Source organism: Denticeps clupeoides, unplaced genomic scaffold (genome assembly GCF_900700375.1).
Source record: "Denticeps clupeoides unplaced genomic scaffold, fDenClu1.1, whole genome shotgun sequence".
NCBI lineage: Eukaryota > Metazoa > Chordata > Actinopteri > Clupeiformes > Denticipitidae > Denticeps > Denticeps clupeoides.
Genome location: NW_021630125.1, coordinates 98,107 through 169,928, shown reverse-complemented (window position 1 = coordinate 169,928; position 71,822 = coordinate 98,107). Strand labels below are relative to the sequence as shown.

The 71,822-nt window shown below is 42.2% G+C and overlaps 4 protein-coding genes and 1 pseudogene across 9 annotated transcripts in view; 2 read left to right on the top strand and 3 right to left on the bottom strand.

Annotated features, from left to right (window-relative positions):
• Nucleotides 1–23,469: 23,469 nt before the first annotated feature.
• On the bottom strand, nt 23,470–36,184 carry LOC114784213 (vesicular glutamate transporter 1-like; annotated as a pseudogene).
• A 162-nt stretch (nt 36,185–36,346) lies between these two features.
• On the bottom strand, nt 36,347–38,955 carry LOC114784210 (uncharacterized). Of its 2 annotated transcripts, none has more exons than XM_028969439.1 (4): nt 38,843–38,955; nt 38,145–38,311; nt 37,665–37,808; nt 36,347–36,833 (listed from the first exon to the last, which is right to left on the bottom strand). In XM_028969439.1, the coding sequence occupies exons 2-4, from the start codon at nt 38,308–38,310 to the stop codon at nt 36,592–36,594; spliced, it is 552 nt and encodes a 183-aa protein (XP_028825272.1). In that variant the 5' UTR covers nt 38,311; nt 38,843–38,955; the 3' UTR covers nt 36,347–36,591. The 2 variants fall into 2 exon arrangements, with proteins under 2 accessions (XP_028825272.1, XP_028825271.1); XM_028969438.1 differs by lacking the exon at nt 38,843–38,955 and adding an exon at nt 38,723–38,836.
• Nucleotides 38,956–39,947: 992 nt separating this feature from the next.
• On the bottom strand, nt 39,948–50,382 carry LOC114784209 (sodium-dependent neutral amino acid transporter B(0)AT2-like). Of its 4 annotated transcripts, none has more exons than XM_028969437.1 (13): nt 50,165–50,382; nt 46,968–47,040; nt 46,824–46,890; nt 46,548–46,705; nt 45,647–45,767; nt 45,384–45,562; nt 45,172–45,282; nt 44,646–44,887; nt 44,058–44,223; nt 42,741–42,942; nt 42,440–42,599; nt 42,025–42,187; nt 39,948–41,488 (listed from the first exon to the last, which is right to left on the bottom strand). In XM_028969437.1, the coding sequence occupies exons 2-13, from the start codon at nt 47,007–47,009 to the stop codon at nt 41,189–41,191; spliced, it is 1,911 nt and encodes a 636-aa protein (XP_028825270.1). In that variant the 5' UTR covers nt 47,010–47,040; nt 50,165–50,382; the 3' UTR covers nt 39,948–41,188. The 4 variants fall into 4 exon arrangements, with proteins under 4 accessions (XP_028825270.1, XP_028825269.1, XP_028825268.1 ...); XM_028969436.1 differs by lacking the exon at nt 50,165–50,382 and adding an exon at nt 47,986–48,229; XM_028969435.1 differs by having other exon boundaries at nt 46,824–47,040.
• Nucleotides 50,383–53,412: 3,030 nt separating this feature from the next.
• LOC114784214 (epidermal growth factor receptor kinase substrate 8-like protein 1) lies at nt 53,413–62,443 on the top strand. Its single transcript, XM_028969442.1, has 15 exons — nt 53,413–53,551; nt 53,798–53,877; nt 54,108–54,166; nt 54,345–54,474; nt 54,624–54,712; nt 54,916–54,990; nt 55,741–55,889; nt 56,043–56,178; nt 56,262–56,311; nt 56,667–56,769; nt 57,190–57,315; nt 58,755–58,893; nt 59,209–59,374; nt 59,946–60,078; nt 62,127–62,443. The coding sequence occupies exons 2-15, from the start codon at nt 53,805–53,807 to the stop codon at nt 62,211–62,213; spliced, it is 1,515 nt and encodes a 504-aa protein (XP_028825275.1). The 5' UTR covers nt 53,413–53,551; nt 53,798–53,804; the 3' UTR covers nt 62,214–62,443.
• Nucleotides 62,444–66,215: 3,772 nt separating this feature from the next.
• The window catches only part of LOC114784211 (calpain-15-like), an 18,366-nt gene continuing 12,759 nt past the window's right edge, over nt 66,216–71,822 (top strand). The window contains exon 1 of one of the 2 annotated variants that reach the window (XM_028969441.1): nt 66,216–66,513. Coding sequence is in view for 1 of the 2 variants with exons in the window: in XM_028969440.1 (XP_028825273.1) it covers nt 67,887–68,065 (179 nt within the window). In the remaining variant the exon portion in view is untranslated. Of the gene's footprint in view, nt 66,514–66,594; nt 68,066–71,822 lie in introns of those variants that run through there. The other variant, XM_028969440.1, reaches the window with a different exon arrangement.

Genomic DNA, 71,822 nt, shown 5'->3' with positions numbered 1-71,822 from the left:
CCGGTAGCGTGACGCTTTATTAGGCCGATCACATCGCTAATGAGAACCCGGGGACTTGATCCTGCCTCTACGTGTTCAGCCGTAGCCGGGGCTGCGTGAAAGTCGGGGAAGCTGGATTCTGTCCTCAAATCGTGATCCTTCAGGGCCACCGGTCATAAGACTCCAGATTCCTCCGAGAAAGCAACCTTACAGGCGCAGCTGGGAAATTGCACATTATTCCAGGCACATCCAATTTTTCATCCCTCATATTTGTCCTTCAATGTTGGCCATAAAACATACTTACAGTGATAGTCTTTATTTCACAACTCGAATTGAATTCATTAGCTGGTATAAGGAAAAAATTGTCCAATTTGCTTAATTTTGTTTTTGCTGTTGGTTAGCTGAATACAGTAACACTTCCCTTTTCACTTAATTAAAACACAACAAATGGAAATCAATGTCTTCAAGCAATTTAGTTTTTTTTTTCTAAGTTTAAAAATCATTAAAAAAATCCAACAACATGTAATGAATCAATAAACACCATGGTTGTGGTTTCTGAATGCTAAGAATTGCAGGCTGTATTTAAAAAATTAAAAAATAAAGTGTAGTGATTGTCACATGTGATACACAGCAGCACAGCACACGGTGCACACAGTGAAATTTGTCCTCTGCATTTAACCCATCACCCTGAGTGAGCAGTGGGCAGCCATGACAGGCGGCCGGGGAGCAGTGTGTGGGGACGGTGCTTTGCTCAGTGGCACCTCAGTGGTACCTTGACGGATTGGGATTCGAACCGGCAACCTTCTGATTATGGGGCCGCTTCCTTAACCGCTAGGCCACCACTGCCCCATAATAAACAAAGGTTTATCAGCGAGAATGAGCAGGCCAAACCAATACTCACAGCACAATAACAATAGCAACTTTTGATACTTCACATCAAAACAAAATCACAAAATCAAAAATGTCGGTCACAATATGGTTATATCATGATATTTCGTGATGCTGTACATATTGCAATATTCTACAATGTAAAAATACTGTGATCATAATCAAGGTATGGGGTGTACTGTACCTATAATCAAGGTATGGGGTGTGTATTGGCAAGGATCTCACGATACGATACGTTTCACGATATGTCGGTCACAATACGGTTATATCATGATATTTCATGATGCTGTACATATTGCAATATTCTACAATGTAAAAAATACTGTGATCATAAAAAATACACATCATATTACATTAATAATTCATCCAAAACAATATAACTCATACAATATCACGATATAATGTTTCTATCACCATTCATTTTGGGCAGATTGATTAGACCATGATTTAGAGAGAGCGAGTCTGCAGACATTTAATGAGATTTAGATCAAGAATGGCTTTCTCCATTTCCTCCCCCAGACCTGCTTTGGCCTGTTCTCTGGACCACCGTGTCGCTGAATGGTGAAACCCTGTCAAGCCGCCGTTCTGATGAAGCCACCGCGGAGGGAACATCCAGGGTCCACGTTTTACTGTAGGGACCGGTGAACAATGTGTCAAACAATATGGGTGCTATTTCATTTCTCACAAGAGGGGTGTGGCGGAAATGGGGCTTTCCTTGAAATGTATAGATAAAAAAAAAAAAAGAATTATTCAGAATAAATAATCTGTGGCTGCAGATTGACAGAAAAGAAAACGCATTTTATTTGAAACAGCACTCCATTCAGCTTCACTTGTGCTCTTTCAGAGCCTTGGCCACCGTGCCCACAGGACATTACGCACAAATAACAGATTAGTGACCAACACTATAAGCAGGGAATCGCGTGAACGTCACTCGTCAATACATCACAATTTGACCGGCTCCGCTGTTCGTGCCACCGCTTCTCTTTGCCACAGTTACGGCGGAATCTGTTGACACGCCGGGCAGAATGTCGCTGTGCCTCAGCGTGACATTTTATATCATGTTTGACTGCCAGTTGAAGAGCGTAATGAGGTGTGCCTGACAGCTACAGAGAAAGAAAGACAAAAGTCTGTCTGATGTGGGGTGGGTGGAACAGCCAAGGAGGAGGGAGGGGGGGTTAAAAAAAAAGAAAAGAAAAAATGCTTAGATTAGGAGGTAGACATTGCATCGGTTCTAGATGTTGCAGCCATCTTCCCTTTAATAATCAGCCTTGTGAACAAGCAGGACTGACACACCTTGTGATTTATCAGGCGTGCTGTTATAAATGACACCGTAGCACCTCGTCCACCAGAGCTACAGAAACTGAAACTCTGTTGGGGGTTTTCGACCCCAGAATTAACCGTATATTCACTTCGGCCCCTGGCGAGGTTATCTACAACAAAAGGTGAATCTGTGCAGGGAATCTTCCGGCACGGGGGCACCAATGAAATCGTGTAAGAATGTGAAGGGACGGGGCAGGAAACTACATTTCAGTGATTATATATAACGTCTCGTGCTCAGACTGTACTTTTTAAAAAAATGTCTCATGCACCCCCCCCCCCCTAAAATGAAAAAAACTAAAAACTGCCAAACAGCATCCATGCTCACACTCCCTCCCACAATGCAGCTGCATAGGAACTGCACCACCTGTCAACACCCCGAGAGACGCTTTCTCTTTCAGCAGCAACGTATTTTGGCAAACAATAAGTTCGCGTCACAATTTCTAGTGCAAATGGAATGAAAAACTGTATTGCATGTGCCCGCGGAGCCTGATGGTGGGGAGGAAAAAGTTGCTGTGAGGAAGGGTAATGGCTGTAAAGGTCATTTTTCTGTAATATCCTGGGCTGCCTAATGAGAAAACCGGAGATAATGATGCTGGATTCATTTCCATCTGCACAAACCTGCTGTTTGTGAACCGAACTACACCGAATAGTTATTTTAAGGCGAAGGTACGTTACTTTTTAAGCAGGTGTGTTTCGTCACGTCGTGAATCTGATGTACAGCATTGCTCCTCACTCCAGCAAAATAATAATGCAAATTGTCTTACCTCTGAAAGCGCTGGAAAAGAGTTAAAATCCACCCCCCCCTCCGCAGGTGCTGCGTGTGTCCCGCCGCTGGACGGTAATTACCCGACTGCTGGAATCTCCCGGTGCGCGTTCCCGGCGCCGCGCGCTGATTGGACGGAGCGTCGGTGACGCGCCGGCAGCTGGCGCGCGCACCTGTGGACGCGCGAGATTCCGCGGCTCACGTTTAAAATGCAGATTTATTGTATGGAATAATCTTATTCATTGATCTAAGGATCAATTTTCACACTTTGCTTTGTGGAGGGGGCGTTGCTAATTTTCTCACTTTGTGCCTATTTCTTCAACAGAACAAATAATAACAAAGTCTAAAGTCATAGGTGTATTATTAAATTGTATTTTGTTACCATTTTTATTGTGATACTCGGCACACAGATCGAATTGTGTCATCTGCATTTCACCATCACCCTTAGTGGGGCAGTGGTGGCCAAGCGGTTAAGGAAGTGGCCCGATTCGAATCCCGATCCGCCAAGGTGTGGGGACGGAGCAAAGCACCGTCCCCACACACTGCTCCCCGGGCGCCTGTCATGGCTGCCCACTGCTCACACAGGGTGATGGGTTAAATGCAGAGGACAAATTTCGCTGTGTGCACCGTGTGCTGTGCTGCTGTGTATCACATGTGACAATCACTTCATCTAGTTAATTAAGAAAGTTAACTATTACTATATGTGTTGTTTTGCTCAAAAAATAAAGGGAACACTTAAACAACACAGTGTAACACACGTCTTTGTGATTGAAGCAACACTGTTTGACAGTCAGCTTCACATGCTTTCTGGCTGATGTTTCTGGTCACTTTTGAATGCTGGAGGTCCTTTCACTCTGGTGTTACAAGCCACAGAAGTGACTCAGGAGTAGTGCAGCTCATCCAGGAAGTACCTCAATGCGAGCTGTGGCAAGAAGGATTTCTGTTTCATACTGTCCAAGGTATGGAGGCGCTACCAAGAGACAGGACAGTACATCAGGGGACGTGGGGGAGACCGTAGGAGGGCAACAACCCAGTGCAGGACCGCTACCTCCGCCTTTGTGCAGGCGCAAACAGGAGGAGCTCTGCCAGAGTCCTGCAAAATGACCTACAGCAGGCCACAAATGTGCATGTGTCTGCTCAAATGGTCAGAAAAAGACTCCGTGAGGGTGGTACGAGGGCCCAACGTCCACACCAAGATTGCCAAATTTGCCAGTGGCTCCCTGTGCTCTTCACAGATGAAAGGAGGTTCACACTGACCAATGTGACAGATGTGGTAGAGTCTGTGTGGAGATGTGTGGAGAATGTTCTGCTGCCTGCAACATCCTGTAGTATGACCAGTTTGGCAGTGGGTCAGTAATGGTGTGGGGGGGCATTTCTTTGGGGGCCGCACAGCCCTCATGTGCTTGACAGAGGTAGCCTGACTGCCGTTAGGTACCAAGATGAGATCCTCAGACCCTTGTGAGACCATATGCTGGTGCTGTTGGCCATGGGTTCCTCCTAATGCAAGACCTCATGTGGCTGGAGTGTGTCAGCAGTTCCTGCAAAACGAAGGCATTGATGCTATGGACTGGCCCACACCTTCCACAGACCTGAATCCAGTTGAGCACATCTGGGACATCATGTCTCACCCCATCCACCAATATCCACGTTGCACCACAAACTGTCCGCCACCTCATCAGGAGCATGCCCAGGCGTTGTAGGAAGGTCGTACAGGCATGCGGAGGCCACATACATGACTGAGCATTATTTTGATATTCAACTATGTAAAGTACAAAGTATTTAATACGAATATTTAATTAATTCAGATCTAGGATATCTTGTTTTTGTGTTGCCTTTATTTTCTGAGTAGTGCTCTTTCTGTGTCAAATTTCTGAATGGGCCCTCACAGTTGTGGGTGCCTAGATTAACTCGGTTTAAGACTGAAGAGCAAGAGATGACAGAAAATGAAATTCAAAGGTCCATTTTTCTATTGAAGGGTCTCAAGTATCTAGACCCTCTTTTCTCCAGTCTCACCTTCAGTCAATGATTTCTTCTTGATGAGCCGACCGTCCATTGTTTCAAATGGTAACAATCAACTCCTATATAACATCAAAGGGGATTTAGAGGGCTCTTTTATTTGATTCCCCTCAGTGAGGCCACTGCAATCAGGTCAAGATTTTTATAAATCGGCAATCTGCAAAGCAGAATGTTATTCACTGATGAAATGCTGCAGGAGCATTGTTACGCAATGCTTTTCCGGTCAAGTCGTTTTTTTATACAGCCCTGAACAAAAGGCAGTGAAGGGTGGATCCATATGCTGCATAATGTATAATCTCTATATTACTTGTGGGTATCCTAGCCTCTGACCACTATCTTCTCATGCGATAATAAACCAAGCACAAACAGAGCAAAATACAGAGGAGTAAAACATCATGGCAAACATCAATTTTCTTTGGCCAGATCCCCACTGCTGCATCTGAGGCCATTCTGACATGTGCATGAAGAGTGAACTTGTGATGGCCACTTATTTTTTAATACCAGTCCTATTAGCTTAAATATATGCAATGTAACAGATATACATAAGAGGGACCAGTGGCATTTGTCCTTAGGAGTCTGAAAATCTTTTTTATGCGAGTATCCTGACAAATTCTATTTCTTTCTACCTGTGATCTACTGGTGATTTCATGTTTACTATTGTCCTGCATTGTTCTGTACTGTCATTATACCATCAATGGAGCCAGAGTATAATCAAGTAATTCCCTTTCAGGGTAACCTGTGATTCACAGCTGGAGCCCTGATTGGTGACGTGATGGTAGGGACACAGGGGAGTCTTAACTAAACAGTCCTCTATTGCTCCACACAAAACATCACTTTCATCTGAGAAACAGAAAGGTAACATTTTACTGGAATATAGGAATTTATATATAATACAGAAATATTCTAAATATTCTACAAGCCAATGAAAGAGCCTCAGTCAACAGAAGCTGAGTAACCACTGTAACCATTGTATGATATTAATTGCTTCATGGTTGTCATCAATGAACAGTGTTGGGAAGGTTACATTACTCAATTATTACAGAATACATGCCCCAAAATGTAGTTTGTAACGTATTCCGTTAAGTTACTCAATGTGAGTAACGTATTCTGAATACTTTGTAATATTTAATATATTGTCATGCTTCTTACAACTACATTGTCACGCCGGCGAGCTGACGGGGGAGAGAAGCGCAGAGGCAGGACATACTGGAAAAGGGATTTTATTCTAATAATAAATAAACACAAATAACAATGGCGCGATGGCCGAAAAGGGAAATAAAGGGGGACAACGTAAATTAGCCCGCTGGTGTGTGCCGATTGCCAGAACTCAAAATACACACATTCACCAAAGTGAATGTGTGTACACAAAAATGGCTCCGCTCCCGAAGGGGCGGAAATCCTCAGCTTTTAAATGCTGCCCGGATTGGGCACAGGTGACCCCCCCAGACGGGAACGTGACAACTGCTTAAAAGGCTGCTGAAGAATATTATCATATAAAAGCATAGGAAAAGGCAGGTGATCTGAAATGATGACATAAGATGACAAGGAAGAAGTATGCGTTCACACGACATCATGTAACAGGGTTTAATCCCGATGAACAGGACAGGGGAGACATCCGATAACAGGTGAACATAACAAACACTTAACAAAGACCCGACGGTGAACAACACTAACAGGGCAGCTTTACATTTACATTTACAGCATTTATCAGGCGCCCTTATCCAGAGCGACTTACAATCAGTAGTTACAGGGACAGTCTCCCTGGAGCAATTTAGGGTTAAGTGTCTTGCTCAGGGACACAATGGTAGTAAGTGGGATTTGAACCTGGGTCTCCTGGTTCACAGGCGAGTGTCTTACCCACTAGGCTACTACCACCCTTTATACAATCAGACAGAGGGAAATACGATTAGGAAACATTACACAGGATGAACGTGAAAATATGGTCCTGATCCTGGACCCGGAGTAACCCCTTCTGGACAGGATCATGACAGTACCCTCCCTTTTAGGCACGACTTCCAGCGTGCCAGCCAAAGCAGTCCACAAAGGAGGGAAGGAAGTCTATACACTGAGTCTTTTTCAACATGAGTGGAAGATGAGATGAGGCGAGATGAGGTGAGATGAACGGCTGAGATGAATGAAAAATGACTGATGACTGATCCGGCATTCGCGATGAACGAGTGGCGGTAGTCCTGCACAGACGGCTTCAGGCCAGTGTGATACCGGCACCTTGTCCGCCGTCCGCAGGCTCCCGCCGCTCCAGTCAATCTCCGGCTTGCCCTGCTGAAAGGCCGCTTCTCACCTTCAAAGCCACCAGACATAGTAAGATTCTATTTGTTTCAGATTTTTATTGGACAATAACAAAGAAGGAAAACCATAATATTCTATGTCTTTCTAAACCTTGTGCATTTAGAATTTGTGCGTTTTAGAACTGGTAGAGGCTGCAATGTTCAGACTTCAGAGCCTGTGAAGTTTCTAAATGATGCAATTAAATGTAACCAGAGTCTAATTTTAAGATGGCCTTTTGCTGCAAAAAAGGACTATACAGATCTCAGATTCAGATTTAAGTCTATTATTTTTATTTCAACTGCATAACGTGAGAAATACAGTATTAAATTGATCCAGATTGGTTTATCCTTGGGAACCCTCAGCAGTGCTTTGTTTGAGACAGACGTCATATTTCTTGCCTCACTGGGACACAAAATGTCACTGATTTTGTTGTCTGTGGTTTAATTATGTGTAATTGAATTTCAAAGAGGTTTCATTGTCCACAACTCAGTTAGTCAAGGGGTTAAGGTCCTATCTCTGTAGAGACAAAACACAATTAAATTACTCTGTCATGAATGTTCCCTTGTTCTCTCATATGGTGATCTGGTAAAAAATATATATCTTTGTATAATGTGTAAGAGTATAGTTTAATATATTATAGTGTGTGCCTACTACAGCCTCTGTAAAGTTTGCAATGTTATTAACTTTTCATTCACCATGAATCAGGTACTCAGACAGTGTTTGCTGGACAGCAACACCAGATTCTTTTTGGACATCAATGATTTCCAAAGGACTGAAACTAATAAGCAATGGCAGGGCCATTGTTTGTGTGTGTGTGTATGTGTGTGGTGTGTTTGGCTTAATAATGGCATTCAACATGGGGATAACCAGAGAGTAATGTCGGTCTCTAATAGCAGATAAAACATGGTCAATACACAAAGAGAGGCCTCTGGCAAAACATCAAATCTGATTATGCTCTTAAATGGACTCCTGAGTCTGTATAGCAAATGCTATATAAAAATGCTATATAAAAAATTTCACTGCCTTTGTAAAGGCTAAAAGCATTATGACATGAATTCTAAACAAAATTAAATAAGATCTTAATTGACTCTTTATTATTTGTCACTGAGATCCCTTGTAAGTTTGGGAACTTGGGAAGTTAACTATGTCTTCACAGTAGTACCTAGACCTCTGATTGCCTGATAATGAGGGGAAAAGAGATCAAGAAGGTCCTTCTCATCTTCTCTGCTCTTTCTGAAATTAACATGCTGTGCATTGGCCACAAAGCCATGGAAATGTCATTGGAAAGAAGGCTCAGTCAGAATGATTCTTCTGAAAGTCAGTGATGGCAGGATATGTTACTAAAAAGAAATGCAATCATTAAATATTATATTCAGGAATTTTGTAGCAAATATAGGTTCATCTATTGTTCATTTGTTATTACATGTTTTAACGAAGAACCCTTAGTTGGCTTATGTTTTGAGAATCAGCACTTTCAGCCAGATGATTTTCACACTTTCAGACTTTAATTGCAATCACAGCCTTTTTTTTCTTGGTGAAGTCAAAGGCACTGTGGCATGACAGGACTTTTTTCCACTTCCCCCGCATTTTGCACATGCTCTTTTTTATTTCATCTTGGCTTCCAAGGCACACATAATAATGATTAAAAGCCAAAGCTTATTATTATGTAGCCCATTCAATGCCAACCATTAGACAAATGAAACTGAAATGCTTGGGTTCTTAGATAAATTTTTCTCTTGATGGGTAAGTAGGGATACTATTGTGAGGAATGATGGATGCGTTATCGTGATGATTCTTTTAAGGACCACCCATAAAGCATGCAGCTGTACGGCAAAGATGGACAATGGCAAACCCCATGAAAGTTAACTCTTGTCTCTACTGTTGTTGCAATGCAATCTCTTGCGTGATATTGGCCACACCAGACACACGCCAGACCTCAGTATAAATGGAAATGTTTGAAAGCTAAACTTGGCAAAATGTCATCTGCTGGTCCAGTTTGTTCTAGTTGCATTCTTGTAAAATTGACAGTTAACTTTGTCAGTGGAACAGCATCTTACCTCAGGGGGGGGGGGTTTGGTGTACACCTGTATTAACAATAATAAAATGAAGTGATTGTCAAATGTGATACACAGCAGCACAGCACACACGTGAAATTTGGAGTAGTGTGTGAGGACGGTGCTTTGCTCAGTGGCACCTTGGCGGATCGGGATTCGAACTGGCAACCTTCTGATTACGGGGCCACTTCCTTAATTGCTAGGCCACCCTGCCCTACTGTAAGTATTCACTGCTAGAGTCTCTCTGAGTAAGGGTTTCTCCAAATGGCATTAATTTAAATGATATTTTCCACAAATGTAGCAAATCAAGATTTGTATGCTCACACTGGGCCTGAAAAGCAAAACAACTGATCCAGCTGATGTAAAGCATGTTCTCCATTTTGCATTGGAATCATCACAAAATAATTCATCTAAAGCGTCTGCACCTGTCTGCAACTCAACTCAAATCAGCAGAAGAGAAAACAAGCAAAAACAGTCTCTTCTTGTCATATTTAGTGCTGTTCTGTACTGAGATCATTATCCAAGATCCAACAGAGCTATAAGTCTTATCTCTGGCTCAGCACCAAATTGGTGGAACATCTGTTGTATTTCATGGTGAGGGAATTCCTCTGAAGGAAGATAGATTTTAGGAGCTTATTTTAACTTAGCTTTTTAACATTGCTTATTGTGGACGCATGAAATGAACTTTTGCTGACGACACAACAAAACACACAGGACCGTGGAAAACAAACATTCAAGGACCCGACAAGGACTAAACACAAGGAGGCAGTACAAACACACAGAACAACAGGTGTAAACAGCCAGGTAATTAGGGCAATGACATGGACTCCATGGAACTCCAGAATGGCATGCAGGACCAGAGCACCCCCCATGATCACAACTGTGGCAATTACATTAATATTCAAAAATATTTTTATTCAAAAATAAAGATGGATAAACTAGTAATTTGTGATCCTGCAGTTCAAGGTCTTTGTATTAACAAGATGTGGCAAAGTAGGCCATGCTACATATATTTTATTCACAGCTATTGCTCAGCCAAACTTGAAACAAGTGAAGTTTTTACAAAACAGGTGATTGTCCCATTTTAACAGCTGATGTGGGCCAAACATCCCCTTTCCTTTTATTTCCCAGCACCTTTTTTTGGCTAGTTTTGGGGGGATAATGAAAAGTAAAGCGGACAGCTGATTAAACACTGCTAGACACTGCTGTGACAGAAAAAAGGCAAGCAAAGACTTGGAGGAAACAAAAAACTCACTCTCCTGCTGTGGACATGCGGCTGCCAGCTATCTGGCACTGAGTTCAATTTTAAACCTTTTTTTTGTTTTCCAACTATATATAGTAATATACATATACACAAGTATATATACACACAGACATGCTTTAAAAGAAAAATATGATAAGGGAATTAGGAAACACTGCAATTGTTTAAATGCAGAAGAATAAGCAGGGAAGAAAGGCACAGAGGAAAACCATCTAAAGACCTACAAGCTAAAGAACACAAATCACACAAACTCAACAAAGTGCACAACAAGGGGATTTCGGCCAAATTCACACTAGTTTAGTATATAGTGTTAGATCAGTTAGATCGTACTAGGTCAATCACTACTTCTTAGAATACAGTAATAGTTTTGATTGAAACTGAACAAGACAACAAGAACATTTCTAAATGACCATGACCCTTTGAACGGTAACATATTCATCTGAAAGACCTGAAGAATGACAAGCTTCCTACTGACACACTGGTCTGCTGCTCACCCATACAGAGGAAGACAGGGACAGGGAGGAAAACAAGAGAACAACAATCTCTGATAGAATGCCAAACAGATTCTTCCCTCAGCCCTGCCTAGCAAGGTTATAGTTTATCTAATTCATTTTGGTTCTGGAAGATTTTTGGTAAATACTGCAGCACCTGTACTGATCAAGTTATATGCTGCCATTGCCTGTTGTGCACATGTGGTTATTGTGTTATTATAAATCTCATTCTGTAATTACTTATAAATATCAGTTATAAGCATGAGTGTAAGCAGGTTTGTGAGCAAGGTCAGGTATTTTGTACCACTTAAAGATTCAGTGTCTGTGTACGGAATTGGAAAGCAAGGAAAGCAGCTGCATGCGAAAAAACACATTCCAAAGCACTCAACTTCACTACATATTATCACCTTAAACAAGTACTAGTTAATGTGCTGCAGATGAATCTTTTCTGTTCTCACAATGTGAGTGTTGAGTGAATTTATTCAGGTCCAGACTGTTGATGTTGTAGGAAGTGAAAATGATTGTTTTTCTTAATGAGATACACTGCAGCACAGCACACGAAACGCCTCCTTTGCTTTTAACCGACACCCTTGGTGAGCAGTGGGCAGCCATGACAGGCGCCCGGGGAGCAGTGTGTGGGGACGGTGCTTTGCTCACTGGCACCTCAGTGGCACCTTGGCGGCTCGGGATTCGAACCGGCAACCTTCTGATTACGGGGCCGTTTCCTTTTCCAAGATCCAACAGAACTGTAAGTCTTGTCTTTGGCTTTGGTGGCACATCTGTTGTAAGAAAAAACAGAAATGTTAATTATATTTTATTAAATTTACAATTTATACATTTTAGAGCAGAATTAAACCACCCGCACTTTACATTAACATTTATGGCATTTGGCAGACAACCTTATCCAGAGCGACTTACAACGTGCTTTCATGTTACCATCAATGAAGTAATTAGTTCTGGTTCTCTAGGACTCCAAACCATGAATACAATGATTTTATATCACTCGGTTGTAGTTTATCTTGCATAAGTCAGACTAAACGAAAGTTAGTCGAAGTATTCTCTAAAGAAGAAGGTCTTAAACTGGCATTTGAAAATACTCAGCAACTGTGCTGTTCTGACCTCGAGGGGAAGTTCAGGGTCAAGACAGAGAAGAGTCTAGACGAGTGTGTTCCTTGTACCTTCAGTGGTGGATGGACCAGGCGAGCAGTACTGGAGGGTGTCACGATCTGGTCCGAAATGGGGTTACTGGATCTGGTCCAGGATCCGGACCAGAGTTTCATTGTTGTCATGTGAAATGTTCCCTAATCGTTTTCACCTGTGTTAATTGTATAAAGCTGCCCTGTTCGTTTCTGTTCACTGTCAGGTCTTCAACGTTATGTTCCGTGTTCACCAGTGTCAATGTCTCGGATGTCTCCCCTGTCCTGTGATTCACCATAAAACCTCTGTTTCGTGATGTCAGGTGGAATGCGTCCTTCATTCCTCGTCACTCTTCGTCCTGCTCTCCGTTCACCTGCCTCATCATGCCCGCATGGACGTGACAGAGGGTCTGGCTGGTGCTACCCCATGTTTGGTTTTGTATGTCAGCATCAGCATTTTGAATCTGATGCAGGCAGATACGGGCAGTGGAGGGAGTGTAGCAGTTGGTGCTGTGGGAGAATTTGGGAAGGTTGAAAACCAGTCGTGCTGCCGCATTTTGTATTAGTTGTAGAGGCCGGATGGCATACAGAGGAAGACCTGCAAGGAGGGAGTTACAGTAATCCAGTCGCGAGATTACTAGGGACTGAACAAGTATCTGGGTGGCCTGTGTTGATAGATAAGGGTGGATAAGTGAGTGGGAGAGGGTGGGTGTTCATTTGCAAGCTGGGAAAGGCACGTTGTGTGGTATGTTGTAAAACCAAATTCTTTTTTTAAACTTGACAAGTTGGAACTCAATTACAAAAACAGGCCCTGCCACTGGTTATAAGCACCTTAACTCTTGAAACTGCGCTGCATGTTGAACACAAAGGTGAGTCACTTCTGTTGAAAGCAAAATACTCTGAACCAAAGTTAACTGAAACCCAGTGTGCAAATTGTAGTCGTACAAATAACACTCAGGAATTTTCTCATTTCTTTACTTTGAATCTTTCTGATGGGAGCTGCGTTAGGATGAAAATTGGGACGTAACTGATCATCTGACCTTGACAGTGGCAGGTGGCATGATTACCCAATTAAACAGGCAATAAGTTATCATTAAGCCCATCATAAACACGTGCACACATAGACAACAGCCTGGGTCAGCCACACACCGAGAGAATTATGGCTTGTAAAATCAGCTAGTAAATGGAATTCCCTCTGAGAAGCTCATCAGAATCAACATCAAAGGCTAACCTCTTCAGCTGTGGCAGTGGCCCTATACATGCGGTACAAAACATTCTCAACGTACACACGATGATCAAAGGTGATCTAGCCATATTCAGGGTGACAGGACTGAACATCAGGCTGCATTACAAGGCAAACAGACACAGCTCATCTCAAAATGTCTTTCTCTTTCTCCACTACATAAAGACAGAACACAAAACAAAGCAAAACAAGCAAAAGCACTTTACACATTGTAAGTAGAAAAAAAAATATTCCAATTTTCGCACATTTTAAAGATAACGTCACTCCCTGTACTTTACCCGCTGAATATCATAATGTTTGACGGCACACAGCAGCATGTGTGTTCATTTCATACAGCCGGCTATCTGTGTTCGGACACAGCTTAGAAATAATACAGCGTGTCTGGTATTCAAAGCCCACGGCAGCATGATGAAAGGGTATTTCAACTGAGGAATAACAGAACGCTTCCATCTCTGATAAAGAAAGAATTTTGAAAATTGTATTCTTTATGCCTGCGATTTACTGTAAAATGTTTAAAGTGAGCTCCTTTTTCATCCTGGAAAATTAACTCAAACAGAATTCAGTCTGCTACAGACTTCCAAGGAAATTCAGTTTAAGCCTATGGCGTCTAACACATGAACAAGTATTAGTGGCTTGCGAATGTAATATTCAACAAGGTATGGCATTGGTGTTGTATTTCCTGAAGACTAAAAAGGCAATTCCATTACAAATTTAACACCAAAAGGGAAAGGTAGCAGTGATTCCCTTTTTTGAAATGAAAAACATGACCACAAAGTCACAGGTCATTCCCCACTTTGAGCACAAGTTAGTCCCTCTGATAAAGAGTTTCACTTAAATAAGTATTCACATAAATAGATTGGTGTATTGACTGGCATGCTTTTTTAGCATTTCTCTTCTTCAAGACACGGGTAACTTCCAGAGAGGTTATATGCATTTATGTAAATCCAGATGACATCTTGCCTTACACTAGTAATCAAGCCATTAAATTAGCAACACTTTGAAAGTGCCCAGGGTATAAATTTCAAGATTCACCCAAGCAAAGTTGTAAGCAGTGCATTAGGATCGTCATCAGAGTGAAAAAATAAGAAAACATCAAACTACACAGGCAACCCTCCCCACATTCAAACAATGAAGGTAAGTAATGTCAGCTGGATCAACACCGAAGAGAAAAGACATCTCAACACAGATAACAATGAAGGAAAGTGATGTCGGCTGTAGCTACACTGAAATGGACCGAGGGGAAAGGCTCATTTCCAATTTAACACTTTCAAGCAATCTCCCCCATGTGCCAAACTGTTAGTCCAGGCCAGCAAGACTGTATTGACTCACACTCTTATCTCGCTCATGCAGACTTGTTTTACATTGAGTTTCTCCAGCTGCACCTCACCACACTCCTGCAATGGCAGAGAATCTCCATCTCACGCCAGTGTGCAGTCCACCTTGTAATCACCAACTGCCTGACATGTAGTAGTGAGCTGAGGGGGCTTTCAGCAGCCATCACATTATATTGACCACCCACAACATTAGGACCCCACATTGTGCAGCAAAATAAAGCCTGGCGTGCACAAGTGTCTGGGCCAACAAGACATTAGCAAGACATTAGCAGCAGCCTCCATGGGTTACATCTGTTCGGACAGATCATAAAAAGAGATGATTGAACTGAGATCTGGGGAATTTGGAGGTCAACACCTTGAAGTCAACACCTCGTGGCATGCACAGCACAGTGCCACTGGTCAAAGACTATTCTGCCTCGGTGGTTCTGCACTATGTACTGGGATGCTTTCCAGACTGCTGCAGTTATTTTTTAAACTGCCGCTATAAGAGCAGGGCTTCGTGCTTTCTTCTCAGAATTCTACATGCAGCACCCCATAATGAGGTTTTGGACAATTTATTAAAAATAAAAATACTGCAAAATAACATGTGCATAAGTATTCACAACCTTTGTCATGAAGCTCAAAATTTTGTTGAGGTGCCTCCTGTTTCCCCTGATCATCCTTGAAAGTTTCTGCAGCTTAATTGGCATCCACAATGATTGGACCTGTCAATGTCAAAGCTGACAGTTCATGTCAGAGCACAAACCAAGCATGAAGTACAAGGAATTGTCTGTAGACCTCAAATCTGAGGAAGGCTACAGAAACATCTCTGCTGATCCCAATAAGCAGAGTGGCCTCCAACATCCGGAAGAATGTAACCAAGAACCTGATGGTCACTATATCAGACCTCCAGAGGTCCTCTGTGGACAGAGGAGAACGTTCTAGAAGGACAACCTTCTACCATCTCTGCAGCAATCCACATATTAGGCCTGTATGGTAGAGTGGCCAGATAGAAGCCACTCTTTAGTCAAAGTTTGCCAAAAAGCACTTGGAGGGCTCTCAGACCATGAGACAAAGATTAAACTCTCTGGTGTGAATACCAAGAATCACATTTGGAGAACACCAGGCTCCACTTATCACCAGGCCAATACCATCCCTACAGTGAAGCATAGTGGTGGCAGCATCATGCTGTGGGGAGTAGTCAGGAAAGAGGGAACTGCAGCAATGTACAGAGACATCCTGCATGAAAACGTGCTCCAGAGCATTCTTGAACTCAGGACAACAACCCTCCGTCTTTGCCTCTCGGTGGTGGAATAAACTTCCCCTTGAGATCAGAACAGCTCAGTCACTGAGTATTTTCAAACGGTAGCTCAAGACCTTCCTCTTTAGAGAATATTTAGATTAACTTGTGACCTTCTTATTGTCTGACTTATGTATAGAAACTACAACAGAGTGAATAAAAAGATTGTTTTCATAGTTGGGGTCCTAGTGAACCAGAACTGATCACTTCATCAATGGTAACTTGAAAGCACGCTGTAAGTCGCTCTGGATAAGGGCGTCTGCCAAATGTCTTAAATGTAAATGTAAGCACACAGCCAAGATATTAAAGGAGTAGCTTCAGGACATTTCTTTGAATGTCCTTGAGTGGACCAGACTTAAATCCGATTGGAATCTGGTGAGATCTTAGAATGGCTTTCCATCCGACCTGATGGAGCTTGAGAGGTGCTGCACAGAGGAATGGGCAAAACTGGCCAAGGATAGGTGTGCCAATCTTGTGGCAGCATATTCAAAAAGACTTTTTTTGCCAAAGGTGCATCAACAAGCTATTGAGCAAATGCTGTGAATGCTTGGGTAAGTGAGCTTTTCAGGTTATTTTTATTTTCAATAAACCTCTGTCACGTGACTTATGTCGCTTGGCTACATGGACGCGGAACCGGATGATTGGATTGCTGGCCGGTGCTCAGTCATTGTTTGTCAATGTGGCAACGATTCAGCCCAACTCATCTCTCCTCATCTACGGTAGGCCTGATCCGTTCTCTTGCTTTCCTCAACCCTGATTCCCTGTTTGTTGTGTTTTGTTATGCGAGCGTCAGCCTCCGTGGAGGTTGCAGTGTACGCTGAGCGTGTTGAACTTTGCTTCATCTCGCGATTTGGTTCCACGTCTCTCATGCCACACCACAGCCCTGTGACAACGTGGGACTTTAAGGGGACATTAAATCTGGGGATTTGGTTTGTTAACAACTTGTCTACCTCACTTATGATTGAACTATTTTCTGACACTCACAACTATATTAGAATTCTGTAATTTACATAGATTACATACAGCTATCTGTCTCTTCTATTGTACTCTAATTCACTCAGGAAGGAGTACAATGCTTTGAAGCTGGAACAGCTTATCCCTCTGACATATGAGATAAAATCAAAACCTATCGATTTACCTTTAATACTTTAATACCTCAAATCTTTTGACATCAGTGGAACAGACTTTTGGGAAACTATGTCAATTATTTCTGACAGGAGCTATACAACCCTGAGTCTCTACATCAGTTCCAGGCCACAGAAATGAATTAACTAAAGGGCTCAATCAGAGACAAATGTGTTTTTTGCATGACTTTAATGTTTGTAACAAATTGAATTATTGAACTTTTAAATGATTGAACAAGTAAGTGACAGAAGAGGAAAAAAGAGTTCTCGCTCAATCATCATTCAGGACATTAAGCTGGCATGCTTCATGCATTCTTACTGTGCTACTGACCTTTTCTCATACAGCATTGCATATTTGGAGAGGGCTTTAGGGAGGAACCCATTTCCAAATACCATGCATGCCCAAAATCATAAGATTCACATAGATTTTTTGGTTTAAGTCAATGCAATTAATGAAATGCAACATCCGTATTATTATCTGTATTATTCACAGTTTAAGACAGCAATGAACAATACATTTCAACGGAAAATCAAGGGAAGACATAGCTGAGCATGAGCAAAAAGCCCAGCTAAGAGTCTGCGGCACTGAAGGGCCAGCAGGATGATGGGAGGGTGTGATGGTGCCCTTTTATTTAATATTCAGAATATGAAACAGCATGTGAGAATGTCAAGCTTTGCTCTAGCTCAATGTCAAGCAGCAGCTTTGTATAAGCTTTTGTTTTTATATTTGTGCAACCATGTTCAAAATGGGTTCATTAGTAACATGCATAGCCAAACCAGGACAAGAATTATGATTAGATTATAGGTCTTAATTGTATAGGTCAGCACCATGACTGTGTAATTATGTTGTTTTTCTGACATTGTATATTCTGTATGCTGATATAGACCAATGCATTAGAGCAAGAAGTAATCATGTTCTTTTCTTGTTAATTTTTCATTATTGTAAATGCAAATGCAATTAAGTAAAATATATGTATTATGAGAATCAAGTCCAGTCAGGCAGTAGCATAAGAATATAACTCAGAAGGTGCATTATAACATGTCCTGTAGTAGTGCTGTGCCTCACCCTGGGCGAGTCCATAGAAGAACTTCGCACCCTAGATCTATGCATTTATAGATAGTGAGTGGTGAGGAAGTACAGGTCAATTATGTGTGTATTTGTGTAATTTTAGCCCTATAAGTCATAGGGCTAAAATTACACAAATACATTAGAACACAAAGCATTTCAGTTTGTATCCTGTTTGCATTAGAATATCATTAGACTTGGCTTCGGAAAAAGCCTATACCCAGAACAAGCTTTGCAACGAATGACATATGATGTCAGATTATCTATATAGTCAATGTTCTGTTAAATTTAGCTGTTACATCATTAACTCAAGAAATCTATCATCTTAAATGATGATGTATATTGAGCAGTATTATTGGCTTATTTGCATACTGCTATATACATTTAAAAAATGCCTAAATTTTTTTTATAAATGTTTTGTTCACTTTTTTCTTATCTACTTATTCACCTTTTCCACTCTTTATCATCAGTTTTATTCCACTTTTTACATGTTATCTGCTGTTTTTATTCACGTGGAATCATATTAACTGTTCGAAAGTGTGTGCACGAGAGTGTGGGTGTGTACGTCGCGCCCATGCAAACGTGTATCATTCGCATTACTCATGCTAACACCATGAAATTAACCATAGGCAATGCATCACCAGTTGCCAGTTCTGACCAGTCTGTTGCTGCAGGCAACCGTTGAATTAGAATTTCTTACCTTCTGAGTGCTGTGACATCAGTTGAACCAGTGCATCTTTGTCGCTGTCTATAAGCTCATTTGATATCACAATACAGTGATTTATGTTACTTTTCATATTCTCATTTTAAATATACATTTTTGTTACATACCATGCTTAGTTTGCCATTTGGTAAAAATAAAAACGTAGCTAGTTCACTGACATTCATGACTTTTAGCTTCAGCTGCATCTTTTAATTGTTTTTGATTTGTCTATCTTCCATATCCCCTATGTCCTGCTCCTGTTTGTCTCTCAGTTCACCAAATGCATCAATGATCAGACCTTGAGAAGCATGTGCATACAAACAGAGACAGACAAAGTGACAAAAAGTATGGATAAAGCAAATGACTTCTGTCATGTAGCTTTTAAAGGGTCCAACTGAAATGGATGAATAATGTGGTGCTTTTAAAACATATCAGACATTTTACATGTTGTAAACGTGGTTAAAAAAAACACAGTTAGAAGATCTGTGATTGAGAGAATGCCTATTTCACACCAGAGGCTACACGGGACTTCTGAGCACCATGACACGCCTTCACAACTCACAGAATCTGCATGCCTCTCCATAGGTGTTCCACACTCAAAGCAGACAAACGTCCAGTCTACTTCATCCACGAGAGTCCCTGGATGTGTGAAGACACGGTGTGAAGAATCAGCAGGGAAGTGAATATTTCCTTGTTTTATACGTGGGCATGGTTCTACTCCTTTTTTGTTGTGATGACGAAAAAAAAAAAAACGTATTCTCTAGCCAGGTTGTGTTCGGGGGGCCACTGTTGAATCCAGGACATTGACTATGACCTAAAATGTCACCCAAGCTTTTATTATTTAGGATAAGCCAATAAGAGTAATGTAGTTTTGCCCCTTGATGAGTAGGAATGGATGTGTTAGTGTGTTTTGTGTTCCTCAGAAAATACTCTAAACAACTTCTGATTCTTTCATGTCTCTTGAGGTGATTAAATACAGACATCATCAAATACAGAAATTCCTACAAACAGAAGAATTTCTATCTTGTTTTTCTCTCATTTTTTTATGTATTTACTACTAAGCATACACAAGGACTTCAGATGGGGGTTACCTCTGCAAAACCAGTCAAAAAAATCCTGGAGGAACAGTCTACTGTCCAGAAACTGACTGTGAGTGCAGTGGAAATATAAAAACACAACAGACAGTACATTGCATTATTATTTGCATTTTTCAGGACTTTCTGTTCTCTGGTAAGGAACTGAAAAGACAGGAGTTTTCCTGAAAGTTGAAAGGCCAGTGAACAGCAGGAGTGTTCACAGCTTCCCAGTAGAAAGTGGTGTCTAAATTTAGACATTTTAAATCAGAATCAAATTGTCACAGATAATTTTGACTAAACATTTTAGTGTGTGTGTGTGTGTGTGTGTGTATATATATATATATATATACACTTTTTTTTTTTCAATATTTGCAGCTCTAGCTCCACCATCTGGAAATAGTAGTGATGAGCAATTGTGAAAAAAGAGCACTTCTGTTGTACATTACAAGGGTGTAAGGGTGTTTGGACTTTTGGATCAGCACAAAATGAATATTGACAGGTTTTGTGCAAAATCAGGCTTCTTGTGCTAATCATTTTTTTGTTTAATTGTCTGTGATGAGACAAACCCAAACCATATGGAAAGATTGTACATTCAACTCCAGTGTATGAGAATATGAACTTTCCTTTTCACATAACTGTGCTAAGCTTTGTGACTGGGATAAACTATTGAATATGTAAAATAGACTTTACTTTATACACACACACACACACACATATATATGTGTTTGTGCGTGTGGGTGTGTGTGTGTGTGTGAGAATGCAACAGAAGCCCAATTTTTGGCATTTATTATACATACCTTTCAGATCTTAATAGAGGGTGGTGCTAAAGCTAAACCGGAACTGCAGATATGCACAATTGCAACAAATGACAAAGCTGACAAATAGTGACCTTTCTAATAGTGGTGTGAAATTATAAAGTGTTTGGCTTTGAAATAAATCCCAGTCCCTACAGTCCCTGGTGAAAAAACAAAAGTCTCTGCAATGCCCCAGCAAGTTCAACACCACTGACTGAAACCCAATGACACTTCCACTGACCACTGAACATTTTATCAATATTGTTTGAATATGTCCTCTTCCAGGGCCTCTTCCTTAGGCCACTGCTAGGCCACCACTGCCCAGAAGACAACTGCCCTGATGCAGATACCTGCCCTTGTGCTATTATGGGACACTGTTACTTCATCCACACTCTGCCTGCAGGTGAGAAGAAATGCTTCATCAGCATTTTAAACAAAGGATGGATTTTGTAGAACTGACTGTTCAGGTTTTCTAAGAATTCCTTTTTCATCTAGACTGCACAACACTCTAGCTAATATCATAATAACAAAAATGAACTTTACTCACATGAAAAGACCAGTCATTTAAATATTGTGACTGCCCCTCTCCCAGCTCCCTTTGGGGGTATTGTATTGATATTCATGGATATAATGAAAAGTGAGACATTTGATTAGACATGAAGCCGCTAGCATCAGCTCAAAGGGATTTGTTTTCCATTTGTTGACAAAAAAGGATAGGTGGACAAGAGCAGTATTTTAACAGAATTTTATTTTGAAATGTGCTTCCCCCAAACTTACATCTATAAGTATACAAATGCATAATAATAATGATGATGAATAAGAAGAATAGATGTTTTCCACTTCCACTGTTTCACACATACGTTTCATACACAACATTTAAAGTAACACACATAATAATCAAAACTTTTTAATATAACTATGTTCCAGGGACAGAACAACCATGGGATGCAAATTATGTGTGTTGAGTGCATTAAGGACAGTGTGTGTCAATCTGGGTCCTCCATAACAGCCTACAAAACATGTCATGATCAGAGTAACTGAAGAACTGGTTGTTGCACATGTGTGTATTCTGCCACTACACACTCTCTCTCACACACAGAGAAACAAAATATACATGCGTAAATGAATATACACTAATCAGCCATAACATTATGACATAGCAGCCCTGAACTGTCGATGCATGATTCTAGAGCTGTAGTAGAGCCTGAAAATCTAAGCCCAACAGAATTGAGGCTTAAACCCGACCTGATCCAATAAATACAGCTTCTTAAAAGCCCGGCTTTCTTATACTCCGTTTCACCTCCTTAGCCTTTTCGTATCTCTTCACGCGATCATCCCCTGATGACAGTCGCCGAGAATTGCAAATTAAACATTTTATCAAACGTTTAATAAAAATTTATTAAAACATTAACATTTTATAAAACAAATTTACAACATGTGAAACTCGAATCAGCGAATCATATGGAACAGGTTTTAGAGACCGGAAGTCTACAAAACGTGGTTTAGCTCCGGCCAAGATATCAATCGCACTAGACCTCCGAAAACATCCTATCTTGCACCAAGCCATGCAGGTGCTTTAAGTTGTATAAGTTGTGAGCTGGTGCCACCATGGCTTGGACCTGTTTGATCGAACTGAAATCTGGGGAAGACAACACCTCCAACTTGCTGTTGTGCCCCTCAGTCCATAGTTGGCATCCTGGGGCCCCCGCACCTACACCGGACCGTCCATTGATTTTAAGCAAATGCAATTCATCAGACCAGGCCGCCTTCCATGGTTCTGTGGTCCACTTGCTCACATGCCCACTATAGGCACTTTTAAGATGAATGGTCTGTGGTTCACTGGCTTTCCATCCTTGGACCACCTTTGGTGCATACTGACCATAGCGTAGAAAGGGAAAATCCCACAAGACATTCTATGTACTTTTGGAGAGTCTATGACTATCTCGCCATTACTGCTAACGTATTCCACACGCTGCCAGATGCCATTGTTACAAGATGATCAATTATACTCACTTTCATAAAGTTATGGCTGATTGGTGTATAAACAACAGAGAGCGTTTAGTGTTTATAATGTTTGAATGACACATGAACTCTCAGATGTGGACAAATGAGATTCAACATGAAGGCTTGTGTGCTGACACAGTGTTGCAGTTATTACTAAAACCGTTGCCCTACTCCAGAAATAGTTTCCAATATGAATTATGTAAATACAACAAGGGAGCAGGTTCTACTTGTGTGTGATGTATTTTGATGAATTGTGGTTAAATATGTCTAATAAAAGGTGTGGGTGTTCTGCTCTTTCTGTGCTAGTGACCAATACCACGCTCCTGTCACTCTCAATATTGTATTGGCACAAGAGAAGTATTGCCGTTTCACGATCAGGAAAAAAATGTGTCATAAAACCTAAGCAAAGTATAACTTCTTAATCTCTCCACACAAGTCTAAACTCTCTATAAAAACTGGTGATGAACTAGAGGTGGGAGTCAGAGAACAACCAGTGAGTGATATGGGAGATGCAGTGATATTGTAATAAAGTCAGTTGTGTGAAACTCAATGAATTGCTAAATAGTGATCTAGTCTTGATGTCTCATATGAGGAACAATTACTCCGTCAAGTCCAATTGCAACAGAAAGTTTATAGACACAGAAAATATAAAACCTGAATTTTGTTAAAAAAAAATCACTGCTTTTTTTAACACAATTGTAATAACATGCCATTTAAGTGTTAATAACACTGCTCAATGGCCAAAAAAAGTTCATCTTTAGTTCATCCCTTTGTTTATCTCCTATACAAGTTTCTTATACACAGCTTTAAGTGTTCAACTTAAGCAACAGTACATGAAAATTGGACATCAGTATCAATAACATATTACTAGAGAGAGTATCGTAAATGGCCATATTGTTTTTTTTGTCCTATTATGAACTCATATGGGTTATTATTTAAGGACGGTTAACAGAAGTAGGCAGGAAAGGGGGTGACTAGCTGTTTACGTGAACAAACGCTCACATGTTTATTATGGCTGCGGTCCCTCCCTCCAGTCCCAGCTCGGTCTCACTGTCTACGTCAGTTCTCGTTCGTCCCTCTCCTCCATACAAGTAGCTGTTTTGTTCCAGCCGGCTGGATGTACTTTCTGTTTTTGTCCCAGTCGGACACCCAGCTCCCTGCTGCTCCACCGCCACTGCTTCCCAGTGCCTGGGATCCATTGAGATCCTCTGATGGGTTCATGGCTCCATATCCAGAGCCCCTGATGTCCGGTACAGCTCCTCGGTCTCATTAGCTAGCTCATCTTCGTCCAGAATTCCCACCTTCTCATCACTCATGGTCTCAGGCTCCGCCCACGGCTGCTTCTCTCCAGATGCAAAAATCCCTGGAAAAGTCAAAAGCAATAGAACCATTTGCATTAAGCAATGTCATCAGTTATCACTATGCCAGAAAAGTATTTACTTGGTCAGAAAAACAAAAAGCCAGGGCAGATAGGAGCAGTGTGGGGATGGAGTGAAGGGGTGAAAAATGAGAAGTCAGGAGATACACACCATAGAAGATGACACCACCATAGTGCACAAGAGATGCAATGAGAAAGACATATTGCCACTCCTCTCGTGTCTGAGAGAGGAAGAAAAGACAGAAACACATGGAGAGAGATTGACAGGGCAATATATGAAGCAAGATCAGTGAAGTATGTAACCTGTAAAAAATTTGTGCGGAAAACGTTGTGGGAAAAAGGAAATATGTGTTGGTGCGACATAAATATGCTTTGTCAAATATTGTATCATTTTTATTACTCAATTACTAAAATTTCATCAAGCCAATGGGTATAACTGTACTGTTGAAACTTATATTGTGCACAAACAGTTTTATGTTGGCCAAGCAAGAGGGAGCTCTGCACATGCGCAACAGTGTTCTTCCACTAGCTCTTCCGATGTGGTGCTTCATGTTAACTAACTGTCCTAATCAGCAGATTTAGCTTTATAATGTAAACAAATTGGTGAAAGAACCATTATCAAAATGCCTAATTTTTTGATGCCATAATCATTGATTAACGTTTTATTGTCTGATAAAAAGAGAAATAATTATTTTTAGATTATTGACACAAATTCAATATGGTTGTTGTAAGGTTATTCTACACAGCAGCAAGACATTCTGCTCAAGCATTACAGCCTTCATCACTGCCAAGCTGAGTTTTTGCAACCTGCTGTACCTTTGATTGAGTAATATCAATAGGTTTTGTTTTTCGATAAATATTTTGAGAGTGATATTAGTAAGCTTTGTAACCTGAACGCCAATTTTTTTCAAATGTTATTTGCATATTTTGTTCATTATTTGTTGACATACGGTGTTGCTGGATTGCACTTCAGGTGTTAAAGGTTTACATAAAATTCACATCAATTTACTTGTCAATTTTATTTGAAATGTAGCTACAGTGGAAAAACTTGTACTGATTTCAGATGGTTTCAGATGGTTTGTCCAATTCAAAATGTACTAGTCAACTTGGAACATTTAATTAATTCAGGGGACCAGCATGCTTTGCGAGTGCTACAAGGGGAATGAAGTGTGTGTGTCATCTAAATAACTGAGTGTTAGAATGTATGTTATGTATTAGTATGTGCATATTGTTTGGGGGTTACACATTTAGGGAAGGTGGGGTAGTGAGACACTAGCAGGTAAACCATACTGAAAGTAAGAGTTGAATGTATGAAGCATTTAAGTCCGCTTGTACATTACAACAGTTTACACAAGACAACTAGGTGCAACGGGTCACTAGACAGGTTTTAGTTGGAGTAACAGAAGGATTTTACAGTGCAATTTGAAATGTAATGTTCAGTCACCTTGGAACATTTAATCAATACAACATAATATTTAAATTTGAGTCTGCTTGTTGGACTAATTAGGCATGTTTAGTCAACACAGAACATTTAATTGACATAATTTTTACTTGGGTCTACATTTAGACGTGATAAGCACAACAAAACCAAATAGTTAACAAAACTTCAATTGAATTAACTTAAAAATTTAGAAGCAACGGGTCACAAGATACTTTTTAGTTGGAATAGCCAGAATAGCCAGAACAGTGTAAATGATGGTGCTAGATACTGGACTATAATAGATAAAGCATCGCCTCTCTTATAGGGGCATTGAAGAGGTGGGCATAAGTTACATTTAGTCCATTATATGTATTTGAATAACTTTTTTTTTTTTTAATTACATGTAAGAGTAGGTTAACAATGCAATACTTTTTACTTTTACTTGAGAACATTGGTGAATAGACAACTTTACTACATTAGGCAATTTTTTAAACAATTTTTATGATAAATTTTTGCCAGACAGATGCCGCTAGTAGATGTAAGACATGAGAATGTCTCACCAATCAGACATAATCATGCAGTCACATGACCGCACACGAACTGTGGTGGTATAGTGACAAAACAAGATATGTAGCACACGCATGGAATTACCAATGGCAGGTGTGACTGTCTCTAGTGCTAAAACCATAGGTTACAGAAAGAATACAGAATCCCAGTATTTCATATACACTCTTTTAGTGCTTGTAAACATTTGGTTAAATGGTGCCATAAACTAAGCTTGACTAAGCATAAACTAAACTACTTGAGTTGTTTTATCACTCATACTTTAGTCTACTCTACCCACCTCTGGGGCATTGTGGGATATAATTGGCAAGTACTGTATATACTGTAACTCATGAAGCAAGAAACAAGATTCTGATCAGAGACAGTTTCTCACCTTATTCTTTGTCATTGCCCCAACAATGAGAGGGCATACCATGCCAGACAGAGTACCAACACCATTTGAGATGCCCATGAGGATGCTGGCATAGCGTGGAGCGATGTCCAGGTGGTTCACATTAAACCCTGCACATGCAGAAATCACACACACTTGTTTTGTATGTCTTCGTGAGAAACTAGTCTAAAAACTTGTCTTTAACACGTATAATAATTGCATCTTTGTCTTTGTAGCAGGTCTTATCTAATCCCACACCTAAACAGGACATCAGAAACTAGCAAACACACACACACCTGAGATTGCAAATCCACTAAATCCAACTGCTAGAACAAGGAAAGATATGGCAACTCCTTTGGTATGTGAAAACCCAACCACCAACAGGAAAGTAGCTTCCATCCCAAAACCTGACAGAGACAGACAAAATAATTGTGAGTTAAGACAACTAACCTCACAACTAATTCCAACTGGGCTCTGGCAGCCACAACCCTGAATCGGACTCAGCAGTAATGGAAAACGAGTGAGAGTAATAACTGAGCTTTGAACTGAAGCTTAAAAATGTTTGCTGGAATAGAATGCAGTGTCTAGGGTTAGCACATGTCCCTTAGACTGACCTCCACAGTTCATCATTTTCCTGACGTTGGTGGTGGTCATGATTTTGTGTGTCCTCAGGTAGTCAGCCAGCTGCCCCCCCAATGGGGACAATGATGGTCATCACCAGATGAGGCAGAGCAGACAGGATGCCCACCTGAGAGAGAGAGATGTCCATCATGATTCACCACAGACCTTCAGTAATAAAGAGCATGACAGTGTCAGATCGCATCATAAACTGAATGTGTGTTTGATAGGCTCAACTTTTTCAGTAGATTCCTGAGATTAATGTAAGAATTAGGATCAGAAAATGCTCAAGCATCACTAGATTTATTCCTAGACATTCACTGAGATTAAACATCTTTTTATATCTGTGTTAAGGTTCTGGGATTAAAAAAAAGAACTAACAATTTGTAGACAGATAGCCACTCTGTTTTCATATTCTTATAGGTTTCTCTGCATCTGTGAAACTGGATTTAAAAGAAAAAATTCAATCAAATACAGCCCAACTTTTATAAACATAGATTGTGACATCATGAGGTTGATTTGCTTGCATTGTATAAATTCGTTAACAAAAGCGGCCATGACAGGCTCCTGGGGAGCAGTGTGTGGGGACGGTGCTTTGCTCAGTGGCACCTTGGCAGATTGGGATTCGAACTGGCAACCTTCTGATTACGGGTCTGCTTCCTTGCCTGCTAGGGCACCACTGCCTCAACAATGTTCAGATTGGAACAACAACATTCCACATAAAAAAGCATGAATGTATTACAACTCATCATGTAATACAATGCTGATGAGTGAAAATGATTGAGTGTATAAATGTATGTTGATGGTGAAGACTGCATAAAAACGTGCGCATGTGTTACAATATGTCACCTTGCTGATCTCAAAGCCAAACACTTCCTCGAAGTAGGCCGGTTGGCTGATGAGTAGCAAGTAGAAGGTCCAGCTCCTGCAGAAGTTAGCCACGATGATAGCATATACTGGCATGGAGGTGAAGAACTGCCTCCAGGGCGTCTTAAACTTCTGCAACAGTTTACAAATGTAGGTCACAAAATGCAAAATAAAGGTGCCCCACTTGCGGAAAAGTGGGAAACATCTTGATTGTGGGTTAATCCTCTGAGATTAAGGGTCAATTTTAGGTCTGGATTTGGTTCAAGGGTGACCTGCAGTGGGTTGGCTAGGCCTGCTGACTCTCCTATGGCATCTTCAATGTACTTTCTCTCTTCAGGTGTGATGGTGGGATGAGCAGCTGGACTCTCATATGACACCATAATCCAGAAAATGTACCATATGATCCCAAAACTGCCTAAGAACAGAGAGAGCCAGATGGATCAAATGGAAGAGGGATGAGGGAAATTGTGGAAATGAATTTGAGGACTGTGGCAAAGATCCTTAAAAAGTGTAAATACGTAGTTGGAATGAAGGTGAAGGTTTCAGAAATGGAAGGATTCGTTCAATCCAACTTGTTTTTCACATATGACGGTTTTAAAGAATAAATGGCTGCTGCTGACTCTACTACAGTCAACAGTGATCTCACCATACACATAGAAGACAGAAGACCAGCCGGAGTACTGCACAAGAATACCAGCCAGGGGCATGGCCACCACAGCGCCAGCATAGGAGCCTGACAAACATACACATTAATACACACTGAACAGACAGTTGATGAAAAGTTTAGATGAAGATTGTTTGCAAGTTCTTTGATCCTGCTTATCAGGGGGATAATTTGGACATGTATAGCACAACTATCAGGGGGATAATTTAACATGTATGGCACTGCTACTCAGTCAGAGTTCCATAATAAAAGCCCTAATATTCTATCTGCATGTGTGATTTGGTAGCAGATATAGTCCCAAGATAACCACTTATTGCAATAATTGTTGCGTTTAAGTACGTTATGTAGCTGAGACAGTAAAATATTGATCAGGTAGTATGTCTGGCAACATGTCTTGCACCACTTTGCACATTGAGACGAATTGAATGGAGGGTTTTTATACACAGACATAGACTAACACCTCATGATCAGAGAGCTATTTTCTCCTCTTCAAGATATCTAACTACCCTTATTGTTGGTGTGCAACCCAGAATTGCACCCAGAACCAGAAGGGGTTTTTCTTGTTTTTATCTGTGTATTGATTTAAATCTTGAGGATATACTTTATATTAGCAAACAACCCCTAAGTGCTGCATCTGTTATAGTTCTTTGAAAACTGGGCTCTCAGACTTTTGTCTATTAGCTGTACTATGACCTCACCACAAAATGCTGTAGTAGCCAATCGGCTTCTCTCAAGGGGTGGGGCCCACTTTGCCCAGATACCATGACATGCTGGGTAGGACACACCCTAAAAAAGTAAAAATGGAGTTTGAAATATAAAAAGTAGGACCGTGTCTCATATGAGCAGTGTTGTGACCACTGGGTCACTGTCTGTAGGATTACAGTTACCTCTACAAGGCCCTGCAAGATCCGGACCATGATGACACAGCCGAAGTGAACCCGTGCTGCTGAGGGAATCAGCATGTTGAGAGTCGAGGTGGCAACAACTGCAAAACCAAACACCCTGAGAGATAAAGAGGGAGATTTGTTTAGATTTGTATGTGTGACAATTTGTATGTGTGACAATAAGAATAATAAGAATATAGTGTAAGTACTGTCAGCTCACCTGTTGGCAGCAAATTTCTGGCAGATGAATCCTCCAGGGATCTGAGTCACAATGTAGCCCCAGAAAAACGAACCATGGATCATGCCCACAGTCTCAGGGTCCCAGGAAAACTGTGCTTTCTGAAAGGAAATGTCATTTCAGACAGGATAGAAAGAATAAATAAGAGTTGAGCTTTCCCTGTTCTGAAAGTTCAGGTCTATCTTTCATTAATAAAAAATGCTTTAAAAATGCCTGTAATTACTTGACAAGGCACTTTCATTCATTTCCTATTTGTATTTCACTATTTATAATAGTGCATATGACTTTTTTATCTATTAAAAAAATGTAATGGCATTTAGACGATGCCCTTATCCAGAGCGACTAGTAGTTACAGGGACAGTTCTCCTGCAGCAAGTCAGGGTTAAATGTCTTGTTAAGGGACACAATGATAGTGGGATTTAAACCTATGATGTTGTGGTCTTCTGGTTCTTAGATGACTGTGTTACCAACTAGGCTACTACCACCCCGCGTCTTGTATTGAAACGTGTATTTAAAAAATAATCAAGCTGTCATCACTCCATGTTCTGACTGTTCAGGTTACAGTTGTGTGTTCATGATGCCATCACACCTTTCATACTAAATTTCCATTAAAATCTACTTGAGTGGTGTGAAAGGTCTCCACTTCTCTTACCACTATCACTGGCTTGTCCCCCCTGTAGATGGTGTGGTTGTTGACCATGCTAACAATGGCCACTCCCAGGTTGCAGCGGATCCCAAAGGATATGCAGAATCCAAGCCCAGAGAGAATGGCAATTATATACCGGCGTGGCAGGCCGAAGCAGGTGCAGTCCACCATGGGCAGCTCCTTCTCCTCCACCAGCTCTGGCCGGCCTTCTGCCGACAGTTCAATCGTCTCGCCATTCTCTTGACGCTTCTCGAGAATTCTGTGAATTCAGAGGTCTAGATTGTATTTTTTGGGCCGCAGAGTGAAGGCAAAGGGGTCAACAAGTGCTAAACACCTCTGGGAACTCCTTCAAGACTGTTGGAAAACCATTTCAGGTGACGACCCTTTTTGAAGCTCATCGAGAGAATGCCAAGAGTGTGCAAAGTAGTAATCAGAGCAAAGGGCGGCTATTTTGAAGAAACTAGAATATAAAACATGTTCAGTTATTTCACCTTTTTTTGTTAAGTACATAACTCCACATGTGTTCATTCATAGTTTTGATGCCTTCAGTGAGAATGTACCAATGTAAATGGTCATGAAAATAAAGAAAACACATTGAATGAGAAGGTGTGTCTAAACTTTTGGCCTGTACTTTTATTTGATAGTTCTGACACATTAATTCAATTTAGGTGCAGAAGACATATTTCATTGTCATTCAAAACGACCAAAATCACTTTCACTAAATCAGAGGGCTGCAAGGGGATAATACCTAAATATCATCTCAATCCCCTTCTCTAAAAAACAGCACATTGTAAACTGGAATGTCAAAATTAAACTGGAATGCTCAAAGAATGAAGAAGAGTAGTATAATAAAAAACACAAAAAACCTTCAGATCAAATTCATCAATTTTTTTACCATCCCATCTCTCAAATAATCTTCATCAGCAAGGTGCTGATTTATCTGTCACAGTGAATCCAGAAAATATTCACAGCACATCACTTTTTCCACATTTTGTTGTGTTACAGCCTTATTACGAAATGGATTTTATTTTTTTTCCCTCAGAATTCTACACACAACACCCCATAATGACAACATGAAAAGATTTACTGGTTTACAATTAATAGTATCCACAGCCTTTGCCATGAAGCTCAAATAGAGCTCAGGTGCATCCTGTTTCCCCTGATCATCTTTGAGATGTTTCCACATCTTAACTGGAGTCCACCTGAGGAAAAAAACTGTACATGTTTTGGAAAGGTCCACACTTGTCCATATAAGGCCCCACAGTTGACAGTTTATGTAAAGGGAACTGTCTGTAGATCTCAGAGACAGTATTATCTCAAGGCACAAATCTGGAGATGGTTATAGAAAACATTTCTGCTGCTTTGAAGGTCCAAATGAGCACAGTGGCCTCCATCATCTGTAAGTGGAAGAAGTTCAAAATACTAGGACTCTTCCTAGAGCTGGCTGGCAACCTAAACTGAGCAATCAGGAGAGAAGAACCTGGGAGGTGACAAAGAACTCAATGGTCACTCTGTCAGAGCTCCAGAGGACCTCTGTGGACAGAGGAGGAGCTTCTTCTAGACAACATCTCTGCAGCAATCCACCAATCAGGTCTGTATGGTAGAGTGGTCAGATGGAACTAAAAGTTTGCCAAAAGGCACCTGAAGGACTCTCGGACCATGAGAAACAAAATTCTCTGGTCGGAGGAGACAAAGATTGAACCCTTTGGTATGAATTGCAGGTGTCACATTTGGAGAAAACCAGGCACTGCTCATCACCGGGCCAATACCATCCCTACAGTGAAGCATGGTGGTGGCAGCATCATGCTGTGAGGATGTTTTCATCTGTAGCAACTGGGAGAGTAGTCAGGATAGAGGGCAAGATGACTGCAGCAATGTACAGAGACTTCCTGGATGAAAATCTGCTCCAGAGCGCTCTTGGACAGTTAATCTTTCAGTTCACAGCCAAGATGTCAAAAGAGTAACTGCTTTTAAAAAGGTTTTTTTATATATATATACATTTCAAGTAAACTTTTTCACATTGTCATTATTGGGTGTTGAGTGTAGAAATTTTGCAATAAGGCTGTCAAAGTGATTCGCTCTGAATACTTTCCAGATGCACTATAGATAAATTCATTACATCCATAATACATCCACATCAAACAACATTCATAAATGGTAGACATGCTTCTAGCAATACATGCAGCCTCTTCAACACTCACCACTACAGCAAGAAAGAATTCAACATAGCAACTCTATGTCCAGAACTTGAATTGTGTATTTGACACCATACAAAATTTGGTTTTGGGATATCATTTGCCTGAGGTATCATTTCATCAATTAAATGGGTGGGTTAGTGTGTTTGTTCAGGGCTCACTCACAAACTCAAATCTACACAGAGGAACAGAGACAATACAAAGACTATAATTCATCTACTGTTAATAATTTTGAATGGCGGGAGGAAACTGGAGAACCCAGAGGAGAGCAAGTAAGCAACTGCTTTACCAGCTCTTGTTTGTCCTTAAATGGAGTTTCATTAGTCTCATCCACGTACATTCTCCTGTACAGGTCGCACCAGTGTTTTACATATTTCTTGGACTTAAGGCCTTTTGGGGGACACATATCCTTTTGCATGTTTTTAAAATATGCTCTTTACTTGCACTTGCGTCCTCCCTCCTTGTGAAATCCGTGACACTACTATTATCTATTACTGGAAACAAATCTTGAAAAATCCAGAATAAAATGACAATATTTCAAACCAACCCACAAATGCATGGTTCACATCTTTTGACTCATTCATCACTAAAATCTGCTTGGAAAAAAAAACATAGAGAAGACTCTACAAATTCAAATGCACAGTTATTTACTACTTTTTCCTAATTAAATTCAGTTTAATCAATCAGTTCTTAAGAATTTCCAGTTTCAAAACCTTTCTCAGCCAGTCAATCGATTGTCATTTTGTATTTAATAACAACTACAGTGACTCTGACATCCATCTAGATATGGTCCCATCTGGAATAATTCTGATATTGAAATCCACAAGAAAAAAAAAATCTTCCACATATGGCACTGGAACAACACAAAATTGAATAGCATGTCCCAATTGGCAACATTAAATGTATTTATTGATTTCTAGCAACAAAATTATTGTATTGTCAAAAGGAAGAGAGTGCAAAAAAATGTTGCAATTGTAGTTATGATATAAAGTCTAGAGCCACCAAAAACATGCAACCAATGCATGTTTTAGCTCGGACTGCATCCAGCCACATATCAGCTGAGCTAAAGGATTTTTTGGAAGATGCAGCAGTACAGCAGGATCAGATGGGGATGCTCCTCCCCTCTCTCCCCATTGCTCATTAAATAATAATGCTTTTTTTGCATTTGAATTATTCATCAACATTACAGCAACCTATTTTTGTCTCTTCTGCCATTCTCCCCTGTACTCCCCAGGGATCAAATATCCTTCATCAACACAGTCGGTACCCAGCCTGAACGGTCCAGAAAGCTGAAACCTGAATAGGGCAGCCAGATCTGCAGTTTCACAACCTCTGAAAGCTTTTTCAACAATTCATGAGCACACACTCAAACTCACACCGAAACACACACACACACACACACACACACACACACAATTCCATGGCCAGTCGTCCCCTGAGGACAAGTGAATGGTATTTAAAATACCATTAATCAAAACTAATTGAAAACATGTGCTAAACTCTGCTAATTTAAGTATTATTATATTCTAGATAGCTTTTTTTATTATTGTTGGTCCACAGCCATTTCTTTCTCTATTGAACTTTGACATTTTAAGCAAAAGACGTTAACTCTAACCCTGTTGTTTTTTTTATTTGTTTGTGATGTCTGATGTCTTAAGCTCCTCTGACGGCTACATTTGAGCCAGTTCCGTTTCCAACTTAGCCTGTTCAGTGCTGCATTGCTTCCATCTCTTAATCTTTGACTTCCTCTCCTCTGCCTCATCCAACTGTGCATGGCATTTATAGATTGGGGCGGGGCCAATTCAATATCAATAAACTGGTATCAAATATCCATGTTTAATATGAACATGTTTAAGTAGACATATTGTCAAAGTGTTGAATTCCAGGTCTCTATGACAGCAGATCATTTTGGACATTCCACAACATTCTTTCCTTCTTTGTCATTTTATCCTGTACAGCTATGAGGAGAACAAAATATAGTGACTACTGGTGTGTCCGAATGAGCTGAAATAATTATAAAAACCAGAGCAATTGCAGAATTCATTTACAAAACATGACAATCAGGGCATTCTGGAATCCCTGCTTTGCAGCTTTCCACCTGGATCAAACAAGTGACCAAGTTCTGTAAATCAGTCTGTGATCAAATTGTTCAGTTCCAACACCGTCCCACAGAGAGAGATAAAGAGAGAGCGAGAGAGAGATTTGTTGGGATTTAACCGTGGTCAACAGCAGGGTGTAGGGAAGGCTATTTGTGGAGAGGATTTATGCATTTAGACATCATCAAATCCTTGGAGAGAGAGAGAGTGTGAGGGAGAGAGAAGTCAGTGAAAAGGTTGATCAGAGAGCGTGAAAGAGTTAATCGGACCCAACAATAAATCGTTCATTCAGCACTATCCAATCCACGTCAAGCACTTTCCTAGGGAGCCCCGAAAATGTGTTTCGTACACTGCAACTGTTAATCTACACTTACAGCACACGATAACTGCGGTAAAGATTGAGGTAGGGTGAGCCCACTAACTAGTGATGTCAAGTATGAGACCGTCTGCAAATTACTGCGAGCTTTGGGAAGCGTGTACAGAGAATGAGACTCATCCAATTATCTTCATGAAGCCGAAATATAAATATAGACTCACAGTGTTTATTGTCTGCAAAATTCCTCGCTGCCAAGGACACTCGAATACACTCAAATTCTCTGACACTCCAAGTCTCCCATACTCATTTTTAGAAATAATTGTTATTTATGCACAGTTCTGGGAAGGCAAATATATGCCACAAATGTGAAGTATTAAGCGGTCCGTTTGTGTAAAAGCTTCTGAAGCAGCAACTCTGCACCCAGGCCGGGTTGGGTTTCGAAGCTGGACCCTCAGTTCTATCGGAAAATTGTTCGAGCACATGATAATTACACGATAATTACCACGGACTTGCTGGAGGGAGTTTAGTTAATAACAGATCGCAAGCGGCCCTCAAGGGAACGAAGTGTCCCAGGAAGGACCCGTTAATCCGGGAGACCGGGGCTTCTTTTCAAATCAGCATCAAACTAAAAGAAAACACACACACACACACACACACACACACAGCAGTCCTGCAGGCGCCTCGTACCTGTGAACCCTTCCCAGCGCCTTGGCCGCCACCGCCTTGACCCGCTCAGGTCGGACCTCCATCCTTGCGCCTCAGGGGCTCCGGCCGGTGCGCTGCTGCTGCTCCTGCTGCCTCTGCGTGTGCGCGCTCCCGTGTGTGCGCGCCCCCGCCGCGGCACGGGCGCGCGCAACCCCCCTCCTCCCCTGCCCTTCACCTCGCGTTCACTCTCCGCTAAGCCGCGTGTCCGCGGTGTTCGGAGCAGTTGAAGAACTAAAGGCGGGGCGCTAGTGGCCTAGTGCTTTACCGCCGCTGTGTCCCCCGGGCGTGTCTCCAGGGGGACTGTCCCTGTAACTGCTGACTGTAAATGTAGCGGACGGTGGTGGACAGCTGGCTGGCTGCAGGTGAGTGTGGAGCTGTCCGTGGTGCTGAAAGCAGCTTATCTCCACTTCACTCCTGTCACTTCCGCCTGCGCGTAACACGGGAGTCTTAAAGATCTAATCCTGTGGCAAGCGCCCGTCCTGCCATACACCCACGGTCACGCTGTAATAAACTAGTGCACCTTCACACGTCCAACCTCACATCGTCAGTACCATCTACTGGACAGGACTGCATACAATTATTCTTTTATTGTTATTGTCATTACTGTCGTGTTACAATTTCAAGTTATGAAATGGTTACAGTAGATGAAAGAAAAGTGATACAATCACGCCTGTTACAATGTCATTACTGCTTATAACTACATGGAATCGGTGATTAGGAGTGTAAAATATCAAACTACATCCAGAAATTACATGGTTTACAATGTCGCATTAAAAAGTGTGAGACACGCAGTTCCTCTGAGCCAAGGAACCGTCAGAGGAAACTTTTCTCCAGGTCCTGGGCTGAGATGGTCCTCAGAGGAGACGGGGGAAACAAGGAGAGGGCAGGAAAGGGCGAGGTGGGCGGAGGAGGGGAGAGAGTTGGAGGCAGGGTGATTATCGACGGCGTCTCGGAGAGCGAGCCATAACCCCATCTGTCCACCGCTCTCTCGTTACGGCCACCGGAGCCAGGGGAGAGGGAGGAGGAGAACGGATCTCTTAAGTCCAGGGATACGTCTGAGAAGGAGAGGATAGGTTAAAGAGAACACGGAAGACTGAAGCCGTTGATTTTAACAGGGGTTTCAGTCATCCGTCTTGATTTGTCCTGTCCTGGGTCTACACCAACTGAGCTGATGCTTTTCTCCAGTGCTTTACGTTACGTTTATCGTTGAAATCCCTCACTTGGTTCACTAGGACCCGGTCTGCAACTACCATTCATTTAATAACTCAGAACCCAAATATTTTATTAAAATATGTCATAAAAGAAGATTTTTATTAGCTTTATTTGGGTCTAAACTGAAAGACATTATAATGTCATTCATTAGTAGAAAAGTAGAAAAGCACCCCTTCTCAGCTTGTTGGGCCACACCCACCACTTCTTACATGTTTCTGTGCTATTCTGTACATAATACTGTAGGTGATGGCTGATGGGAAGGTAACATTTCAATCATTTCAAATCAATACGGTCCAGGGCAAAAGCTGGGCGGTCACTTTTAGGAGTGTCCAGCCCCAACAAGAGCTCAGAAGGAATACCAAGAATGAGCGGTAGTAGCCTAGTGGTTAACACACTCGCCAAATGAACCAGAAGACCCAGGTTCAAACCCCACTTAATACAATCATGTCCCTAAGCAAGACACATAACCCTAAGTTGCTCCAGGGGGGACTATCCCTGTAACTACTGATTGTAAGTCTCTCTGGATAAGTATGTCTGATAAATGCCGTAAATGTAAATGTAAATGTAGATCCAGTCAAAAATCATCTCAGAAGAGGTAAACAAGCAAATATGGATGTGATGTGTGGCCTACAGTGTAGATGCCTGTATTCAGGTAAGCGGGCGTATTTGGGTACCTGCGTCCTCTTCGAGATGTGCATGCAGGTAAGGCTGTTTGGTGTAGAATTGGTTGTAGATGCAGTAGATCACACCCATTAGAGTCACTGTGCCCACAGCAGCAGCAATGAATATGGCAAGCTTGTTGTTATCAGCGTGATTATCTGTCCGCACATGGAGGAAGCAAGATCAAAACTCAAAGGCATGTCAAAAGACATATATGCACCTTTCTATAACGCCTTTGTCATGCTTTCTCATAGAAAATGAGCAAGCATGGAGGAAAAGGCTGTAGTCATAAAGAGACCTTGGTTCTCATAGACATTTATTTGTGTTCATTACCTTACGGATTTTTAAAATTTCACTGTTCATTACTAAGTGGAACTGCTTTTGTACAAAATAAATGGTGTTTTTTTTTTTTTCTTGTTTAGTGGTAGAGAAGTATTTTTTGTACTGGAACATTTAGATTTTACATTACACACTTGGTCCTCACTGTGTCTTACACATTTGCTGCAGAGACACAAGAGTCTCCCTTTTCCCGGCATCTGTGTGGTCTGGAATCGACTCAGCATGTGGTTTAGATTCATCTGTGTGTTTCTGGTCTGCGTTCTGACTCAGAGAATTGGTGACACACATACTAACCAATAGCAGCAATCTCATGGCAAGCATGCTGAGAAAAGACACATTAACATTGCATTATAATATACATAGAAAAACTTTTGTATTTTGTAATTATTTTACCTTTTGTAAACCAACCCATACTTCAAACATGAATAAATGGCAGATTGGGGCATTTCATTATCAAAATATAGACCGATTTAATATCATTTCAGAGGATTAGTGGTTGGATTAAAGACATTGTATGAATTATGTAAAAGCTCATTTACAAATGATTCCTTAAAAAATAATTGGTGTGGCAGTAGAAACTGTGCAAGATTTATGCAACAACACAATCAATATTTAGTAGCTGATTTTGTTATTGGACTATCTGAATGCTTGAATGTAAAAAAAAAAACATATTCATAACCTTATATAAGCAAACAATATTGTTAACAAGAACTCCAAGAACTTTTGCTTTCACCTGAAAAACAGATTTTGGCTGTGATATTGGTCTGTTTTCGTTGACAAAATTTCCACAGCACTGCATAACATCTACCACCACCAAAAACACAGAGAACCAGCCAGATGAAGCCTATCTTACCTTCAGCCGTAGTCAGAACCTGCAGCTCAGCTGCCTTCAACCTTGCTGTTTATTTCTCATCTCCATTGTCCCCAGAACGCCACCAAGACAACAGTCCCCAGCCACATTACCCATCCAGTCAGGCACATGACGTGCCTACTAAATCCCCAACCAATTAAACAGCGGTAACTGCTTACACACACACACACACACACCTGCTACTTAAAAATAGCTCTGTATTTACTACATTATGTCTGTTTTATTGTTTTTAATATGAAATATGAGATTAAACAGACACATCTGAGGGTGGTGGTAGCCTAGTGGGTAACACACTCGCTTATGAACCTTATGACACAGGTTACTATCCCGCTTACTACCACTGTGTCCCTACCACTTAACCCTGAGTGTCTCTGGGGTCTCTGTCCCTATAACTACTGACTGCAAGTTGCTCTGGATAAGGGTGTCTGATAAATGCAAATACATTTAAATACAAAACATATCAACAAGGAATGCATTGATCCGATCTGATTGGAGTCTCGCATTGATATAGCTGTGGTGGCCTAAGTTACTGCTTAACAAAGTAACAATTGGTTAAGGAAGCGGCCCCCTAATCAGAAATCAGAAGGTTGCTGGTTTGAATCCCAATCCGCCAAGGTGCCACTGAGGAAAGCACCGTCCCCACACACTGCTACCCGGGCGCCTTTCATGGCTGCCCACTGCTCACTAAGGGTGATGGTTAAAAGCAGAGGACACATTTTGTTGTGTTACTGTGTGCTGTGCTGTGTATCACAATGACAATCGCTTCACTTTCGCTGTTATATTTGCTGATCATTTGGACTGAACTTAATTGAATCTTGTTGAATGTTTTTGATATAATCAGTTTACATTTTGATTAATCAAGTTTGTTATCTCTAGTTTGTGATTTTAATTCCTGACAATTGTTGATTTTTCTATTTCTATTATCTATTACCCTGTCATTTTTGGACATGTTGTTACCAAAAATGCTGGAGCAGAAACATTTACTTTAATATTGTACTTAATTGTATACATAAGTTTGTGTAATTGTTATATTGTCTTTTAAGTACAGAAAACTGTATTTAAGTAAACAGAATAAAAGGCTACACCCTGCAGTAAAACAGTTTATTTGTTAAATACTGGTATCAGATCTGTACTTGGGATTGGCCAATATCCAAACTCCAGGTACTGGTATCTGTATTGAAACTGAAAAAGTCTCAATGTAACCATACAGCAGGTTTGTAACATGAAACAGAAGTTCTCAAAACTACAAGTTCTTTATATCTCAAAACTCAATGGCATTGAGTTACACTTTTAGCATCACTGTTATTACAATAATCCACAAATAAATACAAAAATAATCATGGACGCTGCACTGAATTGCAGCATAAGTAACAGGGGTGAACGGGCCTACCAAAAGGGATTGAATTCCAGCTCACCCAAACACAGCCAAACTCTGTATGGTTCAAGTCTAACTTTAGCAAACATAGCTAAATATATTAAACTTTAAATAACTAAATTTTACAAAATTACACCCAGCTATATAAAGACTGTACATGCCCAACATTTAAAATCTGCTTAACAAAGTAACAATTGGTATTATACACAGCACTGAATTTTTCCAAATAATACAATTGCACAGTGCACACAAGAACAAAATGCAAACCAAAATATGCTGTAACAAAAGTGATCCATGGTCTCATTTACGAGGAGACAGGGCCATTTCTGTTGCTGCTCCAAGACATGGAACAGTTTTCCACACACAAGATACTTTTAAGATTCATAAAAGAAAAAAAAAATTCAGCTGATCATTGGTGTCTCATGACAGTTGGCTTATTGCTTTACCTTTTTATTATTCAATGATTTTTGCTTTATTTAATTATCATAGTTTATGGTATTGTACAGTACATTGATGATTTGTTGAAAAGATAACTGGACAAGAGGATATTTTCCAATAAGAGCAGGACTGGTTTAAGAAACAAGGCAAAGAAAAGTTCCAGAACTGAATTACACGCAGCAGGGGGTGCTGTACGTTCCAAAAGTTCACACAGAACTAGACAATCATCTGTGTCATGGACATTTTGAGGTTAAGGTCGTTTCAACACGCTGTTCCCTTTTGGCACTTTGTTTGATCATTGATCATGGACTAGTGAGAAGTCCCTGTTTTTTAACTGCCATTTACATTTCATGACAGCTAGCATAACACACGGGATTGTCATTAAATTGCTGCAATTCATTAATAAACACATTGGCACCAATTAGGAATTGTGGTTTCCAGTTCTGATACACAAATTCGCTCAGACTGTGGCTCACGGTTCTTCAGTTCTCATTCGAGGAAGCCTCCATGTTCCCTTATACACTGCTGGATTCCTCCTCATCTTCCTGGTTAAGGAGTCGATAGTTCTCTTCAGCCACCGGAGAAAGGGAAGTGGAGTCCTGGGCTGCAACATCTGGGTCTTCAGTGCTACACCATGTATAGTTACCATTCTCCAAGCTATGGTTAGCACCGCCTCTCTGTCCGTGTGACCGTCTTAGGTTGCCCAGGAGTGTGTGGTGAATGTAGCAGATGGGAACAGGGAGAGTTGCAATAATGATGAGGCTGGTGAGAAGAGCCAGAGCCCAGCCTGGGTAAGCCAGAGTCACCTTAGATGCCTGAGAGAAAGAAGAATGATGGTGTCAAAGAAGTTTGACCCCTGACCATAACCGCCAATTCTCTGCAATGTAGAGCCCATTCTGGTCACTAATATTTAGTTATTTCCCCTGCTGATAGTTTTTCCATTGATTTAGTTTCATGGTCTTCATTCACAGAAGAACATTCATGCTGGAGCAGGTAAAGAACCTCACTCAATTACCAGAAGCTCATTATAGACTAGGTCTTATGTGATGCAGTATTAAGATTGTACATCCATGATACAAACAGTCCTGGTCATCAGTCCTAAAACTCTCAGAGCTGCAATGTTGCTAACCGAAGGATTATGGGTGCTGCTGAAGTCCCCTTTAGCAAGGTACCATCCTCACACACTGCTTCCCAGGTGGCTTTTATGGCTGCGCACTTGGGGTGATGCAGAGGGCACATTTCGTTGTGTCACTGTGTGTTGTGTCTCACAATGACAAAAACTTTCACTTCCAAAGCAGTAGGTGGGGATCAAACCCTTGTTCATTTAGTGTACCTGTGTGCATGTTCTCACCGTATCACGATCCCATGCGCTGTAAGAAGGGGTTTCAAAGAACATGTTTAGGAGGCTGGCACCCAGCAGGCCGATCATGGCCAGCGGACACACATACTTCCACAGGTATTTATAGATCAATGGAGGGTGCCACTGAAGCATTTTCTCGATGTCCTTCAGGAATCTGCAAAAGAAGAGAAATGTTCTTAAGGAAGACTGGCTGATAATAAAAAAAACTTGGAATAAACCACAAATCATGCTTTTAACTTAAGTATAAAAAACATAGATAAACAGAAGTTGTTCAGGGTGAGTACAAACTGTCAAACAGTGTTGAATCTGAACTGTATGGATTGAAGCAGTTCTGGAAAAAAAAAATGGATCCATGCCAGAACCTGTGGAGGGTGTGGTCAAAATGTTACTGCCATGCGTCACTCACCTGTCAGCCCCGTAGATCCAGGCAACGCTGAAGTTCTCAAACACAACGACAATGATGAGAGGGAGGGTGGCGGAGTAATCATCAAACATGGTCACAAAATAGTTCCCACAGCGCTGGGTGAAAAGCAGGCCAATACCAAAACCTACAACACAGCTGAACACTGCCAAACACGCAGACACACATATACACATACGCACACACACACACACACACACACACACACACAAGAAAAGACTAATTCATTTTGTACTGATCAGGCACGGCTGCAGACGGTTCATAAAGCAACGTGCGGCGTGTTCACCTGTGAAAAGCCTCTTGTGCTTCGCTATGGCGGTAAAGTGGTCAGCGAGGGGGGTGAGCATGCCCTCCATAGTGCCGAACATGGTGCTGAGGCCAAGGTTTAGGAGCATGAGGAAAAACATGGCAGACCAGAAGGGAGCGGCAGGAAACTGTGTCATTGCCTCAGTGAAGGCAATAAATGCCAAACCGGTACCGTCCACCCCCTGAGAGATAGCAGAGGAGAGAGGAGAAGAAACGCGTATGAGAACACAGAAGAGTTTAGAGCAAAGACTTGAGTAGGGAATGCCCAGCACATAGTATGTATTACATAATGTGTAGTATGTACAGTCCCTGACAAAAGTCTTGTCGCTTATATACTTTGTAGAAACACCAGCTATTAACCTGACTTTTAATTAATCAATTGGTATAAGAAACGAATCAAGACAGAAAGGTCTAATTTTGGCAAGACAAAAGTTTTGTCGCCAGATATTGAACATATTTACTGCAAATACAAACATTTCTCAGCAAATTAAGTAGTGGCGCTGTGAGATCCAAGTTGAATATCTTGTATGACTTCCATGAGGTTGAAGGACTGCATTGATGCGGTTTGGCAAGGATTCACACAATTTATTGATGAAGTCATCAGGAATAGCAAAGAAAGCAGTCTTGCATGCCTCCCAGAGGTAATCAATATTCTTTGGTTTCGTCTTCCATGCTTCCTCTTTCATCCTACCCCACACATGCTCAATGATGTTCATGTCTGGTGACTGGGCTGGCCAATGCTGGAGCCTCTTGATCTTCTTCGCCCTGAGGAAATTTGATTTGGAGATGGAAGTATGTGATGGAGCACCATCCTGCTGCAGAATTTGGCCTCTTTTATGGTTGGGAATATAAAAGGTAGCCAAGATTTCTTGGTATTTCAGTCTGCTGATGTTGCCTTCCACCCTGCAGATCTCTCGCACACCCCCATACTGGATGTAACCCCAGACCATGATTTTTCCGCCACCAAACTTCACTGTTTTCTGGGTGAATCTTGGATCCATGCGGGCTCCAGTAGGTCTCCGGCAATATTTGCACTGACTGTGGTGTAATTCAACAAAAGATTCATCTGAAAAATCCACCTTTTGCCACTTCTGCACTGAAACATTATTACAAAAGCTATAAAAAATGTAAAAAAAAAAAAATTGTACAAAAAAAATCTTGATTAGAAATATATTTCAGCAGCACTCAAGGTCAATTTGTACACAAGCGTCAAGGCTTTTGTCAGTGAGTTTTGTAGTACATCTAACAGTATGGTTAACACACTTAATAGACAAGAAGAAACGAAAAATTAGGTCACCTTGTTCATCTCAGTTTCCAGGCTGCAGTTGGAGAGGTTGAAGGGCAACTGGGCACCTTGCGAATGGTACCACTCAGTATATTCTTCAAGTGTCACATCAGAGTTATTAAACAGATGAGGGTTGTCAGATGTCACCAAGGACAGACCAGACACCAGCTGCAGATTCCTAAAAACCATTCCCCAACACACAAGCACAAACACACAATTGTTTCTTCAGCTCTCTCTAAGGAAAGCATAAAACAGAGGTGGATGATATCACTATTTTCTCAGATTTTACAGGCAATAGTCATAATCATCAAGGCTAACTGTTCAACTGTTCAGCCTTGTTAACAGGAAATTGGTTCTGGCTTACCCTGTTTAATTTTTGTAGATGGAGAGTATACAGGTTTTGCAAAGTTCATAATAACATCCATATTACAATTCTATTAGCAATTCAGCATAAATCAACCCCATATCAGAAAGCACAGCTAGCATAATGTGTAGAGTGGGGGAGATGTTCCGCATAATATGAAGATTATGATCTGTGATTAATATATGAATGTCATTTAGATATCAGACGCCACACATCTCTTGCGGACACACACTCACTCCCTGACGCAGTGCAAGGCGATGTTCTTGGCTCGGAAGCCAAGTACAGCAAAGACGACGAGTGAAGCAAGGACAGAGGTGAGGAAGTTGATTGAGGAAACCATAAGTGCATCGCGGTGGCAGTTGTTCTTTCTTGGGTTGTAGGAGGAGTACGCAATGACTGAACCAAAGCCAAGGCCCAGGGCAAAAAACACTTGAGTGGCAGCCTGTCGCCACACCTTCACACTCCCCCAGATCTCCAACTGAGAGAGAAAGACAGGGAGTTCGTTTGAGAATGGCTGCTACAAAATTTCACTGTATTATGAACTGTGTGTTCTATTAGTGACTACATGTATACCCACTGTGATTGGGCAGATATTTTGCCCACAGACATTTGTTTCCACATAAGAGTGTAAAAAAGGTGATATCAGCAAAAACAAAATGAATCACATTTACTCTTGATAATGAAGATACTTTTTTAATTCTACAAATTTTTGCAATTTAACAAGGATTCCGGAGCAGTGGGTATATGTGGACGGTACAGTACCTTGGGGTATAGCATGTAGATGATTCCCTCTGAAGCTCCATCCAACAGCAGGCCACGGATAAGGAAACATAAAAGCACGATGTACGGGAAGACAGAGGAGAAGTACATCACCTGAGAGGGAGGGGAGCAAGACGGTGAAGTATTTTCAGTAAACTCTCCTGGTGGGTGGGTCCTGCCCTGATACCAAATGGTGCAATGATGATCCAACTGACCTTTCCTGATGACTTGATACCTTTGAACATAGCAAGAAAAACGATGGCCCACGCGGCCAGCAAGCAGCCAGTGATTATGGGGTTAAATTCCCCAATCTGGTTAATTGAGTTGGTTATGTCCAGAGCTTCCCGGAACCAAAAATAGGTCGTTGGGGAGCTGAGTTCACACTCCTTCACCACTGTGACAGAGACAGAAATCATTTCAGACAACAGTCACTCCAGAGCTGAGAGTCTAACACCTGCATTTATTCCTTAGCCCATACTTGTGCCATTGAGCGTCTGTGGACATTTCTCCCATGGTAACGGGTTCTGGAAGGAGTTCCCCAGGTAGAACAGACTCCAGCTAATGATCACGTTATAATAAAGTGCCACAAAGAAGCACACCTGCCATGACATTAAAAAGAATTGTATTAATTATGCACAGATGAGACTTACAACACCAGCTTTACTTTTGACTGTGGATGCACCTAGTGCACGATTCATCAATTATAACCAAATCACAAAAAATTGAAGGATTAACAAACTTTTTAAAAGTTTGTTATGTGACCCTGTCTAGATTTCTCCTATTACTGCATATTTTTATCAGCTTTGCAAGGTCAACACATTCAATACCAAGCAAAGTTGGGCAGCATGGCAGTCACATCACAATAAATAAGCACCTTTACCAAGCCTCCTAAAACAGTGAAATTTTACCTTCACATCACCTGAATTTTTCTAAACAGTCCCACTGTGCACCACTTAACAACCATGCCAAACATGGTTTTTGTTTCAGGTATCTGAAAATTTGGTTAATTACGAATAGCAGCATGTGAGTCTAGCATAAGACCAAAACTACCAATAAGTATTGTCGCTACACTGGCCTAGCAGGTAAGGATTTGGAGCCGCAATCGGAAAGGTTGCCGAATCCCAAGCCGCCAAGGTGCCACTGAGCAAAGCACTGTCCCCACACACTGCTCCCCAGGCACCTTTCATGGCTGCCTACTACTCAATAAGGGTGATGGTTAAAAGCAGAGGACACATTTCGTTGTGTCACCGTGTGCTGCGCTGCAGTGTTTCACAATCACTTCACTTTTTGAGATGTATATGAAATCTGGTACAATCTGTGACTGTGAAACAGACCCTAATACACACGGTATAAAAATGCAGACCGATCCTCACACATACCACGCAGCTGGAGAAGCCAATCCCTGCCAGTTTAGGGGAAATCTGCTTCCAGACACCAATGCTGCCCTGTCGGATGCTCTGTCCAGCTGCCAGCTCCAGGAAAAACAAAGGAACCCCGACGAGCAGCATGAGAAGAATATAGAGCAGCATGAAGGCACCTGCAATCAGAACAAAAGGAAGTTGTCAAAGTATATTTCTCTCACATACACACATATACCCAGGGTCCGGTGTTCAGGAAATTCACAAAACATTTGGATTCGCTGATCACACACACACCTCCTCCATTTTGGTGGCACAAGTAAGGGAAGCGCCAAACATTTCCCAGTCCCACGCTGAAGCCAACCTGTGCCAGAACATACTCCAGCTTACTGTCCCACCCATCACGTGTGGTTACAACTGCAAATTCCTGCTCCTGTTCACCCGCTGCCATGTCGGTGTGCTGACCCTCTCCTGCCCCGGCATCTGCTGGCAATGGCGCTTTCTCCATCACAGCCTGTAGAGGTGTCAGGACACAATTAGTCAGATAACATGAAAAAAGTTCATTAGAGCAAGAAACTGAAATGTGGATGCCAGTGCTTTTCAGACCCATCAAGCAGTGTGTCTTGCTCAGAGACACAACGGTAGTAAGTGGGGTTCGAACCTGGGTCTTCTGGTTCTACCACCACCCTACTAGGTCCCACTGAGGTCCCCTTGAGCAATGCACCGTCCCCACACACTGCTCCCTGGGTGCCTTTTATGGCTGCCCACCGCTCACTAAGCGTGAAGGATTAGATGCAAAGGGCACATTCCATTGTGTGCACTGTGTGTTGCCTAAACGGGCAGTGGTGGCCTAGCGGTTAAGGAAGTGGCCCCGTAATCAGAAGGTTGCCGGTTTGAATCCCGATCCACCGAGGTGGCACTAAGCAAAGCACCGTCCCCACACACTGCTTCCCCGGGCGCCTGTCATGGCTTCCTGATGTGCTGTGCTGTGTATCACAATGACAATCACTTCACTAATACATTTTTTTTTTTTTTTTAAGCTGAAGGGTGTTTTTGGGGAGACATTTACTGACATTTACTGACAAAACGTGTCACCTATGTACCGATTACTTCTCTATCAGTAATTCTTTGTTTGGCCAGGCCCTGCTATGTGCCAATAATCACTTACTGCAGCAAAACACCAGTAGGCATCCGTTTGATGTCTGACACTGAACCGCCACTCAGGCCAAGTTGACAAAAAAGTTTTAGAAATGACCAGACATTTCCTAGTACATATAGACCTGATCACAATGCATGCGTTTTAATTAATTACTGTATTACAAATAATATTTTTTTATTCCATTTGTTTGAAAAATATCATCGCCAACATGACGATTTCGAACTTTTGCGAGATTCTTTGGAATGAGCACCTTTAATTAAGTAGAAGTGTATGTAGTAAACGTGTAGTAGTGTTGCCCACCTCCTGGGCTCGCTGCGCGATGCCCGATGTGTAGCGTGGTCCGACTTTATCTCCGCCTGTTTCTGCCCCCTCATGTGACTTTTTAGCGGCCTGTAATCCCGACGGCGATGGAGATGGAACGGGACCGATTCCGAACGCCGTTTCCGTGGCCGCCGCAAACGTTCATCTTCAACGCAAGACCACGCGGCGCCCCGATCACGCAACACACCACGACCCACTACTACTCCTCCTCCTCCTCCTGCGCCGCCGCTTCCGCCTCTCCCCTCTGCTGATGCAACCGACCACGTGACCACACGTCCGCCCCGCCAAGCGCGCCAAGCGCGGTCACGTGGTCCACGCACGCCTTTCAGTAGTAAACATATGGGGCGCCGAGCACCAGGTACAAGATGGATTTTATGGTAACTTGCGTTTTGCCCACAGAATGATAAACCTCTATCACATTTTGACGGCTTTACTTTGATTTCTAAAAAAAAAATCCACAAAAGGAAATTTTGTTAAGGACGAAAGTCATTTTGTACACTAAATGAAATTTTGTCAAGGATGAACAGTCAGTTCGTAGACTAATTGAAGTTATCAGATTCAGATTTTATTTGTCAGATACACCATCATACATAAGACATGCAGTGAAACGCATGTCGTAACGCATAAGGGTGGTATTAGCCTTACTTTCTTACTGATTGTAAGTCGATCTAGATAAGGGCGTCTGATAAATGTTGTAAATGTAAATGTAAAGAAAGTAGAAGCAGTGCCCGTCGGGAAAAAGTGCAGGTGCATTATCAACACGACACACATGAACGTATGATAAATGCATAAACATATAAGAACTATATGGGGAGAGTGTTATTTTGATATGAGTATCGAAAAGCATTTGAAGATGAAAAGTCCACAAATAGCATTTTATCAAAGACAATAAGTCATTTAGTCTTCAAAAAGCATTTTGTCACCAGAAGAAACATTCTGTTGTTGACCACATGTGTTTACATTTACATTAATAACATTTATCAGATGCATTAAAACAGACAATCAATAGTCTGATTGTGAATTTAGAGTAGAATTCTGGGGGTTAGCTGATTACTAGCTATGGATGAAGGCAGTGGTGACCGTTCTGGATCCCGAACCGCCAAGGTGCCACCGAGCAAGGCACCGTCCCCACACGCTGCTCCCCAGATGCCTGTCATAGCTGCCCACTGCTCACCAAGGGTGATGGTTAAAAGCAGAGGACACGTGTCCATTGTGTCACTGTGTGCTGTGATTGTCACAATGACAATCACTTCACTTTCAGGTAACTTTCTAATGAGGCCTGTGCACTAGAAAAGCATTTTTAGCCCAGTTTTAGCCCAATGCAAATAAAAATAGCATGCAGATGATTACTTCTTAAAATTGTGTGGTCATTTTGCTGAGCTTATATTAACTAGTTATTGCTATATGTTTTGCCAATTCAACAAGCTGCTGTTGTGTTTTATAACACTGGGTTACCATACGTCTTACTGATTGACACAATAAGTAAGGTCTTACTTATTCTTTTATTCTGGATATGTATAAGACATTCTGTTAATACTCTATGGGGCAACACAGCTGTCGATGAACCAGAAGAGCACAAAGTCACAGGTTCCAACAGCACTTACTAGCGTCCCTGAGCAAGTCACTTATCGTTGAATTTGTTTCAATATTTGTTTTAACAAAACCCCAAGTCACGCGTACCTTAGTTATAATCGTCCTCGAGCTTGACACCTGAGCCCCGGCCAAGAATCTAAAAATAAAACTTTTCACAAACTTGGTCGCTGGCTAGACTGTCCCACTGTGCGCTCACCAAACACTAACAAGGCGTCCTGCGTGATCTCTGAAGGACCCAACCTTTCCAGGAACGAATGACCGCTTATCCGACCAGTCACTGCACCGTCTGCTATTTCCTGCTGTATTATGTTAACCATTTGATTTTGAATTGTATCCCTCTTCTGCACAGAACAGAATAACATTTCATCTTTTTTACGCACGTGAGACACAGAGGATTAAAGCAGGGCTGATGCGACACATCTGACCACGGGGTGACCTCCAGGTCCTGCACCAGCACTCGTTCACGTCAGAATGGAGTGTAAACGAATTTAATAGTGTTTATATGACGCGGCCTGCCTCAGAACAAGGTCCTGGTGCAACAGACGGATGAAAAGTTCGGTCTTACCTTCACTCTGGACGCGGGGCTGCAGAGACGCACCTCCCCTCTCCTACAGTGTCGACTAACGGGGGGGAAAAACTTTCCACACCTTGTTTCCACGGGCCACTGCAGCGCAGCAGGGAGGTTTCTGCCTTATCACGGCGAGGAAACGCTCAGGAACGTCCGAGCCGGAGCCTGGACCGCGCTGAAACTTGCCACGTTGGAAACACTTTCCACTGTCAGTCACGCCGTGAAGCAGGACTTCAGCCAATCACGTCCGCGGAACTCGCCGAGCCTTCTGCGCCGCGGTGATGCGCGAAAAGAACCACATTAGTGAATCGATTCATTTCGTGACACGGTTCGCGTGTGCGAGTCATTGATTCATTCAGTAACGCTATGGATCGTTAAAAAAAATCTTAGTGTGCGATTGGGATTAGAAATACATTTTGTTTGTTAAATATTTAAATTCAGTATTATTATAAAAATCTAAAAAAAAGAATTATTTTTTGTTTCTATGGCAGCCATTCCATGTGTATTTTTTGACGCCAACTCCAAAACATTTTTTCAACATGAGCTGCTGGTTAACTAAATAATTTTATTTACTTTAACTATTTACATTTCATCCAACATATTGTTGGCCAACAACATTTTTGATTTTTGGAAATTTGATTAAAAGATAGCATGTGTTTGGCCATCACAGGAAGATCTTATCATTTACATTTACGTGTACGGAATTTGGCAGATGGTTGGGATGGTTTAGATCATTAGATCTTGCAAATTCTCACACTGGAAGCAGGCCAAAAAGGAGGAACTTCCTGTATTAGTTCTGTGAACTGTGAATATGGTTCTCCAAAATGAAAACTGCCTGTCATTAGACCGGTTGTGTAAATCACAATATTTGACCAAATAACTAAAAAAAAACAAAAAAACAAAAACAGTGTTAACTTTTATTAACTCAAATGAATACAGATGTACATTCCTTGACTCACAGTAAAGTGCATGCCTTTTTGACCTACAAGTACTATCCCTCTTCATATTTTACTCCAGGATCATCAAAAATAAGTTCATCTGCAAATATTCTCTTCTATCTCTGCCTCAGGGACGGGGATATGAGGGAGTACACGAAGGAGGTTAATGACTCTGCATCACTCTAGCAAGCAAATAGTCACTTACTCACAATCTAGTTTCTCCCATGTCTATCAGGGGAGAAATTGTTAAGATTTTGCCCAAGACTACAAATATACTTCTTGTGAAAACTCATTTAACATCTGTAACAGCCTGCTGTGGATTTTTTATGAGTCAGTGGTGGCCAATGCAAACTTTACTGCCACCTCTCTTTGGAGTGGTAATGTGAACTGATCAAAAAAAGCTATGTCATGTTATTGATGAGCAATTTGAGGCCTTTGCTGCTGTGACTAAAAGGAAAACACATGCTTAGTTATAGCAGTACAACGTGCAGTGAAATGTTTCCCAATGAACCACTCAAACCACCAGTTCAGTTACCCTAGTGGGTAACACACTTGCCTATGAACCCAGGTTCAAATCCCACTTACTATCATGGTGTCCCTGAGCAAGACACTTAACCCTAAATTGCTCCAGGGGGGGACTGTCCCTTTAACTACTGATTGTAAGTCGCTCTGGATAAGGGTGTCTGATAAATGCTGTAATTGTAAATGTATTATCAGCTCATACTAATTTGAAACTAACATTTACTATAGCGACCCCTAGTGATCTGATTCATTTATTTGTTCATTAATGTATTACACATTATCTTATTTAAGTAGCACAGCGATTGCGATAATTGTTCGGTGTTTAATTTAGTGAATTAATAAATTCCTTGAAAATAAGGGAAACGTTTATGTATCATTCAGTTATAACTATGAAATGGAATTAATATTTAACACTAATGGTAATGCACATTTTAAATTGATTACTCAGTGAACATTGGGTTGAAATTTTATTTCTACATTTCTTTTTTCTAGATTTGAAATCACATTGTTAGATGTTAGAAAGTAGATTCACTCATGTACTATTCATTTCTGCTTATTCCTAAGCAGAGTCATGCCTGCCAGAGCCTGTCCTGAGCAAGACAATTAACCCTGAGTTGTTCCCTGAATGCAGACACACCATTCACTCACACATGCACACATATGGAAAATGTAGAGTCACCGATTCACATGGTGCGCAAGGTTGGTGGGAGGAAACCTGGAGGTTCCGCCCCTGGCAAGATACCACCCTGCGAGGTCACCGATATCAAATATCACCGCTGCCCGTGCCAACAAAGGGAAAGCATGCCAACTCTGCAGTCATAAAGCTCACGAACTCATGACCTTGGAGATGTGAGGCCACAGCACTGTGCATGGTCACTGTCACTGCATTCTTTAGAAATGAGACATTTTTCCCAAACGATGCAGCCCTTGTTTAAATCAGGACCTGTGATATCAAAAATAATCCCAATATGATTTTCTTTTCTTAGAGTCACGCAGCCTTAATGAGAGTTTTTTTGTAATCCAATCAGCAGAGAAAAGTTCATAAAGTGCAGACAATGGTCTGTCTGGGCAAGCAGGAAACGTGGGGGAAAGGTAGTGATTTCAGAACGCTTCATTGCTGGGGTTGTTCAAAAAGTCCACACATACAAGGAGAACATGAGTGAAAGAAAGGTGCTCTGAATCATAGTTCGGGGATGACGTCCAGCATCTAACTTCCATTCAAGAACTGTGAAACCTGAAAGTTGTTCCTCCAGCATGTGCACTTCTTGTCACAGCGAAATCATCTGTGTGTCAGCATGTGACCGTGGAATCGCGTCACCAGACAGTCCCAACACATGATCGCTGTGATATTACATGCTGAGCTTGTAGGCGGTGTCTGATGACCTCATGGCAGCAGTGTCACAGCATGCAGCCCGAACAAGGAGGCTCCACCCCAATGAGAGCAGGCGCTGTCCTGACACATCACTGGAAATCTTCACCATGGAAACACGGAACGACACAGCGAACAATGCACCATGCAATCACTTGGAACATCTGACTTATTTAATACAACATCTTCACAAATACCCCAAAACAAAACCCTGTAGGGGAAGAGAAATCAGTGTTCCCAGGGCAAGAAGGGTTGCAGCCTAGTGTTGTCCACAAAACAACGAACAAGTGTTCATTACTGTGTACAGTATGGACATTTCACACTAACAATGCGCAGAGAGAGAGAGAGAGAGAGAGAGAGACACTGAGAGTGAGACAGGTGAGAGCGAGAGAACCGGTGCTGTTAGGAGTGGAACAACTCGTTCTTCCGGTTCTACATAACTTAAGAAGGTGTGACAGAGAGAGAGAGAGAGAAGCACGGTCCTGGATACAGTTGGGGCGAGACTGGAGGACTGAGAGACATAAGGAACGGAGCCGGAAAACTCCCGACACCAAGGTGGGTTCCCATCCAGACCGCTGTTTGTATGGATTTGTACGTTCCATGTGTTCCTTGTGGGATTTTGGTGTGCTTGAGGAACAGCAAACAGACGATTGTCCTAATCCCAATCAGTGACTTCAAATTCTTGTTTTGACTCTACCTTTGAGGGACACTTGTTTTTTGGATATTCACTGTGTGTACTTCCAAAATCGTTCTCCGAAGTGGGAGTAATAACTTTCATAACTTTGATTGTCTGATTTGCAGGACCTCCATGGAACATCACAGTATTCCGAATCCTCCCTACGCACCGGCCCCCAATCCCCCTGCTTATCCTGGGATCAGAGGTAAACACAAATACACACATTCACACACACAAATGCACACAAAGTCAAATGTAGGTCACATACTGAAGCAAATGTCTCAGCTTTTTTTTCTGCAGGGCCGTATTCAGTTTCTTCGGTATTTAATGTCAGTTCTTCTGTACTGAGTCGCCCTTCCTCTTGATTCTGTGATCGAATAAGCAATGGAACTGATTTACCCATGAACCCAATGCCTTCACCTCCCCATTTGACAGCAAATGGAGCAGCCAATGGCCAGCCTGACAAGTCTTTTCTACGAGCCCAAAGAGAGGTGGTGAGTGTTTGTGTGTGTGTGTGTGTGTGTGGGTGGGTGTGAGAGGTATGAATTTCACAGAACAGTTCACTTACAGTATCTCAGTGGTGTTTTTTTTGGCGTGCAGGAACAAAAGTTCACTGTAAAAATGTGACCAATAGATTCACCACATCCTTTGCGCTCACCCTCCTCTGCCCAGGATACCCTGAATCACTGCTTTGATGATATTGAGAACTTCATGGCCAAACTACAAAAAGTGGCCGAAGCTCAAAGCATCCTGGACCAGAGGAACAAGAAAAAGAAGAAAAGCCGAAAAAAAAGTGCAGAAGGTAGCGGAGAGACAGATACACAAACACAAACCTTGCTTCCTAAACACCAGCTCTCGTCTCGGAACAACTCGTCATGTTTACTGTATGTATGTGTTCTGTGCGTGTGTTTGTGTGGACGAACCGAACGTGCATGTTTTGTTTTTTTGTAGACGATCTTCTGTCTGCAAGAGCTAAGCCTCCGTCTGAAGAGGAATTTATTGACATTTTCCAGAAATTCAAGTACAGCTTCTGTCTGATGGTACGTGAAACTGCATTATATACACTTACACACACACACAAACACTCATTTCTATCACATGTTGCAAAGCAAGCAGCGGAGCTGCGCATGTGACACACCTCGGCTGAAGAATGTTGTGTGCTGACGTGGGTGTGTCCAGCTGCGTCTGTTCTGTGCCTCATTGGTCATAATTATATTTCATAAATTCATCATCTGATTGACAGGCTCGTCTGAAGTCAGTCATCTCCAACCCCAACTCGGAGGAGTTGGTCCACCATGTCTTCAGACCTCTAGAAATGGTGAGAGAACTTTTTGCTTTGGTTTATTTGCACACCTTAATCAAGCTAAAAGGATAGTTGATATTTGTCAATATGCTTTTGTATTATTTGTATTAAATACAGAATAAGTATATAAAAAAAATTCCCTTGACCACCAACCAACAGGTGACCACCAAGTACCATGTTTAGGATTCAGGGTTTATAAACTTGCTTCCCTGACAAGTCAATCAGACTGGAATGGAAGTGCGAACGTTGTCAAGGATCCATAACAAGTCTAGTTGCATTTGAAATAACCTTTTTGGAACCTTCCACTGGTCATAGGGTTTGGGTTGGAGCTAATCTCAACTGATACCAACCTGACCTAACATCAGCATCATTTCGGTGTTATACTTTATGTCTGGATTTGTATCAGATCCCACTGGACTCTACCCTTCTGATCAGCACCCAGTTGAGCATGTGTCACAATGTCGGCATCGACGAGGGACGCAAACAGGAGCCCATGGAGTGTTTGTCCAAGGCCTTGCCTTAGCATTCAGATTAGCCCAAGTCAAACATTCTGCTTTTATACACCAGTATCACTTGAGTTAGAGCACGCGCGCAAATACAAAAATGCAAACACGTGAATATAGGCGCCATTAGTGGTGTGTGTACAGCTGCTGCTTAATTGTAAAGCCGCTCTGTGACTATAACAATTGTAAAAAACCACTACACAAACACAAAGATATAGCTTGTGTTGGACGTTATCTTCCAATGATTGTGTGTGTTCTGTAGATGGTGAAGGCCACAGGTGGCCCAGCGCTGGCTCTGAGGGTACTGAGTCCAGCAATGACCACGGGAGCAGTCAGTCTACTGCAGAACACCCTCTCAGATGAAGAGAAGCAGCTATGGCGATCTCTGGGAACCTATTGGACAGAACCTCGGTCAGAAAGAGACACAAACACACACATACACATGCACGTTAGCTGTGAATTAGGATTTAGTCCCACCATCATTGGGCGGCAGTGGTATGGAGAGCACCAGTCTTCAATCATCAGCAGCCTGCTGATACTTCTTTTTCCCTTGCTATGTCTCAGTTCTCAGCTCCCGGGTAACGTCCCTCCATACTCCCCCGTGTTCCTGAATGGATGGAAGCAAGAAGGGTTAGGTGAAGATGCACATGACCCTGTAGAGGCCCAGCACAGACAGGAAGAGGAGAAGGATAGGCTGCAGGTAACCATGACATCGAGAAGACAATCCCAAAACCTCAAAATAGACAGTGATTTCTGAAAGTTTTAAATCATCTCTCTCCCCAGGTACTGAGCTCTCACACAGCAGTGACCCCAGCTCCAGCGATTGATGACATGTAAGAGTTTTATAGTCCATTACCTCACACATCTCACCATCAGTACCAGTATAAACCCTTACAGCGAGCAGCATAGAACCTCATACAGGACAGTACCTTACAACACAGAAGCCCATTAAGTCAATACCTGATGTGGTTTGGCACACAGTACAGTAACTCATGCAGTCAAGAATAGTGCAGAACAGCATGGTACGGTACTACGTCAAGTTCCTCACAATACATAACAGTATCTCATATTTCATCACTGTTTGACTCCTTGTATTTTAATTTTTTTTTCATATTTGATATTGTTATTTTTGTTCAATTGTGTCTTTTCAGTCAGAAGTAACTCTCTCTCTCTCTCTCTCTCTCTTAGAGATGGGGTTCCTACTAAAGGAGAGAGGCTCTATAGTTGCACTTATGACTTTGTGGCCAGAAACAACAGCGAACTTTCCGTTTTGCAAGGCGAGACCCTAGAGGTACACATTCCCATATTTTCTTTTTCCACATTTCACACAATGGCTAAAACACTAAGCACTCTCATTTGAACAATTCCAAATCTCTTCATACACATTTTCTCATGGTTCCACCTCCTTTCCCATCATCACTTTCACCTGTAGCTATTGTAATGCTTTAGTTTCAACGATGCCTTAAGGGCCCATTAGGCTTCTAGCCTCGCCCAAAACAATCAGTAACCATTCAGTTCAGTGCACCAACAATTCAGAATGTTTACTGGCTGCCATGTGTGCTTGAGAAAACAGTGTTTGATTCTTTAATGCCAGTTCATGGAGCATGAAAGCCATTTTGTTTGTTAGACTTGTATTCATCGATCAGCCTTAGTGTCATGTCTTACTGGCTATGTCATTGGTGTCTTGATCATTTTTACTTCTCGTTGGTAGGTGATTGAGTCTTCTAAACGCTGGTGGAAGTGTCGGAATCGCTTCAATGAGGTTGGCTTTGTGCCATCTAACATCCTGGAGCCTATTGCCCATATCGAGAGTCCCAAAATGAACCTAACACCAAAGGTAGGACTCACTTTGACACACAAACACACCTATTACCGGATCATATGACGATGTGTCATTTGTCTGAATGTAATTAGGGTAATTTGGGTGCTAGTAGCCTAGTGGGTAACACACTCGCCTATGAACCAGAAGACCAGGTTCAAATCCCACTTACTACCATTGTGTCCCTGAACAAAACACGTCTGATAAATGCTGTAAATGTAAATGTAATATTTTGTTAGGAAAAAAATGTTACACTAGTCACATTTACAGTAACCTTAAAATGGCCCAAATTGCACATGGAATCATTTCTAAAAGGAAAACTCCCATTTAATGCAAAAAGGTATTCTCATGAGGTGGAACCAGGCTATTTGAAAAGCAATATATTGAATATACTGAATACACATTTAGAGTCACGTCATTCTAAAATGTTGTGCTATGTCTGGGTAGACCACCTCCAAGTAATCCCTCATACGTGGTCACTCCCATGTATCAGGGGCTTGTCTGCATCACCTGTCATATACATTGACAACCCTTGCAGTTGTGACCCTCCATAGCCATGAATGACTTGTCAGAGAGCAAAATCCTTTTTTCTGTGTACATTTTGTGGCATGGCTGTTTTACATGCAATGTTACCCAGCCACTTATTGTATACTGTTATATATGAACAACATTAGTAATACACTGATGAAACAAATAAATAAGCCAACAAACAACTTAGATGGTTGGAGTGAGTTTGGGTTGTCCCAGTTATTTACTGTCTCTCTCTCTGTTACATGCTGGTTGTGACACAGTTTGAGCCGTGGCTGCAGTTTGTCCTTCTCATGATTCTGTTATCATGTATCAGTAATTGAATAAATTGTAGCATGATACAGTTGAGTTTATTGTGCAGGGTATTTCTGTTCCCCTGGAACAGAAATTGAATCTCTGTCTCAAATTCTCTTAAAGTGACACACTAGTATTTGGGTAGATAGCATGTTTTGCATACATTTTTTGTATTAACTTTAATACTCACTGAGCTCCCATTTGGCAAGGATCTTATTCAGATTATCTCTCAGCATATTCTTGCCAATTTAATGCCCTCTGGAGAGCATTTTTGGATCACTGTCTAGATCAGATCATTTGTTTATTTCTCATGCTTAAGCAGTATTGAAAGATCTTTTCTCAGTCAGTGTTGTCAGTGTAAATGGGCATAATTAACCTAACTGCATTTGTGTGTGTTCTGTCCTGTATCCTCAGCATGGCTCAGTATGACCCAGCATGCTACATTTCACATGGAATCAGCACTCAGGCTATGCCCCTTGCTTACAATAAAGCGTACCATGCTTATTTTTATACTGAAGTACCTGACAGTAAAGTACTGAAATGTCTCCAACAATCAAATCAAAGTAGAAAAATGCACACAACCTTTCAGGATTCCTCAACCTTTCAGGAGTCTTCACATGACTTTGACTCTGTAGGCACCTGCAGCCCCTCCCATGCCACAGCGATTCTCCTACGCCCCCCCGAGTCCACCCACTCTTCCATCTGACATCACCAAAACGAGACCTCGCAGCATTGCAGTGCCGCAACACATGCCCGAAACAGACTCAGACAAAGGTACACATTCTCATGCACTCACGTACATACACTAATGTAAATGAGTGGCTGTAATACTCAGCTATACTTTCTCATGCACTATATCTAACCATCTCACATTAAAACTAATCAAATCACATAGTTTGCTATGTGTGAGTGAGAAATTCTTTTTCTCATTAGACATTACGGAAATCGTTTTTGTGTGGTCTTCAAGTTAGTTACCATTTGTGGTAGACATCAAGTCGGCTTCTCATACATGAGTACATGAACATAGCTGGTAGCCATGCTCAAGCCGAAACATGAACTATGTTCTCTTGCTCGTCTGTGTCTGTTCAGTGATGTTGGTGAATGATGAGCTGCTGCAAAGGCTGACAAATGGGAAGGCTGGATCCGGTCGACAGCTGGTCATACCGAAGTCTGCTGACACATCTGCACCACTGGACTACCATTCTCCACCTGCTGAGGTGGAGCAGTGGCTGAGGGCCAAAGGGTTCCATGAACCGTGAGTATTAAACACAATTTCACAACACACTTCTTCACAATTATATTTAAGCACAAGTGTACACACAGAGCTCACACCCCTTCTGATTCATAATGGCATCTCTGGAGCTGAGAGCATAACGTTCCATGAGTCATCCAGCCATGAGAACTGCTCACTGTTGCCTTGCTCATGTCAGATGGTATGTTTAAAAACATATCTATAAAATATGTTTTTGGATGGTGCATTCGAAAAGTGTAACCTGCTGGTGTGGCCGGTGAGGGCTTTGCATAGCTATGTTAGGGTATTTATTAATTTATTCATTATTTATTTATTATTTCATGATTTAAACATGTCTAAAATGTAATTAAAAAGAAACGTGCCATATGACAATTTTAGAATAAATGCAGAGCTGTTAAATGCGTTAAATCCACATTTTGTTGTATTCACCTTCACTCCAGTCAAAATTAATTGGGAATAGTCAGATTTGGGAATAATAATAGAAAAGTGCTATGTGAATATTTTATTTTATTTCATTGTTTTGCACAACTTAATGCATTCGTATGTTTTTGTGTGTATATGTGTGTGCAAGCAGAACAGTGCAGTGTTTGGGAGTGCTGACTGGGGCACAGCTCTTCTCCCTGAAGAAGGAGGAGCTGCGTGCTGTAATTCCTGAAGAGGGCGCCAGGGTCTACAGCCAGATCACCGTGCAGAAAGCGCTGCTAGAGGTGAGACATTAAAAAGATCATCGATCAATCGGATCACAAAGACTTTATTTATGTAGCACTTTTTCGACAATACAAGTTGCTCAGCAATATAATACAGCAGTAAAAGGCCAATAATTTGTAACAGTACAACAGTAAATTGAAAACATTAGGCCTGAATATATTAATAGAGATATTTACTGTTCCTAAGGCTGTACTGAAAGTGAGGTCCATAAACACTACATGTCACTTGCCCATATTTCATTGTCTTGGAAATAAATAGCAAGAGGCCAGTGTCAGGGCTGTACATGAGCAACATTTCTGAATGTGAGCTGGTATAACTGAAGTGGGTGGATGGTGAAGAACCTGCACTGGATATTAGTCAGATGTTTGACAAAATGGATTAAAAGCAGCTCCTTGAGAACTTAGCTTTGGCTTCAGTGCTGAATACCCAACTTTTTTTTTTGGTGCCTCTAAGCTTTCTTTAGGTCTGTAGGCCATGAGCTTTATGGCTCATCCAAGCGGTGTGGGGGTCCATGCTAAAAAACAGAAGGTCAAAGAGCTATTCAGTTCATCCCCAGTTCAACCCCCCAACACACAGACTTTAAACCAATGTTTCTCAAACTTTGGAGCCTGCTTCTGTACCAATCTGCACCAAAATTCAGTCAGATCAGTCAGAGACAGCGCTTCTGTCTCTGACCACCCCTTAAATTTATAACATGCCACTTGTTTCATCATTCTACGAAGTTCAGCAGTCCTGTCCTTTATCACATACACAGACACACACACATTCATTATGAGAGTTTGCAATACTTCATGTGTTCAATGCAAGCAAATGTGGATTCTTTCTTTTGGAGGCGTTCATCTTGTAGGATGCAGTGCCCTGCAGCCCCAAAAACTGGCACGAGTGGTCCTCGGGACAAATAAGTTTGAGAAAGGCTGTTTAAAACCACCATTCATCCAGCTCTCCTTCCCTCTCTGATGAACACAACCACTTTCACATCTTCAACCAAGTGATTTGTTTTCGGCACCACCCTGAAGATGGTGAATGAAAGGAATGCTGCTGGTCCAGGTGGAACACCAGGTCATGTGATTAGAGCCTGTGTAGCTGACTGGGGTCAATTGCCATTTTCCACCTGTCCCTGACCCAGGCAGTCATTCTCACAAGCTTCATGACTCCCATAATTGTGCCAGTGGCGAAGCACCACAATGCCACAACTGTCAACAATGGCACTTTTATGTTAGACAAACTCTTCTGACCTTTAAACCATGAACTTGGCCCTGTTTAAATCAGTGGAGCTGTCGTGGAGCATGTATCTAGCTTCAAGCTCCTTAATGTCCACTCTATCTTGGTTCTTGAACAATTTCACTCACTCAAACCAGGGCACTTCCGGGCACAATTTCATCATAGTCAGAAATGAGCAATGGTTCCTTTGCTTCCTGAGGAGCATCACAAATGTCCAGGAATACAAGTGAACTTCTGCTGCTGAACCTTTGAAAGTGCACTAACTAACTGTATCTCAGTTTATGCAAACTGCTCTGCAGATTTGAGGTATTTTAGACATGTGATGAATCTTTTGGATTAATGTCCTAACAAAAGATATTTTGAACTCCTACTATCTGGTAAATGTTACTGAAATACTGAGAACCCCACATCACAAGCATCATTGTTTATGCTGACATTTGTACTGCCTTTATTGTAGTATTGTAGAATTTTACATATCTTGCCTACGCTGTTGAAACTTCCTCCATGCAAACACACACAAAGAGTCACTTTCCAAACACGCTGCTTTCAGGCATTTCATATGTATTACATTACATAAACTAATTGAAATGTATATTGCTAACTGATACATTAGAAAAATTACCTAATCTGCCAACCTTCACTGTAATGTCTACCCAAACTGGCAAATTCATCTCAATGCGAACATTGAAACTTTGTACATGCTGTTAAATATTTTGTTCTTTGTACTTCTGTTTTTTAAATGTAATCTTAAATTGTAACCTTAAATTTTGAGTACAAATTTGAATACAATAAGGGGTTGCAGTCATCCTCATCTTTCCTTTTCCAGGATGCAAGAAAAGCCACAGAGTTGGAAGCGGTGATGGAGAAACAGAAGATGAAAGTTGATCTTAAAATGGAGAGCGGGACCTTATAAAACTTGGGACTCGCTTGTAATCACCTTCATACTCATGCACAATGACTGCCTCATGCTTGCAAAGACATCCATTCCACACTTTCACGCAGCAAAAGAAACACATTTGGAAAATGCTTTGTAAATCATTCTATTTTATTTGTTATATTTTGTTGCTTCTATGATGCACTTTCAATCAAACAATGAATCCCCCATGTATAAACATTTAATATAGATGATGATACAGATGCTTATCCAAAGTGTTTTTCATTTTTCAGTAGTAATCTAGTTGTGATCTCTAAAGATTTAAATTTTTATTAAAAAAATTGTATAATTTTTATTCACATCTGACCCTACATGTAGATAGCTGAAGTATAGTGACAGCCATCTGAGTGAAAAACAGCACAAAATAAAGAACAAACATTCCATGGTGCCAGTGGCGGTTTTTGAAATGGGCAACATGGGCGGTTGCCCAGGGCGGCATCATGGTAGGGGCAGCATTAGGGGCATCTGCAATTTTTTTTTGCATGCGCCCATGATGCCCTGACATCATGATTGCATGGTCACTATCCCCCGTTTGCGGCAAGTAAGGGCCGCAGAGGTAGGGGCGGCGGGAGGTTCTCTGACTGGCTGGAGCGGGAAATAATAACCTGCTCAGAAAATAAAACACGACACTGAAGTATCTTTGTATTCGAATAGTCAGTTCCACCTCAAATACTGCTCAGCAGGCTGTAATATTGCACCTTAAGGGTGTAGTTCAGTGAGCCAGGAAATCTGTGTGAAGTTGAGCTTTATTGTCATTTCAGCTACATACGTGTTAGACAGTAAATAGTGAAACGAAATAACGTTTCTCCGGGAACCTGGTGCTACACGTAACATTTGAACGATTAGACAAAGTTACATACTGACATACTGACATAAAGTGCGTGTGTGCGACACAGACAAACTGGGCTACATAAAGTGCAAACAGGGACACAGGCAGTGCAAGAGTGCAACATTTAACAAAAACATGTACACAACAATGAGACAGGCAGCGCAGTTTCAGAAACTTTTAAATCTGTATATGGTGATCATCTTGGTGCCCACTCAAAATTAGAAACTATTAGAAATTGTATCAAGTGTTACCTGTCTGGCCCAGGTTTTCACTGAAAATTTCACATGGGAAATGTGCATTGGACTAATGAATGGCATTTACTTACAAAAAAAGGTACAGTTTAAAGTTCTGGGCCACTGAAAATGCACTTGTTAAAACAGAATGTGTAAAAATAGTATAAATTAATATGATTAATTCTGTCTGGCCTAAAACCTGTTTCACTGTAAAAATAAACTTTGCTCGTCTGCACATAGATTTATGAATAGAGACATTTCCATGTAAAATTGCAGCCTGGAGAATTTAAGGTGGAAGAGACAATTCAAATAAAGAGATGTGGATTATAAGCTAACTTCAGCGTCTTTGTGTACTCTAAATTCTCTCACACCCATTTATGCAAGACAAGAACAAGGTCCTCAGTGTGCCTGCTTACTGCTGCTGCTGGGCTGAAGTCACACATCTACCGAAAGGGGAGGGAGGTGGGTGCTTCTAAATAAAGCAAATTTCATTTATAATATTGTCAATCAAGTTCATTATGCGCTTTAAGTGTCTACTATTTTACATTGAAGTCAAAGTGAAAGTGAAGTGATTGTCATTGTGATGAACTGCAGCACAATTTTTTGCTTTTAACCATCACCCTTAAAGAGCAGTAAGCAGCCATGACAGGCGCCCGAGGAGCAGTGTGTGGGGACGGTGCTCAGTGAAACCTTGGCGGCTCGGGATTCGAACCGGCAACATTCTGATTACGGGGCCGCTTCCTTAACCGCTAGGCCACCACTGCCCCCAGTAGGTTGGAAAATGGGTGTTGAAAAAGAAGTTGGACAAGAAAAGGTCAAAGCCATATATAAGTTTATCTGGTTTCAGTATGGTTCTGACAACAGGTTTCACAATAAAATAACTTAATATATAATTCTTAATATGTTTTATGTTTCTGTGTGTGTGTGTGTGTGTGTGTGTGTGTGTGTGTGTGTGTGTGTGTGTGTGTGTGTGTGTGTGAGGTTAGGGGGGTGTTTGCCCAGGGCACCAAACAATAAATGTAAATAGTGCTCCTTGGTCACATGTTTTAATGTGAAAGTGAAGTGATTGTCATTGTGATACACAGCAAGCACAGCACATGGTGCACTCAACGAAACGTGGCCTCTGCTTTTACCAGTCACCCTTTGTGAACAGATGGCAGCCATACATACTTGGACACACATATTTATTTAAACACCCGCATTAAGGATGTTTGTCATAACAAATGATGAATTGGGTTTGATGCCTCATCTCTTTTGTGGACCACCCTGCATGTCAGGTCCACCCACAGCCTGTCCTTTGGCATGAAGATCCCAGAGAAGCATTTGTAGTATGTGTGATTTGCGTGCTCTTCAGTTGGAGAACTTAGTGTTTTGTGTGTGTTTGACTGACCCCCTCCATTTAAGTGAAAGTGAAGTGAAATTGATCATTTGTCAGTGACAGACACAGCACAGCTCATGGGGCACACAACAAAACACGTCCTCTGCATCTCACCCACTTCTCCTCTCTGTAATGAGTGTATAGCTTTTAATTTTAAGATTTTTAATGTTTATTTGAACACAGATTAAGAACTGCAAACTGCAGGTATAGCCATATACATTTTAGAATTCTTAGAATTCGGGCCGTTCATTTGGCTCTCAGCTGTTAGTGGAGGATTTTTTTGTGGACTTTCTTTGCACTGTGTGCGTTCAGGGGGGTTTTCAGAACTTGGACAGCCGTTTAAGGGTGGTAGTGGCCTAGTGGGTTAGACACTCGCTTATGAACCAGAAGACCCGGGTTCAAATCCCACTTACTACCATCGTGTCCCTGAGCAAGACACTTAACCCTAAATTGCTCCAGGGGGACTGTCCCTGTAACTACTGATTGTAAGTCGCTCTGGATAAGGGCGTCTAATAAATGCTGTAAATGTAAATGTCTGATAAATGCTGTAAATATTCTGAAGCAGATTGTATGTCTGTGCGCTTCACGGCTAACGTTTGTGATTTTTAATGTTTATTTGAACAAGGATTAAGAACGGCAGACTGCAGTTATAGCAATATCAATTTTAGAATTCTTAGAATTCCCCTAGGGGTTTTTTCTACATGAAATCTAAACTGTAATCCATTCTTTTACACAGCTCAATAAACATACATGCATAAATGAAGCTGGAAAGTCACACATCTTAGCAGAACAATCTCAATCCTGTAATGGAAAGAGCCCTCTTGAACGAGAGCTTGAGCTTTTTTAGATAAGATTTTACTGCCGTGCATTTAGCCCGGTGCGTTGTGGGTAATGGAGTTTTAAAGCCACGATTTTCGGCTATTCCGAAAGCTGCCGATGTTAAAGCGCGTGCGTGAGACAGTTATGCGCGTGCACCACATGCAACATGTCTTCTCAGCACATTCGACAAACAACTACAAACGAATTAATCGTGCTTTACTCAATGTCGCCGGCTTTACATCAAAGTGTCTCTATTAGTATATGTTAAATAAAGAATACAACAATAACTAAAAACCAAACTCAAACCACTGGCCATAATCCCTCATTTACGTGCACCGGGGTGAACTGCTATTATCGCTGTTCGCCTAAACAACTAAACCTGAGAGCAATAAATGCACGACGAAGAGTAAATGCGTTTATATACTCAAATGAGAGATATTTTTGCATCGATGCAAGTGTTACCTTGCTATTGGTACTGTAATATTATTCGCTTTATGTGACTGCAAGAAATGGAAACGTGTTGACCAGAGAAAAACTAATAATTGTCCATTGTAATTCTGCAATGAATTGTCAACTTGATCAATATCGTAATCGCGTCGTTGGTGGCGCAGCTATCTATAATTTCACGTAAAAGCACCGGGGATTCCGACCGTGGCTCCCAGACGAATGTGCCGACAGAAAACCCCCCCGCTTACCTGGCGCGCGTGCACGAGCGTCTCACGCACGCGCCTCGTATCCAGCTCGGAAGCCGCCTGGACGCGATTCACTCGCGGCGCGCTCCCCCCCTCTTCCGCTTTCGGCCCCGGCCGCAGGCAGGTTGCGGGATTAAGCGACGTAGCGGCCGCGCCGGACGGCGTTCTTTCTCGCCGAGTGGAGGAGCCCAACATGAGCCGACGGAAGAAAGGGAAGTAGCAGGGAGACGCGCCGCCGCCGCCGCCGCCGCAGCATGGACGAGTGAAACGGCGGCTGGGAAGAAAAGTTGCGCGGAGCCCGAGGACCGCGGCCGGTTTGGGTTTTCGGGTGAGTTTCCGGGAACGCGTGCGTACACCCGCGCCGGGGAGCCCCGTTGTTCGACCCGAGTTTTCACTTCGTCGCGACGCCGCGTCGGGCCCGTTCATTCGGCTCTCAGCTGTTGACGGAGGATTTTCTAGTGGACTTTCTTTGCACTGTGTGCGTTCTGGGAGGTTTTCAGAACTTGGACGGCCGTTCTGAAGCAGATTGTGCGCTTCACGGCTCACGTTTGTGACGTGGTGATCTGAGGAACGCGAACAAAAGCTCGTCATCCGTCCTGCTGCTGCTCGTGGGACCGGGTGGTGTGAGTAACAGGTGCGGTGTGTGTGTTTTTAACTCTTCTTTTTTTGTATGCCCTCGTGTCTTTCGTGTTTTGTCGTTCGCCGAATAAAGATGTAGGTAACACGCCCAGGACGGCAATTCACTTCCGCGTTTTACTCTGTCAGCGCCATACAGCGCTCTCTCACGCACATTAATAAGCAGTAATAAACCAAGTGGGAACCAGTCCGTGTGTGTGCGTGTCGCTCCTCGCCACCTCCGCGTCCTTTTGAAAGCCCGCGTTCCACGGCGTGTGGCGTGTGCGATCGTGAAGTTCGTGGACTCGCCTGACCTGCCGGTGTGTTTATTGCCAGAAAACGCGTCTCGTGTGGGGCTCCACGGCGCATGCGCGCTGCTGACTCGCTTTAATCCGCCGTGGCAGGAATCGCGGCGGACCGAGGACCGCGATACCAACAAGAGTGGCGATTATCACCGATCATCATACGGGGGACGCGGGTCCCGCGTCGGAGGCGACGACAGCGGCGGGCGGGCTGTGGACGTGCTTTAACCGGAGCTCCGCGGCACGATGAGGGGGAGCCGACAGAACGGGACAGGCGGAGGACAGACAAGGTTCCGGACGCGTCTGTTGCGCTCCGGCGGCTTTTGAACGTCCCGTTTACACGCGACCTCCGCCCCTCTCCTCCGAGGACGCCCGTTCGACCGTCTCGGCGCATGCCGAACGCGGCGACGCGGGCATGGTGCTTCAGCGGTTCCCCCCGGACGTGCACCGCAGTTAGGCCCACGCAGGCCGGGGACCGGCGGAGAGGGACAGACCGCGCACGGGTGATGAAGACGCGTCTGGACCCAGGCCTGGACTCCGTGTAGCGATCATGCGACTGACCATTCCTTCGACGCCGGCAGAGAATCGCTACCGTGGCCCGGGCATCCTCGCTGAGACCAGCAGGTCTTCCTCAGATGGTTCCACTGGTTCTCTTTAGTGGACTTCAAGAGCGGCCGGTCTGTTCCCCGAGCGGAACTCCGTAGACATGTGATTTGTATGCTCTTCAGTTGGAGGAGCCCGTGTGTTCCGTGTGCTTGACCGGCGACTGTCATTGCGGGGAGTGATGGGGAGTTCAGCCTCCTCGCTGACCGCGGAGACCGAGTCCGAGCACGGGTTCCGTACGGCGCCGTACCAAGCGGCGCCTGCCGTGGGCTGGATGAGAAACAGCCACAGCAGTCCTGTGTGGGGAACGAGTTTCATCACACGGCAACATCAAAACCCTGTAGCACACAGAGAGCGCAGGTGAATGCTCACACACACACACACACACACACACACAATCTGAAACGATGTGTGATTGGTCGGGTGTGGTGGTGTAAGGTTGGCTCTTATTACGGATGTATGTACGAATTTCTTCCAGAAGAAAATACAAGGTCAGCAGTACGGGACCTGACTCTATGATGCATTTCACAATTGATTGTCATAGCAAAAATATTGTGGTTTCATGGTGTTATTACACACACACAGTTGGACACTTTTTCTTTTATTGACTGAGTATTTTTCCCCCCAAAAAAGCACGTATTATAAATTGAAATTGCAAGCCTTGCAGAATTGTGATTGCAACATTGTGGAGGCGGGTTGTTAACAGTTGTGGTAGTAGCCTAGGGGGTTAAGACCCTCGTCTGTGAACCAGTAGACCCAGGTTCAAATCCCGCTTACTACCATTGTGTCCCTGAGCAAGACCCTTAACCCTGAGTGTCTCCAGGGGGGGACTGTCCCTGTAACTACTGATTGTAAGTCGCTCTGGATAAGGGCGTCTGGTAAACGCTGTAAATGTAAACGGGGGCCGTTATTAGCAGGCAGACGGTAGCTTTGTGAACTTTTCATATTTTAGCATGAGGCAGCGGGTTCAGGCCTTCGCCGCCTCCGTCCATCACGCACAGCTGCTTGCGCCAACTGGAGGAGGGAAGGAGGTCATGTTACTCTGTGCCGCACGTGGCTCCTGAGATTCAAGTCGTTAGAAATACGTCTCGTACTGCAGGAACCGTATGACGGAAAGTTCCAGTACGTTTCACAACTGGGGTAAGCCTGTAACCAGCTCACAGAGTAAAGATTCAGGAAAGGTAAAATATTCCAACGCAGGTTTTGGGGACCATAAAACCTTGAATCCGGGTCAGGTTTTTCCTTCTCCCTGGTGCTCCAATATAGGCAGGCTCTGATTGGACATGGGCATATTCCTGCGTAGTTAGTCTCTTAGTCTCCATGATAAAGGTAACTTATCTGTTAATCATGAAGATACGTTTGATGTGACATTTGTATGCAGCAATAAAACTTTAGTGATAAATACCAGTAAATACATTTCTCAATAGAGTTGTGTGTGATTGCCACAACATGAATAGTATTAGCTCCATTCATGCTTTTGAATTTTGCGCGTGCATTAATCCGCAGTTACAGTTGGATGCTGACGTGTACCTCAACTTGCAGTGTGTAGTGTAAATGTATGTAAACGAAAAGTAATATCTAACATGCAATCTCTTTAATTACCACACCGCATCTTTACATTTTAAATGATCACAGCATCACGAGACCAGCTACTGCTGAATACCGTGATCGGGCCATCTGAGATGGCACGCCGGGTAGTGCCGCAGACCCGCACATCCGAGGATGGGGTTTCAAATCATAGTCTTGGCTTTGTGTGTGTTTTGCATGGGTTTGCTCCGGGCTCTCCAGAGCCCTTCGGGTTATGGAAAGTGCATGAGGTCAGGTGAGGTGACATTTCATTTTGCTAACTAACTAATTTCACAGCTTTGAGTACATTTTGGTACAGCTTTTTTAGTGTGTGTGTGTGTGTGTGTGTGTGTGTGTGTGTTTTCCTTTTTTTCATTATAACCTGACCTTAAACTAAATGAGCAAATGCTGAGCGGATCATAATTAAACCTCTCAGCTTTTTTGTCCTATTCATGATGTTGAAACTTGATTCCTTTTGTCACCGTGCTGGTTACCCCACCCTACAGCAATATACTGAAAATTCACTGGTAGTCAGGAACGTCAGAGGTTGTTGAGTTACAGGAGACTTCCAGGTAATTACCCTTGGAATGTTCTCAGAATGAATGTGGCTGCAGCCAGTTGGTAATCCCTTTCAGAGCCGAGCTCTGTGTGTGTGTGTCTGTGTGTCTCTCAGAGAGACAGATGGTAGACACAGAACACTGGCTGCTGTAATCACCCACTCAGGCGTCCCTACGACGGATGGGTACGGTGATTTTAGCAATATTACTATGTGCACTATTAACATTATTTCATGGATTGAAATGAACATAACCGCAGAAATATCTGCTCCTCATGAAAATTACAGTCGCTTCACCTGCGCAAAATCACACCTGCTTGCACGACGAGACATTCTTTTTGGGCCAAAACACAGAGCACACTAGGGGCGTTGAAATGAATCGTATAATCAATGCGTTGCAATGCAGACGTGGACAACATTGCATCAATGCAGTGCACAACGTTATCGTCCTACTGGAAGTTTAGAAAAACATCCATACTTTTTGCACTGAACCCCGCGGCACACAGATGACCACATTTGAGTGACCACTCCCTTCCCCGGAACTAGTGATGTGAGGTTCGGCTCTTGTGGCATTCGTAGTCTCATATTTTTGCCTTACTTGTCAAATACGAATGCGTTGTGTGTTGATAAATCATATTTGCCAAACAAGGCTAAAATATGAGGCACTCTGAAAAGAGCCGAACTTCCCATCACAACTCTGAACCGTATCGCTGTGTCCACAGCAGCTTATCATATATTGAATGAGATTTGTGCAGGCGATGAACTGCACGATTTACCAATTGTAAGCATTGATTGAATACGCTGATTATAATGTGGTCCATGTGTGATAGCTGATGCTGCTCTGCGTGTTCTTGAAGCCCACATATCTCGCAGTGATAAGGTTTCGGGGATTGGAGCGGTCAATCCAATACCTGCTGGACAATGAGGTGAAGCCCCATTGTTTAAAAAATTTGGCACAAAACTGATTCCATATTTTTCTACTGATTCCATATTTTGTGGAATCACGTGAAGGCACACCGAACACAGGCCATTTTTCTGCTCATTGTAGCAAGTCAAGGTGTCCGCACAGGTGCACGAGACCTTAACCCTTATATTTTAAAAACATCATGTGACTTGCTGAATTAGATTACACACTGGTGCACTCTATTTAGTCATTAGCACTCATCAGGCAATGTCTATGGGCAAGTGACTGCACTCAAACCAAAGGGGGCTGAATGAAAAAGCACACCCCACTTTTAAGTCAAAAAATGTATGATTTTTATTCCCCTTCTCGAGTGTATACCATTTTGTATTGGTCTTCCACATGGAATTCCATTAAAATAGATTCATGTTTGTGGCTGCAATGTGACAATGTGTAAAAGTTCATGGGGGGCCGAATACTTTTGCAACCCACTGTGTATGTTATACAGTACATAGTGAAGTCAAACAACGTTTCTCCACAACCTGTTAAATGTAATATTTTTAAAGGGTTAAAGACCAACATAAAGTGCACATGTGTGACATAGACCAATTGGGCTACATGAAGTGTAAAAACATGGTACACAGGCAGTGAAAGAACAACAAGAGTAACATCAAACAGAACATGTAGACGACAAACAAGACACAGTGCTAAAAAACTGTGAAATGAGTAATGAGGTTGCAGAGTGACAAATATGCATGAAATGTAATAGAGATATGTTCTGACCATAGGAGGTAGAGTGTGTGTTTGTCCTTTCAGAGTAGAAAGTCCCTGAGTGTTCGGGTGTCTGACGACCTGTGGGATGAAGCTGTTGCACAGTGATTGCTGAATCCTTCTGTACTTTTTATTTAGGTGAGGGGTGCGTAGAGTCCTTCACAATGCTGGTAACTGTCCGTTATGGAGGGAAAAAGAAGGAAGTTTCATTTAGAAATTGGGACCACTCGTGAGGAGGACTCTTTCCCATTGGCTCTTAGTTTTCCAGGCTCTGGTGCTCGCTGAGGAGATCATGTTTTCTGCAGTCCTGAAACAGTGGGCAT

Coding starts and splice junctions, on each gene's coding strand:
- LOC114784214 (XM_028969442.1), top strand. CDS start 53,805: ATGGAACATCACAGTATTCCGAATCCTCCCTACGCACCGGCCCCCAAT. Junction 54,713..54,915: donor AGTACAGCTTCTGTCTGATG/GTACGTGAAACT, acceptor TCTGATTGACAG/GCTCGTCTGAAGTCAGTCAT. Junction 56,179..56,261: donor AGGAGAAGGATAGGCTGCAG/GTAACCATGACA, acceptor CTCTCTCCCCAG/GTACTGAGCTCTCACACAGC.
- LOC114784210 (XM_028969438.1), bottom strand. CDS start 38,793: ATGTTATGCAGTGCTGTGGAAATTTTGTCAACGAAAACAGACCAATAT. Junction 37,809..38,144: donor TGTGTCTCTGCAGCAAATGT/GTAAGACACAGT, acceptor ATGTGCGGACAG/ATAATCACGCTGATAACAAC. Junction 36,834..37,664: donor ACATCTCGAAGAGGACGCAG/GTACCCAAATAC, acceptor TCTCCTTCTCAG/ACGTATCCCTGGACTTAAGA.
- LOC114784209 (XM_028969435.1), bottom strand. CDS start 47,034: ATGGAGAAAGCGCCATTGCCAGCAGATGCCGGGGCAGGAGAGGGTCAG. Junction 45,563..45,646: donor ACAGACGCTCAATGGCACAA/GTATGGGCTAAG, acceptor TCTCTGTCACAG/TGGTGAAGGAGTGTGAACTC. Junction 42,943..44,057: donor TGGAAACTGAGATGAACAAG/GTGACCTAATTT, acceptor GCTATCTCTCAG/GGGGTGGACGGTACCGGTTT.